At 53.8% G+C, this 61,650-nt stretch overlaps 2 protein-coding genes across 3 annotated transcripts; one reads left to right on the top strand and one right to left on the bottom strand.

The window, feature by feature from the left end:
- The first annotated feature begins 3,829 nt into the window (after positions 1 to 3,829).
- On the top strand, positions 3,830 to 28,303 carry ELK4 (ETS transcription factor ELK4). 2 transcript variants are annotated; one of them, XM_055144542.1, is made up of 5 exons: positions 3,830 to 3,997; positions 14,739 to 14,954; positions 15,793 to 16,662; positions 18,309 to 18,425; positions 20,463 to 28,303. In XM_055144542.1, the coding sequence occupies exons 2-5, from the start codon at positions 14,748 to 14,750 to the stop codon at positions 20,559 to 20,561; spliced, it is 1,293 nt and encodes a 430-aa protein (XP_055000517.1). In that variant the 5' UTR covers positions 3,830 to 3,997; positions 14,739 to 14,747; the 3' UTR covers positions 20,562 to 28,303. The 2 variants fall into 2 exon arrangements, with proteins under 2 accessions (XP_055000517.1, XP_055000516.1); XM_055144541.1 differs by lacking the exon at positions 3,830 to 3,997 and adding an exon at positions 4,224 to 4,333.
- Positions 28,304 to 36,798: 8,495 nt separating this feature from the next.
- Positions 36,799 to 59,526, bottom strand: MFSD4A (major facilitator superfamily domain containing 4A). The gene is made up of 10 exons (XM_055144844.1): positions 59,242 to 59,526; positions 49,574 to 49,772; positions 48,846 to 49,112; positions 44,897 to 45,080; positions 44,485 to 44,591; positions 43,610 to 43,783; positions 42,138 to 42,285; positions 39,610 to 39,680; positions 38,505 to 38,625; positions 36,799 to 36,997 (listed from the first exon to the last, which is right to left on the bottom strand). The coding sequence occupies exons 1-10, from the start codon at positions 59,469 to 59,471 to the stop codon at positions 36,942 to 36,944; spliced, it is 1,557 nt and encodes a 518-aa protein (XP_055000819.1). The 5' UTR covers positions 59,472 to 59,526; the 3' UTR covers positions 36,799 to 36,941.
- Between the last annotated feature and the right edge of the window lie 2,124 nt (positions 59,527 to 61,650).

Below are 61,650 nucleotides of genomic sequence, written 5' to 3' on the forward strand. Positions count from 1 at the left end.
AAAACTTCTTTTTTGAACAGCGAAGTATCATACATTGACGGATGGTGTCTGAACTCATTTTAATTGTGAAATGTTTTTAGCCAATTATCATAAAATATTCTAGAGAAACCAGATAGCTTTATGGCTTAAAATTCAGCGCAATATGTACCTTACAAGGACTTGTCAAATCATCCAGATTATTACATCATTCCACATGGTGAATTTCACCCACTTCCGTGAATCAAATCCCATATTTTCTTAAGGAAAACTAATCAGTTCCTCCTTTTTCTCTAGCATATTCTTCACATAAGTATTAACACACCCCCGAAAACTACTCACTTCAAAGACCAAAAGGATTGTTTTTAGGTTAAAAATATTAGTGGAGGAGGAAAGAGGTAGATGGGGTGTTGATTCCGAAGATGGAAACGCCATGAAGTGGTTAGTGCGGTATGTTTGTGCCGGGTCACTAGCCGTGTGAGTTGTTATGCCCCAGCTCGTGACTGCAGTAACTCATGTCTCGTCATGTCTTGTCCGGGAATCCATGTGTTCTGTGAAGGTCACAGGGAGGTCTGAAAGATGTTGCCAGAGCTGCCTGCCCTTGTGCCCTCAGGAGATAAGCCACAAGCATCTCGTTCAAGATCTTTTCACAGGGTTTTGTCGGGCCCTTGAATACTCTCTGATTAGAAATCAAATTACCGCTCAGAAGGATCATTTAGGTGTAAAGAGATTTCTAACCATCGTTTTATTGCTAGTGGTTGGTGGTGAATTTCAGGGCCTTGACAGGTAATGAGGGTTTTAAATGCTGCTAAACTCGGTACGCAACTAGCTGCATTTTACTTTCAAAGATAACTTTTCCTCCAAGACTTCAATCCCCTAAGCATAATAATAACTGTATGGTCCTTTGACAAGAGCCCAAGGGTGTTGGGATTTAATGTGTTGTTTTGCTTGTTTGTTTTTAACTCTATCGGGTATGAAAGGTATGATGAGTCGTCTTTAAATTTGGTTTGGTTTTGAGCCACACACGGGGTGCCCAGGGGTGGCTAAGTTCAGGGCGCCCTGCTGTATTGGGGGTGGGGGGACTCAGGCCTCAGAATGCAGCATGTGCCCGGCCTGAGGAGCTCGCTCCCTCCCCGACCTTCTTTTTATTTTAAAGATGCTGACAGTGAGATGCAGAAAGAGTACATGATAAGGACTTTCTAAGGAGGACCTAGTTTTAAGTTTAGGGAGAATCAAATGCTAGAATCTGCGACTTTTATTCTTTTGCCATGTGTCGACTTTCTTCACAACTGTCCCTGCTTGGGGCTTCCTGACTTGAAACAGCTCTTTATTTCATGAGCTGCCAAACACCGCCTGGAAGACATAATGGGCATCAGATGGCTCCGGTCTTGCTCAAGGCATCACAGTCTGCGAAACGTTTCTGCAGAGAAAAAGAGATGCTAACTCAGGGTAAGAACCAAGTGGTGGGCCTGGAGCCGGGGCAGAGCTAGCTGGCTGACGGGGACGAGCACCTGTTCCACACGGAGACAAGGTCCCCTGAGCACCGCCAGGAGCAAGTGGGAGCACCACGCAGGGGTAGGCCACGAGTTCTGTCGGATATGCGCCTCCCCCCACCAAATAAATAAAAACAGAAGACAGGGGAAAGGAAGTTGCTTTTCAGAGGTGAATGATCCTAACTAGATGTTTGGAGATAGAAAATGTCGTGAAATTTGGAGCGAAGAGGTGGCAGGTGGGATAACTGTGCTGGTTTAAAAAGTTTTTCTAGGGCAGTGCAGGTAGAAAACATTTAAAAGCAAAACAGGCACATTTAATTGCAGATAATGCTGAGTAGTTAAAGCTGCGACGGAGAATTCATCTATCTGATGGGAAAATGACCAAGCAAGATAACAAAACAGCTGTCTTTTATCTTGACCAACATAATCACCATGGAGTTTGCAAAAACAGAACCATCTGTTGCGTGAGGAGCCACGGAGAGGGATTCTGTACTTATAGAGTCCTGAGTGGGAAAACCAGGCCCCCCAATAAACTCGTCCCTCTCCTGAGCACTAATCTGAAGTCAGCTTTCTAGTTTCACTCCTGTCGATGTGTAATTTTTCCTTTCTTTTAGCAACAGCAGTTCATTTAAAAGCAGATAGACTAGTTGCGACTAATTTTAGAACTCCCAAAGCAGGCTTCTTTCCAAAAATGCATCTCCCGTGACAATACCGTCAGGTAAATCCCACCAGACCTCTGCAATCCTTACCTAAAGGGAACCTACCTATAAACAAATGCTGCCAATGGGTAGATCTTAAGATTAGCGATTCTTAACTCTTTTTTTTTCTTCTTGTTGTCTAAAATGCAAGTTGTTACAAGGGAAAAGTAAAATGTTAGTATAAGTCAAGAGTGCTAGTGCTTTTCAGAAATTGCATATTTCTGTTAAAGCACATCTTAGTAAAAATATGTCTCTGCCTTTGGGGAAATGATTTTATAAAAGATAATTTGGGGTACTGTTGCTTTTAGAAGAATACCACGGTGCTTTTACTTTTTATGGTGGATGAGGTTGGAAATCAAAGTGATGGTTCTTTCCCGAAAACCTGCAAAAGGATAATAGAACCAGGTTTCCTATGATAAGTTTAATGTTACCATGAATTCTCAATTGTGGAGGTGAGGGTGAAACAAAAATAAATGATGTCACCATTTACTGAGTGTCTACTGTGCCTGATAACTCACTAATCACTTTTATAGCCTGTGTCTTATGCAATCCTTGCCCATTATCTTTTATGTTATGTGAGGATACTATACTGCAGTTCAGAGAGGTTAAGCAAGTCACTGCAGGTCACACAGCTAATAAGTGTCAACCATAACAGCCAGTCACTCAGACACCGGTGTGTCTATGGCGCTAGTTAAACCTGCACTTAGAGGGCCTGGGAGAGAGGACAGGACTTAGGATGCACGTAAGTGCCAGTGCCCAACCTGGGTTTGGCTCCGCAGCTCCAAACGGCCTCCCAAGAACCCACAGGAAGACCCCTGCAAGTATATGCATTTAGAGGCGCATTTAGGGCTAGAATGATAGTACAGCAGGCAGAGTGCTTGCCTTGCATACAGCCAGCCAGGCTTCATCCCTGGCATCCTATAGGGTTCCCCAAGCGCCCCAGTAGTGATCCCTGAGCCACCCCAGACTCCCCTCCGCCCCTCCAAAAAACTCCACCCAGAAAACAGTATTTAAGGTTCTGTTCAGCAGATCCTGGCTCGTTAGTGACTCTCTGTCCCTCCTGCCGAGTTCAAGCAGCCTCTCCTGGGATGCTGACCTGGCTCCCCATGAATTCTGCGTGACCAGCCTCCGCCGGCCGGCAGGGGGGTGATGAGATGCACCCCAGATCGGGGTGACTAAGCTGCACCCATCTGGGAGCCTGGGGAGGGGAGGGGCCGCTCGCCGCGGCGGGGCGCAGGAGAGGCTGAGCCGGCCGGGGCTCCCTCTGCAGGTCCCGGGGCGCCCGTGGGGCAGCTCCCTCGCGGCTGCGGTGGTCCTGCGGGGCGGCGGGGAGCCGCGAGCGGGCGGGGAGGGCGCTGGGGGCCTGCAGGGGGCGCCCTCGCCCGCACCCCGCGCCCCACCGCCAGCTCGGGGAGGGGGGGCGCCGGCGGCTCCTCCCCGCCCGCCCCCGGAAGTGACGCCCGCGGCGGGGCGTCTGGGAGGGGCCCCGGCGCCGCCGTGGGGGGTTCGAGAGTGGCGGCGGCCGCGGGGCGACGGGCAGGCCCGGCCGGCGGGGAACGCCCGAGCGCGCGCCCGGCGGGAAGCGGCCCGAGCCCCGCGCGGCCGCGTGCGGAGGCGGGCGGGGCGGGGCGCGAGGCGCGGCGGGCGATGCGGGCGGCGGCGGGCACCCGGCGGGCTCGGCTCGGCCGCCGCCGCCTTGTCGGGCTCCGGCGCGGGGGTCGCAGCGGCCGCCGCGCCGCCCTCCAGCTGCCGGCGTGAAGCGGCGGCGGGCCGAGACGAGCGTCGTGGTCGAGGCGGACACCCGGAGGGAGCCCCGCGCGCGCGGCCTCGGTGAGCGGCCGGCCCCGCGCGCGCCCCGGCGGGGTCCCCCAGGGCGGGGGCGGAGGGAAGCGGGGAGCGGCCGGCGGCCCCGCAGGAAGCGCGCGCCCCCGCCCGGCCCGCGGGCACGCGCCCCCGCCCGGCCCGCGGCACGCAGGTGGACGCGAGCGCGCGCCGCGTGCCCTCTGCGCCCCGGCTGGGGTCCCGCGGCGCCCCGCGCGCGCGCGCGGGCCGGAGGCGGCGGTGTAGGCGGGGCCCGGGCGCGGGGGGCCCGAGGGACTCGGCCCGACTGCGGAGCCCGCAAGCTGGAAAATGAAAGTAGAGGACTTGAGTGCCTCCCGCGGCCGCGTGAGTTTGCCGACGCCCCGAACTTTGATCTCCCCCGGGGCGCACGGTCCCGCGAGTTTCCCCTCTCCCCGCGCTTCTGCTCATCCGGTGTCAAGTTTCTTTTTCTTTTTTTTTTCTTGTTTGTTGTTTGTTTCGCCTTCTCACCAGCACCCAGCCTTTACTTTCCGGTAGGGTCCAGCTGCCGCGCTTGGGGAGCCGCCCCGGCCCCAGGAAGGCCCCGGGGCAGTGGCTTTGGGGTCTCTAGAGGGGGGGCCCTGTCGACTCAACTGGCCCAGACTGAGCTTTCCCCGTCGCCGATGCCGTTGGAAGCACCCGGACCCTCGGGCAGCCCTCCCCGCACCCACCCCGAGGGGGGCGCAGCGCCCCTCCCGGTCCTCGCCCCTCGGGGGTCAGTGCCGCCCAGCGTGGACCCGCGCGCGCGCACGCCCCGGGACAGGGGCTTCACGCGCGCCCACTCGCGCTTACGTGCAAAGCTGGCCTTGGTACCCTTTCTTGGGAGCGTCTCTCTTTATCGAAGCAACGCCCTGAAATTTGGATTCTTTTGGGTCTGATAGCTACTGTTTCCGTAGGATCCTTGAGCTGTGGGTCACCACGGCAACTGGACTGTTTATTATAAACATGTTTAGGATGGAAAAGATTTCACTTAATGAAGACTTCCTTTCTCTAATAAATTAAGTTCAGGGTGCTCTCTCTTTCAGTGTAGCACGGGGATGAACCCACTCTTTTTCAAGTTGTTGGCTATTTTCTCATGATTTGAAAATCAGATTCCCACCAGCACCGCTGGGATTCCCGGGCCGGGCATCTGGGAGGTTGGCTGAGTATGTGGGGGGGTGGCCCCAGTGCCCCCTGAAAAGTTTTTGTTTTTTTTTTCAATTTTTAGATCCGTTTTTATACTTGCCAAAAACATTAGCTTTCTTCTTTAGTTAAGCATTTACCTGCCATTGTTCTACTACTAAAACCTCTCAATGGAAAATGAGATTTTCATGAGAAGGAAAATAAAGTTGTTTTTTCCTGTGGGGGAGCTGGGTGGGCTGTATCCTGTGGGACAACTCCCTGTTCCTTGCTGGGGTCGTTCCTGGCAGTGCTCAGGGGACCACGTGTGCAGCGGGTGGAACCCTACCTCCAGCCTGGCCCTTTCAGCTCCTTGGGCATACCCAAAGTGTACTTATTACTTCATTTCACCTTTGTGATTTTTGTTTGTTTGTTTTGGGGGCCACACCCAGCCGTGCCCAGGGCTTAACTCCTGGTTCTGCACTCCGCTCAGGAATTACTCCTAGAGGTGTTCAGGGGATGCCGGCGACCCAGCCCCGGTTGGGCATGTGCAAACACCCTACCTGCGGAACTCCCTCTCCAGCCCTCACCTCTGTCATTTTTAATAGCTTTTGAGTTTTTCCCTTTAGTTTTCTTATGATTGAAGAAATAATGGAAATTCAGAGTGAAGAGGTTTAATTTATACTACTAAAAAAAAGTCACTAACTTTTGCAAGAATAACTTGATAGAAAAACTGAATAAAATATTTCTGTAAGTATTTAGTGGGACTGGAGCTATAGCACAGCGGGCAGGGCGTTTGCCTTGCACGAGGCCGACGCGGGTTCGATTCCTCCATCCTTCCCGGAGAGCCTAGCAAGCTACCGAGATATCCTGCCCTCTCGGCAGAGCCTGGCAAGTTACCCATGGCGTATTTGATACGCCAAAAACAATAACAAGTCTCACAATGGAGAGGTTACTGGTGCCCGCTCGAGCAAATCGATAAACAGCGGGACGGCAGTGCTACAGTGCTAAGTATTCCGTGAAGATGGATGTTTTATGACTTCTCCACCCCCCACTCCAGGATGCTTTTCTGCTCCTTCAGCCCCAAGCCACCATGCCCTCCTCTCGTGCTGCACACGCAGCCTTCTCTCCCCGAGCCCTGGGCTGTGGCTAGCAGGGCTTCCCACCCTCCCTTCATCACCGAGACTCTGAACTCTGCCGTGCCCACCTCCGCTGCTGGGTTCTCATGGTGCTTGTGTGCGCCTCGGGTGTGTCACTTAACCGTTAGTAGCCTCCAGGCCTCTCACGACAGGTATTCAGACTAGGGTTTGTGGGGCTGGAGCCAGAGCCTCGCACACAGCTGACCCACGTTCAACCCCCAGCATCCCGTTATGGTCCCCCGAGTAATTCCCGAGCAGAGCCAGGAGTAATCCCTGAGCATTGCTGGGTGTGGCCCAAAAAGCGAACAAATCAAAGAGACTAGGATCTGGTTAGGAAAGGGTTCCTTTGGTGTTATCAAGTGCCACATTTGCAGGGACTTGGAGGTTCCAATTCTGACTTGACTTGCTTCCCTCCTCTCCTCCTACCTACCCCGCCTTTGTCCCCTTCCTCCTCTCCCTTGTCATCCTCTCCCCACCCCTACATACATGCAGATAACCCGCCCTCACATCTCACACACACACACACACACACACACACACACACACACACACACACACCCCTGTGTAGATTTTCTGGATTTGAGAGAATGTCTGTTTACAGGTCTAGACTATCATGTAGTCTCCATTCCCCCTCTCTCTTTTTTTTTTTTTATTGTGATATACGAGGGCTCAAGTGAAACTTGCTCCTTTCCACTGAGCTCTGTCCTCAGGCCAAATCAGATGATTAAAGAATAACTTGCTCCGGCCTAGGCGATGGCGCAAGGGGCTGGAGGCCGTGCTTTATGCTTTACTCGCCAGAGGCTGTGGTTTGGTTCCTTGAGTGCCAGGACTAATCCCCTAGCATTGAGCCAGGAGTAGTGGCCGCCGAGCACTGCTGGATGAGGTCTAGTGCCCCCGTTGCCCCCACACCCCCTCCCACTTTCTTGCTCTGAGCAGGCATCATCAGAAGAAAGGCTCTGAAAAAGTCAGAGACGTGCCAGATACTGGCGTCCCTCTGGCCAATATTTGTGTTATATCCATAACATAAAACCAGTTTTAATCCGCCTCAGTGAGGTCGTGAAAACACTGATCCCTCCCCCACACACACACCTGTTTTTATTGGTAGGTATTGTGATTGTAATAGCATTAATGATGCCGCCCCCTTTTGATTCCCCGCCCCCCCTCCCCTCCCCGCCCCCAGCAGTTCTATGGCTCGGTTCTCTCCTGCTGCTTTTCGGCCTCTGCTGCTGCCTTGCTGTGCATCATTAAGGCCCACCTGGGCAAGAGGTCGTATGACAATGAGTCTATCGCTTTCCTTCCCTCCTCTAGTTCAGTCTACTCTAGTTCAATCAAATTCATCATCATCATCATCCCGTTGATCGTCGAATTCCTCGAGCGGTCTCTCTCAGTAACGTCTCCATTTGTCCTAGCCCCGAGATTTTAGAAGCCTCTCTCTACTCGTGCCTCCCAAAGATGCCGCATTGGAGGCTCTTTCAGGGTCAGGGGAATGAGACCATCATTGTTACTGGTTTTGGCATATGCATACACCACAGGGAGCTTGCCAGGCTCTCCCATGTGGGCAGGAAACTCGGTAGCCTGCTGGTTCTCCCAGAGGAAGAAGTAGGCTATAAGATGTCGGGAGCTTGCTTTTAAGTCTCTGGATGCTGGCCGTTGACGGGATTACACTGCGCCAGGGGCAGTCCCTGGGTGTGACCGCCTAGCTACTGGAAAGTGGGAAATCTGGACGGAAGAGGCCCAGTCCCGATCTGAGCAGGCTTAGAGGTTTCAGCCCCGGGTCCCACACACCTGGGTTCCTCTGCCGGTGCCTTCATGTGTTAGGCTCGTCCGAACGTGTGGAGAGGGCCTTGAGCATGGCTGTGGCTAGACTCTGGAGGTCTTCGGCCGCCGGTGGCTCTGCTCAGGGTGGGGAGGGAAGCTGGAGCCCATCCCCTCTGAGGGGCCCTGGGGAAGACAGCCAGGCACTCGGGCAAGACTCTAGTTCAATCAAATTGCCTGATTTTATTCTTTCTTAGAGCTGCATATTGTTCCATTGGGAAACACTTTTCTAGAGGGCCGTGGTATGTATTTACTTGACTTTGGGGCCACACCCATCGGGCTCAGGGCCTACTCCATGAGTGATCATTCATGACTGGGCTCGGGGAACCAGGGACTGAACCCACATTGTCCATGTGAAGTCAAGCACCCTATCCTCTGTATTTGTTTTGTTTTGTTTTGTTTTGTTTTTGGGCCACACCAAGTGGTGCTAAGGGCTTACTGCTGGGTCTGTGCTCAGGGGTTACTCCTAGCAGGCTCGGGTGACCGAATGAGGCACACGTGCAAGGCTTACCTTTCCTTGCCACCTCGCTGGACTCTCTCCAGCCCCCGGGCGCTGGTATTTAGTTAAGAGAGCGCCTCATCGCCGTGGCTGGTTGCACTTGGTTGCAGCTCCTGGTGCCGGGGCTGCATTCCCCTGGGGAGTGGTTCTCCTGTCAGACTGGGTGCTCAGCGCAGGAAAGACACTTGGCGTCCAGCCTCGGCTTCTCGGTTCACCCTGGGACTAACAGCCTAACGGGTGTCCAGGCCAGCAGTGTGAGGATTCGTGGAGAACAGTGTGTCAGAATAGTTTGAGACAACCAAGTTTTCGGTGTAGTTCCTAGCTTGGGAGTAGATGGGCTCCCTCCACGAAGGGGCCCATCTCTGAGAGTTGTTCGAATGAGGCTGCCCTGGCCTGAGTGGCAACGTCCACAGGGTTAGGTTTGTTTTCAACATCGTTTAAAGAGTGGCCTGTCTCCCTCCTGTCCTCCCTCCCCGCCACCCGGCCGACCCCGAGCGTTCGCCTGCTGCCTCTCAGGTAGATCTGCTTCCTCTGGGTGTCCACGTTCCATAAGTGGAATCGTATGGCCTGCGGTCTTTGTGGCTTCTTCACTTGGCTTGTTGCCACGCTTCACCCGTGGCTGGTATGTGCCAGGGTCTTCCTGGCTGAGTACTAGTCTACTGCATGCCTGGACCTTTTTTTTTTTTTTTTTTTTTTTAATTCATTGGCTAATGGACATTGGCTTGTTTATATTTGGGGGAAATGAATCATGCTGGCGAGAACATTACTACACAAGAGTCTTTGTGGGCGTAATCTTGAATCTCTCAGGTAGTACATACCTTCGAGTAAAATTACTGAGCCGCCGTATGTTTAGCATTTGAGAAACTGTCAAACTCTTTCCCAAACTGGCTGCGTCATGCATTCCTGCCAGCAGTGGGTTTTCAACTTCTCTGCAACCTCACCAACACTTGTTTGTGTCATTCTTTCTATTATTTAGTCTTGTATTTGGTTTGGGGGGTCACACTTGCAAGTGTGCAGGGGTCTGTTTTTGTCTCAGTGCTCAGGGGTCCCTCCTGGCAGTGCCAGGTATTGAACTGGGACCCTCTTATATGCAAGGCATCTGCCCATTGATCTCTTTCTTTTTTTTTTTTTCTTTTTGGGTCACACCCAGTGATGCACAGGGATTACTCCTGGCTCTGCACTCGGGAATTACTCCTGGCGGTGCTTGGGGGACCATATGGGATGCCAGGGATTGAACTCAGGTCGACCGCATGCAAGGCCAATGCCCTACCCGCTGTACTATCGCTCCGGCCCCCCATTGGTCTTTCTCTGGCCCCAAGTTTTTGTCCTTCTTTTCCATTACAGCCACACTGCTCCGTCTGAATGAATGGTATTCCTTTGTGGGGGCGTGGGGATGCCTGACTCGGCTGTGCTCAGCTTACTCCTGACCCTCTGCCCATTCGGGGACCCTGTGTCATACCGGGGATTGAACCGGGGTTGGCCATGTGAAGGCCAGCGCCCCTTAACCCCCGTCTCTTCAGCCCTCTGAAGCACTATCTCCATGTGGTTTTGATTTCCTTTTGCCTAAGAGCTAGCTAGCAATGTTAGCATATTTTCATGTGTTTTGTTGGCTGTTAATGAAAGAAGACAGTCCTCAGAGACAACTGTATCAAATTCTTCTCCCCTCCATAAAAAATGACCACTGTCACAGATTATCAGAAAAGGGCCACTCAAAACAATAATGAGACCTCACCGCACATCAGCGAGGGTGGCTGTGCCCGGGAGATCACTCAGAGTCGAGCACACGGGGAGGAGGGCTGGGTTGATCCCCGGCGCTGCCTGGTCCGCTGGGCCTCGCTGGCTACGGCCGGAGGAAAGAAAAAACAAAAACAAACAACAGAAATCCCAGCAATCACGTGAAGCTCTTGGTTTGATTGTTGGCACAGCATAAAAGAAAAAAAGAGCTGCTGGCAGGGATGAGTGCTGTAGAGAAAAATGGAACCCTCTTCGCGTCTCGTCCTCTTGGCTAAGATCAGGCGTAAGATGGAACCCTTGCTCTCTGTTGGGAATGTAAATTGGTTCACCCCCGACGGAAAACGGTTTGGAAAACTTGCAAAAAGTTTAAAGTAGGACTGCCATATGGTCCAGCAATCCCATTTCTAGGTGTCTGTCCAGAGAACTCCAGAACAACTTAGAAAGATAAAGGGCGTACCGATGTGTATCACGCTTTATAAATATGTTGTTATAAATATGTCATAAATATGTTGTTCTATTTATAACAGCCAAGATCTGGAAACGCCCCCAAGTACCCAGAGGCACAGGAGTGGGTAGGGAAGGTGTGGTACACACACACACATGCACGCACGCATGCTACGCACGCAGTGGAGTAGGCTCAGCTGTGAGACAGTAGGAAGTCTTGCTGGTTTGGCCACAGCCTGGCTAGAGCTAGAGTGTCCTGCTAAGTGGAGTAAGTCAGAAGGGAAAAGACAAATTCCACGTGATCTCCCTGCTCAGTGGTCTCTAAAACAGACTCGATCAGACAATAGAAACACACAGACACTCTGACAACAACTGAGGTTGCCTAAGCAGGCGGGGGTATAGTGGGGAAGGGAACAGGCGTGGGAGAGTGGTGGCACCTTCGGGGTGGGTGTCATGTCGTCAGACATTTACACTCAAAGACTATTACTACCTCAACACATAGAAAAATATATTTATTTTTTTTTTGCCTTTTGTTTTGGGGCTACATGTGGTAGTACGTGGGGAGAGGACAGGTCAGGGAGTGGTCAGTGCCCGCCCCCAAGAGGCCCAGGGCTTCCCCGGGCAGAGCATGCTCCCAGCCCTTGCCTTATCTCCTGGTTCCCCTTTTGCTTATTTTGTAGTTATTTTTATTTTTTAAATCTTGTTTTTGATTTTGGGCCATACCTGGCAGTGCTCAGGGGAAACTCCCAACTCTGCAGTTACCCCTGGCCCAGGGAACCATATGGGATGCCAGGGATCAAACCCAGGTTGACGGTGTGCAAGGCAAATGCCCTACCAGCTGTGCTATAAGTTGTAAAATTCTTTAAAGATGCGGGTCTCTCTCTCATTGAAAATATTTTCTCGCATTCTAAGTATTTTCTCACTTGATTGATTGTATTATTTGCTTTAAATTTCGGTGTTAGTTCAGTTTAGCTATTCTTGTGGTATTTTCATGTAATTGATTTAGTTTGTTTTCAGATCTGATTTTTGTTATGTTTTTGTTTGGGGCCATACCTGACTGTTCTCAGGGCTTTCTCCTGGTTCTCTGGTCAGGGATCACTCCTGCCTCTGCTCAGGGGACACTTAGGGTGCCGGGATCAAACCCAGATCAGCTGTGTGCAAGGCAGGTGCCCTACTCGCTACACTACCTCTCAAATCCTCAAATCCCATTTTCAGTCCACAATATCTCTTCCCTACATGTAGAGATCTTTTAAATCTATTATAATTATTATTATTATTTTGCTTATTTTTGGGTCTCACCTGGCGATGCTCAGGGGTTACTCTTGGCTCTGCACTCAGGAATCACCCCTGGTGGTGCTCAGGGGACCATATGGGATGCTGGGAATCGAACCCGGGTTGGCCGTGTGCAAGGCAAATGCCCTATCCGCTGTACTGTCACTTCAGCCCCTTAAATTAATTTTTTTTAATGTTTTTGTTTTGCGGCCACACTTGGTGGTGCTGAGGGCCTTACTTCTGACTCTGTGCTCAGGGATCACTCCTGGTGGAGCTTGGGAAACCATATGGGGTGCCAGGGATTGAACCCCAGTTGGCTGTATCAAGGCAAGTACCCTACCCACTGTACTATCACTTTGCACCCACCCCCCAAGATTTTTATTTTATTTTTTTATGTGTAAAATTCATCTCTAGACCCGTTAGGATGTATTTATATGTATTAGACCAGACAACTGATGTTCATACTCAAGAGTGTTCCAGGGTGACTCCTGGCTCTGCACTCAGAAATCACTCCTAGCAGTGCTCAGGGGACCATGTGGGATGCAGGTGATCAAACCTGGCTTGGCTGCATGCAAGGCAAATGCCCTACCAGCCGTACTATCCCTCTGGCCCCCCAAAGTTGAATAAGAATTCTAATAAATAAGGTGGGTGGGTTTTTTTGTTTGTTTTTGGTGGGCCGTACTTGGGGGTGCTTGTGGGATCATCTATTGTCTGTCCTAGGGAGTCCATGTGCTGGGGATAAACAAGGCTTTCTGTAAGGAAAACAGCTTTGTGAGAAGACTCTTGCCGTTCCTTTGTCTAAACCAATGGTTAGAAGCAGGATCATTTTGTCTCCTGGGAGTTCGTTTGGCAATGTCTGGAGGAAGGTTTGATTATCCTATATTGGTGGTACTACTGGTATTTAGAGGCAGAAGGCTAAGGATGCTATTAAATGACTCCCTTGCACAGAACCTTCAGGAACAGAAGTATCTGGCCCAGGGTATAGAGTTAAAGTTAAGAAACTGGCCTGATAAACCGGGGGATCCTAAAATTGCAAGTACTTTTTTAGTTCATGTCTTGGTAATCAAATAAAGGTTGCTAATTAAGTAAAAGGAAGATCTGTGTGTATGGAATCCCTGTGGACAGGATGGTCACAGAACTCGTAAATTAAATCAGAGAACATTCTGATGAATTTCCAGTGCTGCCAATTTATATGTAAATTACATTTATGATAATGGAAACTTTGCAGGAGAAATACCAGTGGAGCCAAAGTAGATTGTTTCCTGCACGCCAGGCCACCCAGAGACACGACACACCCACATACGCATCCAACTAGGTAGATTTAGGGGCCGAATATTGGGCTGGTTTTGTTTGTGGGCCACCCCCAGGAGCATTCAGTGCTGCTCGGGTCTGTGTGGTGCCGGGAATCGAATCTGGGGCTCCCGGATGCAAAGCCCGCTATACTCATCCCCTGGGCCGTCTCTTCAGCTCTTCAGCAAGACTTGCTTTTTTGAGGGGTGGGGGCTTGGGCCACACCTGGCTATGCTCAGGGACACTGACCTGCGAGGTGCCTTCCCATCAGTGCTATCTGTCCCCTCAGTCCCCCGACTTTCCTTAAGCATCAGGATATGACTAAGGGTTCAGACTCTAGATCTGGGATGTAGAGCATCCCAACACACACGCACAGACACGCACACACACACACACACACACACACACACACCATGAACAGAAAAAAACAGGGGCAGGGCGTGAAGGGATAGGACAGCGGGTAAGGTTTGATCCCACCATATACGGTCTTCCAAGCACTGCCAAGAGTGAGCCCCCGACTGCTGTCAGGTGTGACCCCACAACCCTCACTGCACTGCAGAAAGAGCCTAGAGATCCAGGTAGGAACTTGGCTCTCCCCCCCTCCCTCTTTTTATGACTTTGTTTTTTTTCCCCTTTTGGGTTTTTGGGCCACACCAGGCAGTCCTCAGTTCTCATTCCCGACTCTGCTCAGGAATGGTGCTCGGGGAACCATACCGTTGTCTCAGGATCAAGCCTGGCTCAGCTGTATGCAAGGCCTTACCCATTATATATACTGTCTCTCCGGCCCCTCTTTTTGTGACCTTAGATTATTTAAATCTTTTATGAATTGTGTTTTTTATTTCATTTGTTTCAAGTTCGAGTGCTTTGTTTTATTTTGGGTCATACCCGGCGATGCTTAGGGGTTACTCCTGGCTCTGCACTTAGGAATCATTCTTGGCAGTGCTCAGGGGGCCATACGGGATGCCAGGGATTGAACCCAGTTTGGCTGCGTGTAAGGCCCCTGTTTCAAGTTTGATTCTGACCCAATCAGTCTTATTCCTAGATAAGAGAAGTTTGGGTTGTTTTATTTGTTTGTTTATTTATGGTGTTAGCATCAGGCTTACTGTGGAGATGAAATGAAGCACTGCAGGGCCAGAGCGATAGTGCAGCCGGGTAAGGTGTTTGCCTTGCACGTGGCCAGCCCGAGTTCAATCCCCTGCATCCCATATGGTCCCCTGAGCACTGCCAGGAGTAATTCATGGAACCTTTAGAGCACTTAGAACATGCACGGCATGCATGTCTCGGAAGTCTTGGCGGGGGGCTGGAGAGATAGTACAGCTGAGTCCAGGTGCTGAGTGCAGAGCCAGGATGCCCCAGAGCGCTGCCCGGGGTGGCCCCCGGACAGACAGGAAGTGCTGCTATTGCTGATGTCGCTGCATTACTCTCTGTGCACCTCTTTCAGCTTGTTGCTATGGACAGCGCCATCACCCTGTGGCAGTTCCTCCTGCAGCTCCTGCAGGATCCTCAGCACAAAAACACCATCTGCTGGACCTCCAACGACGGGGAGTTCAAGCTTCTACAGGCCGAAGAGGTCGCTCGTCTCTGGGGCATTCGGAAGAACAAGCCCAACATGAATTACGATAAGCTCAGCCGGGCCCTCCGATACTACTATGTGAAGGTAACGCGTGTCCTTAAGTGACTGCTGCCTATATAGAGAACTTCAAAAACAAAAATCCCGCCCACTCTTCTTCTGAGGTTACAGGCTCTACTATCCTGGTTTATTTTAACCCGGTATAGGTGATAGTTTCAGCTTGGGGGTTGGGATGGAAGATATGCATGGTCCAGGTTTTTTTCTGCAAACCCTTATTTACTGTCCCACTTTCATAAAGATATTATTCCTAATTGCATTTTTCCCTCAGGTTAAAAAAAAAAGCGAGTGTAAAATTTTTTAAAAAGAAAAGAAAGGGGCGGGCTGGAGTGATAGCACAGCGGGGAGGGTGTTTGCCTTGCACATAGCCGACTCGGGTTTGATTCCCAGCATCCCATATGGTCCCCTGAGCACCGCCAGGAGTCATTCCTGAGTGCAGAGCCAGGAGTAACCCCTGTGCATCACTGGGTGTGGCCCAAAAAGCAAAAAAAAAAAAAAAAAAGAAAGAAAGAAAGGGGAAATCAGAATAATAGTACAGTGGGTGAGGCGCTTGCCTTGGACATAGCCAACCCAGGTTTGATCCCCAGCACCCATGTGGTCCCCTAGGAGTGATCCAGGAGTAATCCCTGAGCGCTGCTGTGTGTGGCCCCAAACCCATAAACAAATAATAATAACAAAAGAAGAAAAAAGAGCATGGGGTATGACCCAGTGCTGAAGCACTTACCTTGCACGAGACCACTAGATAAATCAAGATGATTTTGAGGTAAATGTCAGATAGAGACCAGAGACACTCAAGCCAGCTCTCTCCTGAGCTGCGGGAGCTAAGTTTATCAGGATGCATAAGAACACTTCCTTTATTTATCCGCAGAACATCATCAAGAAGGTGAACGGTCAGAAGTTCGTGTACAAGTTTGTCTCTTACCCGGAGATTCTGAGCATGGACCCCATGACAGTGGGTCGGATCGAGGGAGACTGCGAAGCCCTGAGCCTCGGTGAGGTCGGCAGCAGCTCCAGAGAGATGGAGAACGGGGGCCGAGAGAAACCCCCCCAGCCCGGCGTCAAGACCTCGAGCCGCAATGACTACATACACTCGGGCTTATATTCCTCGTTTACTCTCAACTCTTTGAACTCCTCCAATGTGAAGCTTTTCAAACCTGTAAAGAGTGAAAATGCCGCCGAGCGGTTGGCAGAGAAAAAGTCTCAGGAGCCGGCACCTTCCGTCATCAGATTTGTCACCACCCCTCCCAAGAAGCCGCCCCCCGAGCCCGTGGCTGCCGCCCTTGCCACGGGCCCGAGTATCTCCCCGTCGTCCACAGAAACCATCCAAGCCTTGGAGACGTTGGCTTCCTCCAAACTGCCTTCTCTGGACGGCCCCGCCCCGGCCCCCAGGGCGCCCCCTGCCTTTCCCGCCCCGCTGCCCGTGTCCTCCATTTCCCCTCTGCAGGAGCCAGCTAGGACCCCCTCCCCACCGCTGAGTTCCAATCCGGACCTTGACACGGACATGGATTCCGTGGCCTCTCAGCCCATGGAGCTCCCCGAGGACCTGTCCCTGGGGCCTGCCGAGCAGGAGTCAGCCTTGCCAGAGAAGGACAAAACAAACAGCTCCTCCAGATCCAAGAAGCCCAAGGGCCTCGAGCTGGCGCCCACTCTGGTGATCACCGGCAGTGACCCGAGCCCCCTGGGGATCTTAAGCCCCTCTCTCCCGACTGCGTCTCTGACTCCAGCTCTCTTTTCACAGGTAATGCTTCCTTTCTTAGTGCCACCAATGTTTGCATTTCCTCACCTTGTGAAAGAAATGCAGGACTTAAGGCAGTAGGTTTGCCTTAGAGGGTTATTATGACGCTGGGTGGGGGGGGGGAGCCAGTTTCTCGCCTCAGTGTAGTATTGCCAGAATAGAAAAGCAGGAGTATTGTGTTAAAAATTCATTATTCTGGGACCTGGGCTGTGACTCTGTGGTTAGAGCACTCGCCTTGTATGTGTGAGGCCCTGATTTTAACCCTTCGCCAACACCCCCACCCCCAGCACTGTCTGTAGCACTGTCGTCCCCGTTGTTCATTGATTTGCTCGAGCAGGCACCAGTAACGTCTCCATTGTGAGACTTGTTAACTGATTTTGGCATATCCGCTACGCCACAGGTAGCTTGCTAAGCTCTGCCATTCGGGCGGGATACTCTTGGTAGCTTGCCGGGCTCTCCGAGAGGGGTGGAGGAATCGAACCCGGGTCGGCCGCGCACAAGGCAAATGCCCTACCCGCTGTGCTGTCGCTCCAGTCCACCCCCAGCAAAACAAAACAAAATGAAGTAGAGCAAAACAAAAACCAAGCATTCATTGTTCTATAAGTAAACAGATATTTTGATATTTCTACTTTTTCTTTGCAAAAGTAAAATGCTTGGAGGACTGGAGCCATAGAACAGCAGGCAGGGCGCTTGTCTTGCACATGACCAACCCAGGTTCGATCTCCGTCACCACATAAGATCCCCTGAGCACCGCCAGGAGTGATCCCGGGGCACAGAGCTTAACTAAGCCCTGTGCACTGCTGGGTGTGGCCCCAAAGCTATTATCTCTCTCTCTCTCTCTCACTCTCTCTCTTCCTCTCTCTCGCTCTCTCTCTCTCTCTCTCTCTCTCTCTCTCTCTCTCTCTCGCTCTCTCTCTCTCTGTTTGCGTCACACCCAGCAATGCACAGGGGTTACTCTTGGCTCTGCACTCAAGAATCACCCCTGGCAGTGCTCAGGGGACCATATGGGATGCTGGGAATCAAACCTGGGTCGGCCACGTGCAAGGCAAATGCCTTGCCTGCTGTGCTATTGTTCCAGTTCCTCTCTCTTTTTTTTTTTTTAAAAGCTGGTCATCTTTTTTTTTTTTTTCTTAACTCAAGTTAGGAAACAAAATATCTGAGAACATTAAGAAGAGTTACTTTGTGGAGCCAGAGACTTGCCCCATAATGTGGGTTTGATTCCTGGCATGTGGTTCCCCAGCACCCCCAGACATCACTTCTGGACACAGCCAGGGGTAAGCCCTGAGCATCGCTGGCTGTGGCCCCAAAACCAATAAACAGACGTTACTTAGGTGATGTCGGATAACAAGTTTGTACAGTCACCTTAGAAACTTAGCTTGCATATCTCATGTAACATTTTAACAAATTACTTCCAGACCAGTTAGTAATGAAAAGACATGTTTCTGACTCGACTCCCTGTTATTTTTCTCCATATCTGAATGCAACCCCGATAGGAAACAATTGATCTTTATTTTGTTTCGGTCATAGGAGTGATTTCCTCTGAGTTTTTTCTTACAGTGAAATTTCCAACTTAGAGAGGTGTAGGGTGGCGTGCGGGGCGTGGGCCAGGCGCTCTCCCCGCTGAGCCTCCTCTCTCTGTCTGGTTGCAGACGCCCATCCTGCTGACCCCGAGCCCCCTGCTCTCCAGCATCCACTTCTGGAGCACGCTCAGCCCTGTGGCCCCCCTGAGTCCCGCCAGGCTGCAAGGTGCTAATACGCTTTTCCAGGTAAGTAGCACGGAGGCCTCTGGCTTGGCCCTGGGTGTGGGGAGTGGAGAGAGAGGGGGGACGGCCGAGTCTGACGGCCTCTCCCCTGCTGCAAGCACACTGTTGAGTCAGTCAGCCTTCAGTGTGCTCTCCGGGTACCGGGTGCGAGTGTCCTGAGCGCAGACTGCTCTGCTGCTCAGGCTCCGCGATGTGGTGCGGGGGTGCCCTGGGCTGCAGCAGATGGGGGGCAGGGGGCCACGCAGGGGCGGGGATTGAACTCAGGACGTTGTGCACGCAGGGCTCATGCTCCGTCACTTGAGCTCTCTCCCTGGCCTAAACTGATTTTTTTTTCCAGTAGAGCACACTCTTGAGAATAGTATGTACAATAAATATTCCCATTTGTCCATCACTCAGAATTGATAGCATTTAAATTGAGAAATTTTTTTTTTTTTTTTTTTTTGCTTTTCCGTGGGTGCCGACCTCAGCTGTGCTCGCAGCTTCCTCCAGGCTCTGCACTCACGGATCTCTCCTGCTGGGCCTGGGGAACCCGATAGGGTCCGGGCATCAAAGTCAGTTTGACGGTATTCAAGACAAGTGCCTTACCCATTGTCCAGCCCCTGAAATCCATTACTGTAGCACTGTCATTCCGTTGCTCATCAATTTGCTCGAGTGGGCACCAGTAACACCTCCACTGTGAGACTTGTTACTGTTTTTGGCATATCAAATACGCCACGGGTAGCTCGCCAAGTTCTGCCACGCGGGCGAGATACTCTCGGTAGCTTGCCAGGCTCTCCTAAAATACATATATATGTTTATTTATTTATATATTTTTCTTTTGGGGTCACACCCGGCAATGCACAGGGGTTACTCCTGGTTCATGCACTCAGGAATTACTCCTGGTAGTGCTCGGGGGACCATATGGGATGCTGGGAATCGAACCCGGATCGGCCACATGCAAGGCAAACGGCCTACCTGCTGTGCTATTGCTCCAGCCCTAAAATACATATTTTTTAATGAATATTGTAACTTAACCAAGATTTCAGGAAAACTCAAAAGTTTTTAATTAGTAATTTGCCACCAAAATATCTAGACTTTCTAACATGTATGCTTTCTGTAGCTGATTCCTTCTTCCATTTTTTTTCTTTCCAGTGAAATCTTCCCTGGAAGATTTTCTTAAATTTTATCATTTATAACTATTTTTCCTTTAGGAAAAAGAATGATAAGGATAAATAAGAAGTTTAATTTTTCTTTTTTACTAATTTTAGTTTTGCTCATAAAACATTCTTTTTTCTTTTCACATTTGTCTTTGCCTCTCAATTGACCCTTGAGCAGTCAGAGGTCAGCAGCGACCTGTGCTCATGTCCCCTCAGCCTGGAGCCTCCTTCCAGGGCTGTATGACCTTGGTGGGAAGGGGGGTGGGGGAATGGTGATGGGGGGCGGGGGGGGGCTGGAGGGAACTCTTTCCTCCCTCGGGTGACCAGAAAACTCATTCACACCAGCTACAAGAGTTTAGTTGGGCGTCTCTCGACCTTCCTTTGTCAGATTGGCGGGCTTTATAATGGAATCATACTCGATAGTATATGTTGACATTACTGAACTTTCTAAAGCTTTCTCCTGAAGTTAAAGCAAACTGGTTGCACATTAGATAAGGGAACTGTGTAGGCTTGTTCTTTGTCCTATTAATCAGGTTAGGGAGGAGAGTGTTAACAATATGTAAGACAACTATTTTGGGGGGTTGGAGGGGCACACCCAGCTGTGCTCAGGGCTTACTCCTGGCTCTGCGCTCAGGATTTGCTCCCGGTGTGGTCTGGGGGCGCATGTGGGGTGCTGGGGAATCAAACCCTATTCGGCTACATGCAAAGCAAGCGCTGTACTGTCGCTCTAACCCCTGTAAGAAAACTATTTTCTTTAAGGGTTTTGTTAGGCCAGCTACTCTTCGGTGATACACACCCACTGCGGGTGACCGTCCTGTTCTGCCTCTAGGGACTGGCGTGGGGACGGAAGGTGAAACTTGGGGCGGAATCATGAAGTGATTGTGTGTTTTCTCTTCTTCCTCAGTTTCCTTCTGTGCTGAACAGTCACGGGCCATTCACTCTTTCTGGCCTGGACGGACCTTCCACCCCCGGCCCATTTTCCCCAGATCTTCAGAAAACATAACCTCTGCACTTGCGGACTGAGAGAACCAAGGACGAAGGAGACAGACATCAGCGTGATTACAGTGAAGTGAGCGATTGATCGTCCTGAAGTGCTGGGAACAAACCATGGTGATTTGGGGCTGTTCCTCCACTGAAATGCCTTTTTAGGGTTCCCTTTGAGAAGAACTCGAGCTGAACTGTGTGTCAAGATGCCTTATTGGAGTCCAAACTCCATTGCCCTCTTTATCAACTTTTTTTTTTAAATATTTTTAGTTTTATTTTAATGTTTGGTGGGATTAGCAGCTGTGCTTTGCAAGAGGAATCAAGAACAAAGGTATTCCTGCCTTATCGGGACACTTTGCCTGGAAAAAAAAAAGAAAAACTACGCCTCAAGTATATTATTTAAAGATAGACTAGTTCAGTGAAATTGGTTATGTCTTCAGGACTAAGTATACTCTGTTGAATAACTAAAAGTGAGCTGTATGTAAGCAATAGAGGAAAAGGAATCATTCCATTTATACGGAGTAAGAGTGGAATAGTGCCATTTCTACTTGCTCCAAAAGCAGAATGGGGGGAAGAGTCTACTGTTGTCAGCTGTAACATATGTAAGTCATTCTGCAAAGCAACACCTTTTCTCGCTGATTCAGGGTGGGGTGCCTAGCCCTGTGTGTAATCTCGCCTCAAGCCTGTCCCTAGAGCATGGGTCCGTTCCATCACAGGAAGATTATTTAACGTGGGGTTTGGGACAGCGTTGGAGACAGCCCAGGGGCATAGGGGACACATCAGCAGAGAAATGTCTGTTCTCCGGGTCCGTACATTAACAGCATGGTTCCGGGGAGGATGGGGCTGGGTTTTGAAAAAAATCGAGGCATCTCAGAGGAGAAGATGGAGCTGGATAATCTGAAAGAGCACGTGGGCCTTTCCCAGCCAGAAGGTCCCCAGTGTGAATGACCCCCTTCCTTCTGTCCATTTTACCCTGTTTTCTACTACTATATATTTATCTTCTTTGAAATTGAAGCTTATTAGAGGTTGTGATACTCTCAGAGCTGTAATTAGGAAGATGAAAAGCAAAGTAAAGCAAATTGTTCTAATGAGGGAGAAGAGGTCCCGCGCTCGTGCCGGGTCGGAGTGTGCCCGTCGGTGGTGACACGCCAAGGGTTCGCCACTGCATGACCGACCGCATAGAATCTTCCCATCGGGTCATCGGTGCCTGCGGCGGAGATGTGTTCATCCCCCCCAACCTGAATGGATGTATTGATCCTGGCACCACATTGGGGTCTTGGGGAAGCTCGACTTGAAGGTCTGAGGTTGGATTGCATGCTGCCGTCATGGCACCTCCAGCCCCGCCCATTAAACTCGCCTTGTAACCCTGGAAACAGTTTGCACAGTTCAGTCACCGGAACTAAGTGGAATGAGAGAATAAGGACTTGAGGGCTGAAAATGATACTGATAGAAACCAGCATCTCCCAGCTGTTTAATATTTGCTTTAATTTTGTTTATATAGAGAAGCTTGTACATGAGCGAGACATCTCTCTAGGGTTTTGGTAGCAGAGGGACAATATTCAGGGAACTGCTTTTATACTCGTAGATTATAGTGACCTGTTACTAGGTTTTTTTTTTTTTTTTTGTGGTCATCAGCCTAACGTTCTGTTTCTGAGATGTGCAATACTAGTGTTGAGAGGTAGTATTGAATAGCGAGGGGGAGCAGACCTATTGAATTTTCTTTATCCCCTATTGGAATCGTTCGTTTGCATGCCTCTTTGAAATCAAATCTCTCAGCAGCACTTTGGAATTGTTCTAAGTTAATTAGGTTAATTAGCATTTTGTACATTAAGGAAATGTTTTGGTGGCTTGATTTAACTAGATTCTTAACATTTTGAAAGCACAAAAAGTATTTATCTTTTTTAATTGAAGGAGAAAAGCCATGGGTTTGTTTTTATAAATGATACCTTTGATAATCATCTCGACACAGGGGTGCCTGGGAACGGGGGTCCGAGTGACTTCCTCGGAGCTGGTCTTGGCGCCCACCGGCTGTCCGCTGGCTCTGTCCTTCCCCTTGAAGCCTCTGAGAGGTGATGATGATTATGTTCTCTTTGAGATCAGCCAATCTGGGGAAGTACTTGTTTCCCGTTTTAAATGAAAGTTTACAACCCTAGCTCCAGTGTGTGAGGCAGACCATTCTGTTTGTAAACTACCTCCCAGAAAAGTCTCCATTTCATCATTTAAAAAAAAAAAAAATCTACAGAGTTCTCAGCAGGAAAAGGTGACATACACCCTTCAGATCCAGATTCCCTGCAAAGACTTTGCCGTGGGGCTCTGTGGCAGGAATTTGTCACTTACCACTTGCCCACGATGAAAAGGTGTTGAGCGGAAGTGACGTGAATTCAGACGGGAGTGCAGAGTGAGCTCTGAAGGGCCTGCTCTGGTCACCGCCACTATCCTCCGCTCTGGCCCCTGGCTGGAAAGTGCTTACCCGGGTTCTCTGAATCCGTAGCATCTTCTGCTTTCCGTGATGGGAATTCCTTTACGTCCGGTGGGACTTGAGATCCCCCACTGTGGACTCAAGAAGGGATCTGCCCCTGGTGTCTGTCCCCACTGGCTGCGCAGCTCTGCTGAAACCGTTGTTCTCATTCACCTGCCGATGTCTAATCACATGTCTGACTTCACCTTTTCTTGGTTTTTTTTTTTTTTTTTTTTTAACCAGTGCTTTTGTACGGCATATTCCTCATGGCAGAGTTTTCACACAGGTGGAAGCATTGATATTGATTTTTTTTTTTTTAAGAAACAAAAGCAAAAGCTTGTACATAATGGAAGAATCATAAAACTGTTTTTAAAAGGGTTAGGCTAAGCTTCTTAGACTTCAGCTATGAGCATTTTCTTTCTCTTTTGATGAGGAAAGTAAGTCATGAGCCTATAGACTTAAAGAGTACTGGATATTTCTTTAAAACTGGAAAATCCCTTTGAAGGTTTATACGCTGTTTGAGAAGATGAATGAAGGCAGGCCCGGCTGTTGAATCTGTTTACCTGGCACGGCCCCTGTTCCTCCCCGCGTTGGCCTGCCGCTTCAGTCTGGGGCCGATGACTCAGAGGCCTCCGGTGGGGAGCTGCCGCTGCCGGCTGTGCTCTCTCTCTGCGGTCCTTCACTTCTGTCGTCCCTGTCTCCGTCTGTGCCCCAGCCTCAGGTTTGAGAAGGCAGTTGTGTACGTTTCTAACGAGTCACCCCTCTTCGAGGCACTCACGGGCATTTCAGAAAACAGACCTCTTTTGAACACATCTGGATCTTTTTGAGCATAAATTCTCTCTTTTTAACTTTTGCCTGGGTGTGCTGTTCTGTACATAGTGAGGCATCACAGTAGTGATGCGGGGCGGCACGGAAAGCAGACGTTGAGAGTAGAAGTTCTTGTGTGTTTTTTTTCTTTCCCCACTTAGGTGGCGCACTCGCTCCAGCTAACCAGCACTGACTCGGGATACCCATGGCCTGATTTGGGGGTCAAACTGTGGGCAGGGGGCTTTGGTTGTGACACATGGAGAAATCCTCTACATATTTGATCTAATTTCCATGTAAAATCTCTTAAGAGATTTAAAATTTTTCGGAAAAACTTGTTACCAGCTTTCTGAAGTTCCACGTGAAATAGTTTTTCATAAATTGCTCAGTGACCAGCATCACTTTTTTCCTAGAACTTCACACACTTATCATTGATTGTGGTCTCTGCCCTCTTCAGAGTAGGTGTGATTAAGTTTACTCTAATTATTAATCTGCTTACATACTTCCTAAAGCACATTTGTATTCTACCAATGAATTCAAAATCATTTCCGGTTTTATCTTAAATATATGATAATACTAATCTCCATTTTATTGCCATATTAATTTTTAGATTTTTTTTTCCCCATGTGTAACATTTTGGCATCTGAAAGAGTGTTTTTCCTTCTGGTTTTGTTCTGCCCCTCACTTCCCTTGGCACAACCGGAAGCCCAGGATTGCCCCAGGGGCCGTTGTGTGATGTGTGTGTGGGTGCAGGCTGGGGGAGGCAGTCGTCTCTCTGCTGGACTCTGGATGAATTGCCAAACCACCGGGAACTAAGCGGTGAAGAGATTGCTCCCGACACAGTCTGTTTTGTGAGGGGATGACCGAATGTGTTATTTCTGAGATGGGCTGGAGGCGCGAATGCTGCCGCTACAGAGCCCAGCCATAACTGTCTTCAGCGGTTACCCGGCGCAGAGATGGGGAGAGTATTTTCTGGATTTTTCTGTCTGGTTTGGAGTTATCAGGGAAATGCTTTGTTCCTGTGCTCTTGGCACTGCCCCGTTAGCCGTTCGCCCCCTGTGTGTCCGAGACCCTGCGCCCTCAAGCTGAAGGCTTAGTTTTAAATGCGAGAATCTGTGTGGGTGGGACTGGGTTAGGCAAGAGAGAAGGCGGTTTGACTTCATTTCTCATACTTGGTGGAACCTGCTAGCGGGAGAGTCAAGTTGGGGCCTGTGCGCAGCCAATCTGGAGGGGCGGCGTTGCCAGTGCAGATGGTCCTTCCGAAGCCGCCTTCTGCGAGCTCCTTTTCTGGGGGGAAAATATTGGGATAGATTGACCAAAAATTAGGGTAAATGAACCAGAAGACAGCCATGCCTAGGGTACTGCCATCACACTTAGCCACTCTAAGAGCTGGAAGTGGGCATGGTTTGTGTGTATAAGAGGGGGAATGTTGGCTCTAAGCTTTTATTTTTTTTTTTAAATAGCAGCCAGGACTTTCATGCTGTTGTTAGCAGTATTTTAAATGAAACAATCAAACATAGTAAGTCTCTTGGACTCTGTACTCTTTTTCAGTGTAGTCGTATGAGGTTTAGAATATTACTTTTAAGTTTTGTTAGAGTTTTTCTTTCCAAGTCATTCTGATTTATTGGCTGAGCACATATGTACTAACAAACTGAGGATGTTTTTCTGTTCTTGTATAAGTAAATATGTTTTTCCAAGGGAGCACACAGTACTCATCCTTTAGGGTGGCTTACAGGCTGTTTTATATACTAAAATTGAAAAATAGGCTGCACTTTGCAGTTCTCACTTTTTAAGAATCAGTACCTTGCACATTTCAGCTTTTTTAAAGATGTAGACTCATAGGCCTTAAAGACAGATTGCTTTGCCAACGTTTCAGAAATACAGTGTGATATATTATAAACAGTCATCTTAAACTATTCTTTTTGTTCTAGCCTTTCAGCAAGTAAAGCTGTCCGTTCACAAAATTTTCTTATTTTTGCTTTTGTGAAAGTGCTTATGTGGGTGCTAAGATTTCCAGAGAGGAGGTCTACACTAGAAACAGCATTCTAACATACAGATTCCACCAAGGATTGAGACAAACAATCGAGAAATTCTGACACTGTAACTGTTTGTTCTCTTAAATCACATATAATAAGCAGAAACGTGAGAGTATGTTGGGCTGGATATTCTCAACTCTGTCTTATTTCCCATCTCGTAAGAGACTCACTCTGGGTCCTGTCTCTTCCCAGGATTAGGAGCCTGGGATCCTCTGGACGGGGGTGGGTAGGGTGGGGGTGCCCAGTTTGGGGTCAGGGTTCTGGTTAGTGGCATCATTCATGTATGTCTCGAGTTCAGGAGCGGGAAGGCCATATGCTGGCATGAAATCACTTGGCACTTTGAGGGCACCATTATTAGCACTGTTTCGCGGGGAGCACAGCCAGCAGTGCTCGGGGGACCATGTGGTGCTGGGGATCAAAACCAGGGCTCTCATAGGTAAAGCATGCACTCCAGCCTTTTGAGCCATCTCCCCAGTGTGCGTGCGTGCGTGCGTGCGTGCGTGCGTGTGTGTGTGTCTGTGTGTGTGGTGCTGGGAACTGAATTTAGGGGCTCACACATGCCAGGCAAGTGCTCTGACAGCCCCAGCAGCACTGTTTTGTTTTTAATAACTGGAAGCACTTCATGATAATTTTTTTGTTTGTTTAATTTCAACTTATGCTTAGTGAGGGTGAGGGAAATTAAGTTTTCTTTCTTGTTTATATTTTCTGGAACTTAAGCCTTCGGCAAAGGGATAAAATGGATTACTGACTAAGCCGTTCTCCCAGGCTCTGGTAAGGTATGCTCTTTTGGCGAGGATGTTCTTAAGTCATTTGCAAGCTTTCAGTATTGTGCTTTTTAAACCTATATGAGTTTCTAAATGATTTGTAGTTGATGAATTAACACTCAGCTTGTACACGGTTTCAGTTTAAGTTTCTGTTTAATCATTGTTACAGATGTCTGTTATGTGGGGGGACATGGCCCCTTCTAAGACATTTCATGCAATTTGCTTTTGAGGGCAGTATTACCAATGGCCTTTGTGTGTACATTACAGTCATTGCTTGTATTGTAGAGCAGTCTGTCTTTTGAATGACTCTGTCGGTATTAGTGGACTGAGGTGCATATATGTAGAGATAGGGAAGAAGTGAGTGCAGTTAATTTCTGGTTTGTCGAGGCCCTCTCAGGCCTGGCCTTTCGGTCTTCTCGAACCACACGCCTCTCCAGTTCTTCGCCTTTGCCTTCTCGCCCTTTCATTTACCTTTGTGGGTCAGGAAGATTAAATGTAAACTCTAGTCCCGCCATTGTGCTACGGGTTAGCCTTGGTTTGGTTAAACCAAATTTTTGACTAAAACTAGGTTTCTAGAATTATGCCACTTACACGACAGAGAATCAAATTAGCGAAAAGAAAGTATGACTTTGTGTTCTGAGAAATGCACAGTTGGCTGGGAGCCCCATGGGTCTTCACATGTGGCACTGTTGAAAATCGGGCCCCAGTTAACAGTGGAGGATTTTCACCTACCAAGTCTAACTCGAAGAGCAGTGGCTTCCTCCTAAGCGTGGGCAGGTTACTCCGCTCCTGCCCGTGCCTTAGTTTGGGAGACTCGAGACCACCAGCGGCTTTTCCTCAAAGCCCCGTCACCTCGCTGGCAAATCAGTGACCTCGTGGTTTATTTTCCCTGACTTCATGAAATCTCTCCTTCTACTCCGCATCCTTCACTTCTGTGTGCGTGGAATACTCACATGCAGGGCACATGCACAGCCCCCCAGAGAAAGGAGTGACTGTTACAGTGTCGGTCCTCACTTAGCTTAATTTCAGTGTAACTGAAATTATTAGGAAGAATTCCGAGTACTTTAGAGTATTAAAACCACTTTCCCCTTATTTTCTTTTTCCTAAAAAAGCAATTATAATTGTGCGTAATTACTCTTAAGAAGATAACCTTAATTGTTAATGCAACTCGTGAGAAACTGCCGTACCTTCCAGTTAAGCTGTGAGACTTAACTATTGGGATGCAAGAGGTGTTGGGAAAGGTTGATTTGGAAAACTAATTAGTGTCTTGAATTTATTTGTATGTGGCAAAGAAACTACCGAGTTTAGATGGGTGGGGAAGAGGAGGCGCTGGCACTTGGAGCGCTTTCTAATAAACTGCTTTTAAAGAAAGACCTGCTTCGTGCATTCCCAGACACAGTGGAGGGCTGTTCAGAGTTTGCAATCAGTCTGATCGTTTTTCTATTGCTTCAAGTTTTTTTATGCAGAAATTCTTTTTAAATTCTGCAGTGGTTATATGCACCTTTTAAGAAAGATGATGTGTTAAGAAAAACTTATGTAAGAACTGACAGGAATTTGCTTTGTATAATGGCAAGCTGGCTTTCAAAAGCACTATAGCAATTTACTAAAGTTTAAAACTATATAGATATGTTAATAGATATATGTGCAACTAGACATGAACAATTGTATTTTTTTAAATAAATATTTTTAACAAAGAGAATTTCTGGCTTGATTATTTGTTTTTCTCCTGCATCCATTGAGGTAACTAGGCTCTCTGTATAGTTTCTCTGTCTCCTCTATAGAACAGAGTAAGGGAAGAGTCCATTTCTTTCCCGGGGTAACCATCAGAACCTGACTCTAGCTTCATTTCTATTTTTTCTGCAGATAAAAGTGTAGGGAAGGGAAGGGAAAAATAGGAAAAAGGAGATTGTAAAGTGCTTGTTATAAAAAGGAATCAAAAGATAACTAGCTAGAAAAATTATTTGTTATGTGAAAGTCTTCTGCTTCTAAAATGTACCCACACTCTATCAAAAATGGGGTGTGGGGAAGAGATAAACAGAAACTTCCTCAGAGAAGACAGTCAAAAAGTATCTGAAAAAAATGCTCTGTATCGCTTACCATCAGGGAAATGAAAATCAGACACCAATGGGCTGTCGCACACCAGTGAGACTAGCATACATCACAGAGAACAAAAACAACCAGTGCTGGGGTGGCTGTAGGGAAAAGGGACCCTCATTCACTGCTGGTGGGAATGTCGACTGGTCCAGCCTTCTCAGAAAACAAGTTGAACAATTCTCAAAAAAAAAAAAAAAAACCCTAGAAATCAAGTTTTTATATGATCCAACAATTCTACTTCATGGCATCTACCCCAAGGACCCAAACACTCTATTCAGAATGCACTTCTTAGGTTCGTTTGCTTATTGCAGCACTACACATAGTTGCCAAAATCTGGAGGCCCCCCAAGTACCCAAGAACAGGTGACTGGGTTATGAAACTACAGTACACAGTGGATTCTCCTCAGCTTTAAGAAAAGATGAAATTGGGGCCAAAGAGATGGCACAGTGGGTAGAGTGCTTGCCTGGCAAGTGGCCAACCCGGTTCAGTCCTGGCACCACATATGGTCCCCACGCCCTACCAGGAGTGATCCCTGAGCACAGAGGAAGGAGTAAACCCTGAATACCACGAGGTATGGCCCAAAGCAATAAAAAAAAAAAAGAAAAGAAAAGAAAACATAAAATCATGTGCAATTTGCTGCTACATGGGTGGATGGATCTCGAGAGAGTCATACTGAATGAAGTGAGTCGGAAGGAGAGGGACATCATGGAATGTTCTTTCATATACAGAATATAAGAAAAATGTCAGGGGAATAAGATGTCGAAGCCGAGAACAGGAAGATTTGAGGGTTGGGGAGGAAGTGGAAGCTTTGGTAGTGGGATGTTTCATGTATGAAACCACACCAGTAAATCTTGTAACCTATGGAGTTTTTTTTTTTCTAAAAAAAAAAGTGGTTTCGGGTTTTGTTTTGTTTTTTTAGTTTGTTTTTTGTGCCATACCCAGATACCCTTGGACTGGAGCAATAGCACAGCAAGTAGGGTGTTTGCCTTGCACACGGCCGACCCGGGTTGGATTCCTCTGTTCCCCTCGGAGAATCCAGCAAGCTACCGAGAGTATCCCACCTGCATGGCGGAGCCTGGCAGGCTACCCGTGGCATATTCAATATGCCAAAAACAGTAACAAGAAGTCTCACAATGGAGATGTTACTGGTGCCCGCTCGAGCAAATCGATGAACAGGACGACAGTGCTACCCTGCTACCCAGATATGCTCAGGGCTTATTTCTTGCTCTGCATTCAGGAATAAATCCCTCAGGGGACCATTTGTAGTGCTAGGGATCAAACCCAGGATAGCTGCACGAAGGCAAGTTCCCTGCCTGCCGTTTTATCTCCCTGGTCCCATGCCTAAAATAAATTTCAAAAATAATAGTAAAATGTATTCATAATTCTTAAAATTTCTTAAATTTGAGATAGGTTCTTTTAGCCTTTATAAGATGTGATTCACTTTATTTCCTCTATGGGCACTATTTCTTCATGTAAATTTTGAGGTTAGAGATAAAGGGATTCCATTTACATAGCAAGTGAAATCAGACCTTTTCAGAATTGGGTTTATGAAATATACATGGTAGCAGGTGTGGCGGGGGAGTGGGAAGCAAGTGGAAATAGGTGGCACTGTCATACCCAGAGGTCTGTAAAATGGCCCGGAGTAAAAATTAGCCACCCCTTGAGCCCCTGGGACAATGCAGGAGAAAGTGGCTCCCACAACCTGTGTTAGTTTTGTTTGTGTAAAGAGTAGATTTCCAGGGACTTGCTGTTTGGGCGGGGGGAGGGGGGGGTTTGTTTGTTTTTTCTGAAAACTCGGTAGTAGCCCCACTTGGTTTGGGATTCTGGGATCGACAAGAACAAACCCTCCTGCCCTAGATGTCTTTCGCTACATCCGATTGGCCACAAGCAGTTCAGTACCTGGCTGGTGACTAGGTGAGCACTCTGGATGCTACTAGAATAGGAGTCCATGAGGTCAGGGAACTCACCAACTCCTGGAGATTCATTTTGGAATTTTTAGGACTCTAAAGTTCTTTTAGCATTGCTTTTGCTTTTGTTTTTGTCTTTTGGTTTTTGAAACGCCTGGGCCTGGAGAGAAAGCACAGCAGGTAGGGCCTTGCACACGGCGTACCCAGGTTCAGTCCCTGTCACCTCATCTGATCCCCCTGCCCTCCTGACACAGAGCCCAGAGGGAGCCCTGAGCACAGCAGCGTGTGGCCCCCAAACACAAACCCGTTTCTGTACATTTTCTAGCTGTCCTGACTGCAGATACGTCCTCTCAGGAGGCATAATTAGTACCCGTTTCGCAATCGCTGTTTAGTAGAAGCACTTCATGACAGACTCCGGCCCTAGCGTTTGGCAGTTTTCCACGGTGCCTGTCGGCTGGAGAGTCATTCGCAGTCCAAGCCTTCATGCCGACTGCCGCTGCCGACTGCCACTGCTCCCTGCAGACTGGTGGAGCCGGGACGTGGCTTCCTTCAGAACGAAGGGCAAGAATGGGAAGCAGGTCTCTGGGGCGGGGTACTGGGTGCCGATGGTATGACTCGTGTGTTTGGAGTGGACTGCGAGGTGACGATCCCCTCGCTGGTCAAGGGCGGCTTCCACCTTGCAGGCCCTGGGGACTTCCTCCCCGAGCTGCTCTCCGCCGTCCTCCCTGCGGTTCAGGGAGAGCCACAGCTCTCCAACTCGAGTCCTCTGGCTCACCGCGTCTGCCCTGCTCAACTTTCCACCTGTCTACACTCGCTTTGGAGTCATCACTGTCTGCATGTGGTCGTAGACATTCAGACTTCTTTTTGTCTGTTTGACTACAACCAATGGTTAGCAGAGGCTACTCCTAGTTCTGGGCTTGGGCATTGCTCCTGGAGGTGCGGGGGATTGAACCTGGGACTCCGGCACGTGTTCAGCCAATGCACACAGTCCACTGAGCTCTCTCTCTCTCTCTCCCTCCCTTCCTCCCTCTCCCTCTTTCTCTCTCTCTCTCTCTCCCTCCTTCCCTCTCTCCTTTCTCCTCTCTCCCTCCCTCCCTCCCCCCTCTCTCCTCCCCCCTCCCACTCCCTCTCCCCCCCACTCCCTCTCTCTTATCTTCTGATTTTACTGTTTTAAGGTTCGCTTTACCAGCCTTCTTTCATTCTTAAGTTGTGGGGGCCACACAGCCACAATACTTGCTGGTGCTCAGTAGCAGCCATGAGGTGTTGGGGACCAAACCCCAGGATGTCACAGGGGCTCAGTATATGCTCTAACCTGGAACCACCTCCCCAGACTCCGTACCAAACTTCTTGACGCCCAAGATAGCCTCAGAATACAGCATCGCAGAATCCATGCATAAATCAGAGCGAGTATCTGCACTGCCTTCCAGAAGCTGTTAACTGGGGGGGCCAGAGAAATAGTCCAGCAGGTAGGGCACTTGCCTTGCATGTGGTCGACCTGGGTTCGATTCCTGACATCACATATCGCCCTCTGAGCCTGCCAGCAATAATCCCTGAGCATCACCAGGTGTGGTCCCAGAACAAACAAGGTGTTAAATGACTTCATCATACTCCCAGTAACTCAAGTCAAATGCCTTTGGGTCGTCTTTGATTCATCTTTCCATATCCCACACACAATCCAGCAGCAAATTATCTTTCAAGATAAAACTTTCACTTAGGGCCAGAGAGATAGAACAATGGGTAGGGTACTTGCATGCAATCGATCTGGGTGACCTGGGTGATCCTTGGAACCCATGTAGTCCCCCAGCCCTGCTCGGTGTGGTCCCTGAGCACAAAGCCAGGAGTAAGTTTTGAGCACTGCTGAAGAAGCCCATCAACCAAAATGAATAAATAAAATACAATCTTTATTCTTTTGTCTTATTGGCAGTGCTTGAGTGCCTGGCTCAGTGCTTGAAGCCCCCTGAAGTGCCGGGGATCAACCCCAGGGCTGCTGCATGCACAGCTTATGCTCCAGCCCTTTGAGCTATTTCCCCAGTCCCCAAAACGCAGCCTCAAACAAGTCACTTTACTGATGCTACCGAAGTGGCCATGTTTCCTACACGGACATGGTTTACCACAGCTGCACCCTTGCTGGAGTCACCATCTTTTTCTCCACACCAGCGTGATAGTAATACTTCTGAACATATGATATATCGAACACGTGACGTCGCTTGCCTGCTCACAGCTCTCCCGGGGTTATTTGAAAGCAAGCTAACAGGAAGACACTGTTACCACAGCTTAGTCCCTACTACCGCTCACCCTCCTGCCACTCTGCTTCCTTGAAGCCCGTTAACCCTAGCGAGAGCTCACAGGTCTCAAATCAGCTCAGTCTTCAATTACGACATGCACACTTGGTCCTCAGATCCCACAACAGACTTAGTCCACAGATACTGCAGCACACTTTGTGTGCAGATACCACAGCAGACCGTCCCCAGGTCCCATGGCACAGTGCACAGCTGTCCCAGCTCATTCACTCCAAGGCCCTTGCACTTCTCAGGCTTCTGCACGATAGCTCTTTGGACAATGGCTCCTGTGTACCTCTTAGGTTCCACACAATTGGTTCCTCCTCAGAAAGGCTTTTGCTGCTGCTTTTTGGGTTTGGATGGCACTCAATTATCCCTCATTCAGTGACATGCTCGACTGCTTCAAACACAGGGCTTCCAACACACTTTCTATTGCACCTGTGTTCCTAGCGCAGGGCCTTGAATGTAACAGGTGCTTGTTTTTGAATAAATAAATGGATCCTTTTGAAAGCACTGACAGGTACTGAATGTAGAGCAGAGGAGAAGCTGGGAGCAGCTCTTAAAAGAAGACCCTTACTCCGGGAACAGAAAGGTGGTATCAAACCCTACCTGGGGGCCAAGAGAGTCCAGCAGAGAAGGCACTGACCTTGCATGCAGCCAACCCTGCTTCGGGTCCAGACACTCAATAGGGTCCCCTCGAGCCCCAACAGGGGTGATCCCCAAGTGCAGAACCAGGAATAAGCCCTGAGCACCACCAGTGTGACCAAAACAAAACGAATCAAATCTGTCTGACCTCCCTCTTGCATGCAAAGTATATGCACCTGGTTAGATACAAAGGGAATCGTCCTTAGTTGTGCATAAGTTTTGTTTCTTGTAAAATACTAGTCACTAGGCAGTGCATCGTGCATGCCTTGCATAATGAGGCCTTGCACACATCTGTTTTTGGACCCTTACCAATCTCAACATTGGCCATGTGAACCTACAGAGGGAAACCTGACTTTGGGGGAACCTTAAGTCATTCATTTCTGAGTCACATAAAAAGAATCAATTGTCCTCCACAACATAGTACAAATATTTAAAATATTTGGAACCAAAACGATAGTATAGCAAGTAGGGCATTTGCCTTGCATGTGACCAACCCTGGTTTAATCCCGGGCATCCCATTTGGTTCCCAAAGCCCTTTCAGGAGTGACTGTTGAGCACAGAGCCAGGAGTCAGCCCTGAGCACCACCGGATGTAGCCACCCCCTCAAAAAAAAGAAACCTAAAATTATTATTTTTAAATTGATGCTCTTAGAATTCTGTAATCTCCTTTTCTATCTAGCTGCCCTCCCTCCTGCATGCAAAGCATATACATATTCACAAATTAATGAGGATAACAGAACCAGTTCTCCCTAAATCTGTATTTAAAGGACATTTTGGTGAAAAAAACAATAACAATGTAGCTGTTACTTCCCTGTCCAGATAGCCACTCTCTTGTTAGAGTGTACCTGACATCTGGCTGGCCTCTAGTATTTATGAACTTTATAAATTTGGGACCACAGCCAGCAAGCTCAAGCTTACTCCTGGTTATGTATTCCAGGTCACGCCTGGCTGGGCTCAGGGGACCATACGTGGTGCCAGGGATTGAACCTGGCACCTGGGTTGGCTGTGTGCAAGGCAGATGCTCTTCATTCTATCGCTTCAGCCCCTGACTTCTAATATTAAAAAACAATTGATAGTTTTAGTTAAAACTATACGCCAAGACCACCAGCTGTCAAAAGAATTTGATTCTGTTTGACTTTTTTTTTTTTTGGCATATTGAATATGCCATGGGGAGCTTGCCAGGCTCTGCGATATGCCAAAAACAGTAACAACAAGTCTCACAATGGCGACGTTCCCGGTGCCCGCTCGAGCAAATCGATGAGCAACGGGATGACAGTGATACAGTGACAGTGACTTACATTAATACATGCCAAACATTTGAATCATTTCCAAGTTGCTTAGGAGGAGGTCTTAAAAATTTCTAGTATGTTTTTTTAAAAATTTTTTTGTATCAGGATATATTGTACTTATAGGCTTACACAAAGTCACATGACTGCCAGAATTCCTTTGCGGTAAGGTGAAATTCCTTTGCTTATTTATTGTGGTTTTGGGGCCACACCCAGTGACTGGGGCTGGAGAGACGGGACAACAGGCAGGGCACCTGCGCACCACGGAGTGGGGCCTCCAAACAGACAAACAAAAAACACCCAGCAGTGCTCAGGGATCACTCCAGGCAGCGTTCACTGACCATATGTGGTGCTGGGAATTGAACCATCGGCCTCCTGCAAGGCAAGTATCTCAACTCCCGTACCATCTCTCCAGCCTGAGTGAAGTACCTTTAAATATGTAATCTGCAGGCTGAGACACGAGGGTGACGGTGACGGTGCCTGGTCTCTCCCCTCCTGTCCCTCCAGGTCTGTCCAGGCCAGAGCTGGTTCTCGGACACGTATCACTCATACACACACATGTGGCTGGAATAGTTCACAGTAGATAGTTTTTCTGGGTGTTTTTTTTGTTTGTTTTTTTGCTTTTTGGGTCACACCCGGCTCTGCACACAGGAATTACCCCTGGCGGTGTTCAGGGGACCATATGAGATGCTGAGAATCGAACCCGGGTTGGCCGCATGCAAGGCAAATACCCTACTCGATGTGCTATCGTTCGCACAGTTTTTTGTAAAAAGATACAGCTTTTTGTAAAGAGACCTAAACTTTTTTTTTCCTCTATAGGAGATAGAAAATTTGAATATATATATATATATATATTGTAAAATAAATCTTTAGATTCAGTGCCTTTTATCAGTAAAGAAAAACAACGTCTGTCTTGTTCTTCTAGCAACTTCTGATGCAATCAACCCAGATTATTATCAGTGGGGAGCTGGTAAGTGTTGTCGACCTGCTCTTGGGGAGAGGGGAAGCCACTGTTTGTAGCTTTTGCCAATCTCTGTGGCTTAAAGATTCCCACTGTGACTTGTCTCCGGGTGCCAACAAGTTACCGCTGTTAGTGGGGATGGATGAGACACAGAGAGTGCACCTTTCTGGAGAATGTCCTTCATTCAGACAGAGGGGACAGACCAAAATAGCTAGAAAAGCAAACAGAAAAAAGATCCAGAAGCTGTTTAAATATTTATTACCTCAGGAGTATGACCTTTGTATAAATTCAGTAAATTTCTATGAATTTTGTTTTTCATGAGTCACACCTGGCAGTGATCAGGGGTCATTCCTGGCTCTGTGCTCAGCAGTGACCCCTGGCGGTGCTCAGGGGACAGTTATACAGTGCCAGGGATCAAACAGGGTGGCAGGATACCAGGCAAAGTGCCAGAATCCCTGGTCTATCTCTCCGGCCTCTCAATGATGGTTAATACTGGCTCTGTTTACCAACCAGCTCTCGCGGTGAGCATTCAGCCCTCGGCCTTGGTTAGCTGGCGTGAGTCAGCCCCGACAGCCGCTGGGATTCCTGTCCCTGGTTTAGTGTCGCAAAGAGAACATGATTCCGCTTTGCCCTTTGCATTCTCGAAGGTGAACATTTCAGCAGCAGGAGTTGGAGGGAACTTTGGACGATTAGTAAGTAAAAAGCACATGAAATCCTTCAAGCATGCCCGGGAATAACTTGGGTTTCGTTGGGTTCATTTAAAATATATCTACACGGAGCAGCGGGTTGTGGAGCTTTCCGACTTAACCCCTATTTTCGAGCTTCCAGGAAGCGGGGTCCTCACGCACGCACACACGCACGTGCAGGCTGGCACTCCGGCGCGGCCGGCTTCTCGTCCACCTTCCCGTGGCCACCTGGCGGCCTCGGGCCGGAGAGACACGGGAACTGGAATCACAGGTCAACTAATGATTTGCTGGGATGTGCCGGGGTGGGGTCCGGGGGTGGGGGGGAGCGGGCACGGCGCCTCCTCGCCTGACGCCCGGGGTCTGGGAAGATCCTCGCGTGGTGAGTGCCCCCAGCTGCGTCCGCCCGCGGCAGGCTTGAACCCTTTGGTCTGTGCTGGTGTGCGAGAGCCTGGAATCTTCGTGTGCCTCCTTCGCCCGGTTTTACCTCTGGTAGAACTCCAAGTTTTCCATGCCAAGAGGCTTGTCCGGAGTCGGAACTACAAAGGAAGCAGGGAGCGTGTTGCAGCAGCGCCCGTAGCCGTCGGCGGCCTCCGGAGAGCACCCCAGGGGCGCCCCCACTGGACACTTCTGGGAACTCAGGGATGCACCGCGCCTGTCCCACAGACTCGGTGCACCTGTGTGCTGGGGGGGCTGCTGTCGGGGGCTTTCTGTCTGTCCCTCCATGAGGGGGAGCCGAGGTCAGTCACTCGTGTGTGGTTCGGCCAGCAACTGCTTGACATGGAGCCGAAATGAGGCTCTGGGCTGAGCTGGGGTAGACCTCCGACTCTAACTCTGAATGGGGAGGTGGGGGAGTCTCAGAACATTCCAGATCAGTTCCAGACAGTGCACTGGGTTGGAGGGATCGGAGGCATCTCACACAGCACGCGCTATGCGGTAACCCTCGGGCGAAAAGGGGGGCTGTTTGGGACCTCCTGCACCCCCCTGTGCAGGGCTTCACAGGGTGAGGGACATCCGGCCTGCAGGCTGCAGGAAGCCCACAGAAGCCTGTGGTCTGGCCCTGTGCAGGACACGTGTTACCCGCAGACTCTCCTGCCTGTATTGTGTACCCTGCAAACAATTTTTTTTTTTTTTTTTGCTTTTTGGGTCACACCCGGCAATGCACAGAGGTTACTCCTGGCTCTGCACTCAGGAATCGCCCCTGGCAGTGCTCAGGGGACCCTATGGGATGCTGGGAATCGAACCCGGGTCGGCCGCGTGCAAGGCAAACGCCCTACCCGCTGTGCTATGGCTCCAGCCCTGTGGCCTACAAACAGTTTTATAAATATTCAGGTGGTCCTCGGCAGGAAAGACGTGTCCCCAGTCCCAGCCCTTCCACTTGCAGGATGCACACATCCATCCACCTTTGCCAGAGGGCTGTGGGGTCCAGCGACCCGCTTGGAGGACGGAGCTATCGCTGGAGAGCGCCTTCCCTCACCGGCCGCCTGACGGGCACGCTGAGAGCCGGACAGAAGGCAGAGGCCTATCCAGAGCTCGGGGCTGCCCCTGCCGGGGGCCTGGGGGCGCAAACCACTCCCAGGTGTCTGCCCACTGCAGCTTCTCTCGGCGGCTGGGCCCGGAGGGCTGCTGCCTGATTAAACGGGACCTGGACTGGGACGAAATCCTCAACTGCAAAGACACAGGCATCGAGGCTGCAGGCCGGTTCCTGCTGGGAAAGTGGCTCTGCCCCCTCTGGGCCCAGGGAAGGCTGGGAAGAGATTCTTGGCCGTGGGTCCAGGGCATGCAGGGATGGAGGAAGCCCAGTTCAGAGCCCCTGCCTCTCTCCTCGTGGAGAAACCATGAGTCAGCCCGTCCCCCACATGCATACACAATCGCACAGCCCGGCTGGAAGAGGGAAAAAGGAAACTGGAGAGAAAATAAACATTTCCTTGTATTTTCCTTGGACAGAAGCGCGTTCGTGGTGTGTCAGCCACACGGCATCTCCCACCTCTCCCTCCCCGCACGCTGTTTTCCTCCTCTTGTGCAGAGACAGGCTTTTTTCCTTACCTGATGAGAGCCCAGCGTACATCCTGTGGAAAAACAGGAGCAAGACGTAGAAGGTAAAGGCCAGGCAAGCAAAGATCACGCCGCAGACCAGGAAACTATAGCTGCCCCGGGCCTGGAAGACCTGCCAACGGGAAACAGACAGCGGCCGTCAGACGGCACGCAAGACACGGTGGGGGTGGCCCCCCACGGCCCCACAGCCCGGCAGGCTGGCCGTCTGTGCGGGGGTGGGGGGGCAGTGCACCCACAGACAGAGCCTCTCTCAGGGCTGCCTCCTTCTGGGGGCAGACGCCTGCTCTCAGCCACACCGATGAGGGTCCACAGTCCCTTCCACTTGGTCCCTGGAACCTCCCCCCAAATCTCCCTTATCTACACTAAACGTTCATTAAAATAGAGTCATTCTAGGTGTTGCCCTACCCACTGGCCTAACCAGAACCTTGCAGAGGATTAAAAAAAAAAAAGTTTCATTACGCAAAATGTAAAATATGCCAAAGTAGCAACTCTTCTCCGACCCCGAGTTTCTTCAGAGTTGAAGCATTTGTCCTTTGTAAGTCTTTAGTCAAGGGCGGGAGAGACAGTGCAGGGCTGAAGGCACTTGCCCCTTGCACGGGGCCAGCCCTGGTTAGAATCCTCGGCCGGCAGCACATCTGGTCCACCGCCAGGGGTCGCTCCTGAGCACAGAGCCAGGAACTGCCCCCCCCCCCCCCCCGGGGCCCTGGTGGGTGTGACCCCAAACCAAAACAGCCTTGAGTAATGAGCACGGTGGCTGTCAGTATTTCGTGTGCCTGTGAGTGAGAGCCAGCCAGTGTCTGCAGGGGAGCTGGCTGTGCTGACCCACGGGAGAGCCGGGCTCTGCTGGGGCAGGGCAGGGAGGGACACAGGGATAAAGCCCATCACAGGCCCTGTGGCAGCCCCTCGGGCCCCCCTCCCCGTTCCCACCCTGCTGCCAGCCAGGCCCGTGTCTGCTCTGGACGTCGACTCTCCACGCCCCAGCACGCAGACTCAGCTTTCGAGGCTGGCCTGGAGGCAGGTGACACAGACCCCGTGTGGGAGGGAGGGAGTGTGGGCTCAGAGGTGGGCTCGGAGCTCCCCCCAGTTCCCCACCTACCGAACCAACCAGCATCTGCAGGGCCATCTCGCCGACTCCTGCCCCCGTCACCAGCACGGTGGTAGCACAGCCTGCCCGGGAGAGAAGGCAGGTTGGCGAGGGCGAGAGAGGGGACATGTGGCCAGCACCATCCCCGGCGTTTCTGGAAAGTTCCGGCAATGGTACAGCCCCTGGACTCCCCAGCACTGCTCAGGCCTGGGCCCTCGTTCTAGGGGTGCAGCAGCCACGCCTGCTCATGGGGTCTTCAAGGTGCAACTGCAGGCTGCTGCGCCTGGCATCTGGGCGCCCCCACCTGCCTGCTGCCCCGAGCCGTGTCCAGCAGCGGACACGACGGTCAGCTACCGGGTCCAGGCCCAGCTCAGGCGAGTTCCCTGCTGCTGCTACAGGTTCCCTTGTTTCTTTTCTTTTTTGTTCTGCTTTTTGGGTCACACTCAGCGATGTCCAGGGGTTACTCCTGGCTCTGCACTCAGGAATCACGCCTGGCGGTGCTTGGGGGACCCTATGGGATGCTGGGAATCGAACCCGGGTCAGTCACGCATGCAAGGCAAACGCCCTACCCGCTGTGCTATTGCTCAGCTCCAGGTTCCCTTCTTTAAGGTGGGCATCGCAGGGGCACGCTGACCTGGGCATGTCGGTGCTTAGAGAGTGGCACACAGGAGGCCCCCCCGGGTGTCGGTACAGACCCCCGACGCTCCTGTGATGATCTGTCCCTGCAGAGAGTCAGCTGGCCCCACACTCGACCCCTCTCGGTCTCTGCACTTCTCTCCCTTTGACCTCTCCCTCCCTCTGCCTGGCTGAGATCCCCTCAGCAGGGGCCCCTGCTTCTCTTCCCCTCCCCTCTTCCAAACCCTGAGCGTGTTTCGTGCTGGCCGCTCCCTTTGCTGGACCCCAGCGGTACTATGGCCATTCCACCCAAACACGCGCAGACACTGCACCTGACACAGTGCCCTGACCCTGCCCCGGGCCCTGTGAGCCACGCACGCACGCCGCTAGGTCACGCTGTACGTGCTCTTGGGTGCACGGAACGGTTTAAAGGTCGTCATCTGCACCCCATTTTCCCCATGAGAGAACTCGGAGAGGAAAGGACTCGCACAGGGCTGGGGGCACCCTGGGCTCCAAGTCTGTGCTCCTGCCCGGGGCCCTGAGCATGGAGACAGGCAGGGCAGACACTGTGCGGGCTCACCCAGGACGGGCACAGCGCAGGGGCCCAAGGAAGCTTCTGGATGGTGGGAGGGGAGGGAGAGAGAAGAGAGGGCACACTGGGCAGGAAAGGAGGGGTATCCAGTGGGCACTGCCACAGAGAAGGAGGAAAAGCGGGGAAGGAAGGACGAGCTCACTGTGGGGGTCACACTGTCCACAGCACCCGCAGCACTGGGGGGGGTCACCGCCCACGGCAGCCACAGCACTGTGGGGTCACACCGTTCACAGCACCCACAGCACTGTGGGGTCACACTGTCCATGACACCCATAGCACTGTGGGGGGGGTCACACTGTCCACAGCACCCGCAGCACTGTGGGGTCATACCGTCCACAGCACCCGCAGCACTGTGGAGGGTCACCATCCGGGGCACCCCCACCCCGCTGCAGTACAAAGGGGCTCTGGGGCTCCACTTGCTCTGGGCATATGCGGTTCTGCACAGGGAGCGGGGCAGGAGCTGGGCACAGGCGCATTGCAGTGCTGGAACCCAGACTCTGATCCCCGCCGAGGCCACCCTTTTAAAGGCGAGGAGACAGCCCTGGCAGGGGTGAGTGGAGCAGAATCGGGAGGAGGAGGGGCACGCGGGCTGCGGGAGGCAGGGCGAGAAGAAAGGAGGAGGCCTGCAGAGCCCAGTGACCAACCAGCCCGCGGCCATTCCCGCTGCCAGCGCCCCCGCCTGGCTCACTATGCCCCATGACCCTCAGCCCCGGGAGCCCCGGGTGCTTCTGCTTCAGGGCCAGGCCCCCGCCTCTCAGTGCTCAGGGCCAGGAACTCCCTCATCTCCATGTCCCTTCGGGGCATCCCTATTTATGCCCGAGGGTAACTCTAAATACTCAAGACACAATTATTTTTAATGAACTTGTTAAAAATATCTTTTCCGGGGTTGGAGCAATAGCACAGCGGGTAGGGCATTTGCCTTGCATGTGGCCGACCCGGGTTCGAGTCCCAGCATCCCATATGGTCCCCTGAGCACCGCCAGGAGTAATTCCTGAGTGCAGAGCCAGGAGTAACCCCTGTGTATCACCAGGTGTGACCCAAAAAGAAAAAAAAATCTTTTCCCCGAGCACTTGTGAGGTGCAGGAAGGGAGGGGTGGAGACAGTCCTGCCGTCAGAGAGGGGAGCCCCACCCCAGCTCAGCCCCGCTCAGGAGCACCAGGGCCGAGAGTCCCATAGCGGGAGTAGCTTGGGCAGCTCTGCCTCCCTTCGCACACGGGGTTCACGGCTCGTGGGCATCACGACGGAGGATCAGGAAGGAGATGGGGGAGGAGATGCAAGGGACGCTTCTGCTTGTCCACAACCCGGCATCAGGCCGAGCCTGGGCTCCGCTCACCTCGGTACTGCAGGATGTCCTCAGTGTAGGCCAGCATGCTGGGGAAGGTGCTGCTGAGGAACAGGCCCAGGCTGGCCGTCCCCACGAACAGGAAGACGACATTGTAGGAGAAAACAAGGAGCATCAAGAACGTCACCACCACACCGACCTGGGGCAGTGGAGACGGTGAGTGAGGATCAGAGAGGGGGAGAGCAGGCTGAAAGGCCAAACCCAGCAACCGGGCGCCGGCTTCGGAAAGCTGCAAGACCGGAGCGCCCCCCTGTGGGCAATGTGGGTACTGCACCCCGGGCTGGTGTCTCCCAGGAAGCACTAAGAAATGAGACCTCAGGAGGGGAGCCCCGCCCCCCACTACCCCCGCCCCCGCAGAGGGCAGTAGAAGTGGCTCAGGGCAGAGGCTCAGGCCTCCCTGCCCCTATTGGGCAGGGAGCACGGCCCGCCCACCTCCTCTGAGGGCTGGGGGAGATGCAGGGCATCCTACATGCCCATCCGGGAGCTAAAGGAGCTCAGGGGAACCAGCCAAGGGGCGCCTCGCCCTCTCCACACCCCCAGGACCAGAACGCAGCACAGCGCTGGGGTCAGCATCCCTGCTGGACAGCAGCCGGCCAGAGGCGCCTCGTGGTCAAACCTAACCAGCACGGAAGCGTCATTCTCTGAGCCTGGCCCCAGTCCTGCAGGAGCTGCTGACCACTGCCCCCCAGCTCCAGGGGACAGGAACCCCCCCTCCTGGGCATGGCAGTGCCCCCCCATCCCTCTCCGTCTCCCTCACTTCCTCCCCCCAGTCTATACTCCTGCCAAACAAAATTCCCTTCTACTCAGAACTATCTGTGCGTCCCACACACTTCCCGTCCCCCGTCCCCCATTCATTTGATTTTACCACCCCCACCCCCACCCGCCACACACTCCCCCCTCCCGCCTCCATCGACATAGGGAAGACATTTCCTTTCTTCCTCTTGTTTTGCTATCGCTCCAGTCCGACAGCACAGCGGGGAGGGCGTTTGCCTTGCACGAGGCAGACCCAGGTTCGATTCCCAGCATCCCAGATGGTTCCCCGAGCACTGCCAAGTGCAGAGCCAGGAGTAACCCCCTGTGCATTGCCAGGTGTGACCCCAAAAGAAAAAAATATACCCCTAGGGGAGCTTCAAAATGCAAACCCCCAGGCCCTGGCCCTGAGAGGGCGCTGCTGGACAGGATGGCCACCTGCCTGGGTCCAGCAGAGGAAAGGCAAGGGGGCTGGGCAGGACCCCGGCGGACCCTGTCAGCTCTCAGGATTGCTTCCAAAAAAGCGGTGGTCACCTGCACCCCTTCCTCCTGGGGGACCAAGCAGAGGCCGAGGAGGAGGGGATCCTGGGCGTTTCCAAGATCACAAGTGGCCCGTCCCTCCGACCCTGACACCCCGCCAGCATCCCCCCTCTCGCCCACACTCCTGCCGACGGGCGTGTCCAGCCCCGGGCTGCGGGCGGCCCCTCACTCACCACGTTGACGAAGACCATGCTGGCGGGCCTCACCCGGGAGGAGATGGGGATGGAGACCAGGCGGCCCAGGGTGATGAAGCCCCAGAAGAGGCTGGGCAGGTAGCCGGCCGACTTGTGGCCCACGGACAGTGGCTTCTCCACGGCGTAGCTGTACACGAAGGCCGAGTAGGCCCCCTGCGGAGAGACGCCTCAGCAGCCTGGGCAGGTGGGGCTTGGCTCACAGAGCCCCCCCACCTCGTCCCGCCCAGGTGCAGGGGGTCCAGAGACAGGCTCCTCGGGGGTCCCCGGGCTCTGGCATGAGACACGGGGGCGCCTTCCAGGGGAACGGGGTCCACCACCGGCCTCATCTCTGAGACCATGTGCCATGGCTAGAGAAGAAACAGCAGAGACGGGATCTGCTCAGGGGCCAGGTGGGGGTCCACCAGGACCGCCAGATGCCCTTTCCAAGGGAGCCCCTAAGCTTCTCCTAGCAACACTGTTGGGGGTTCGCTTGAGGTGCCAGGGTTGAACCCAGGCCTCACGCATGCAGGGCAAGTGCTCTGCCCCCGGGCCACGTTCCCAGCACTTAGGGGGTCCACTAAGCTTTCCAAGGCCTCTGTTTGGGCGCGTTCCTGAGAGGGCAGTAGGTCCTGGCATCAGCCACGAAAGGCCGCCTGGGAGAATGGTCAGAGATTTCTAGAACAGGCAGAAAGTGAGGTCGCTGCTGCCCTGAGCTCATTTCGGCCCGAGCAGGCATCCAGAACGGTGCCAGAGCGTGAGTGCCCACGCCCCCTGCAGCATGTGCCCGATCACGCACAGGGGAGTCTCCGGGGACCCTCCCTCCCCTTCCTCCCGCCCTCCCCTGGCCCTGTCAGCCCCCGCCGAGGTGGCCTCACCGTGATGCCGTCCGTCATGAACAGCACCAGGGCCGCCGAGACGTGGATGGCAAAGAAGGAGCAAGGGGCCCCCCTGCAGTTCCGCCGCCAGCAGCAGCCGAGAAGGTCTGTGTGGGGACAGAGAACAGGCCTGTCGCAGGCCTCCCCTCCCGGGCCTCGAGGGCGGGAAGAGCCCTGGCAGCTGGGGCGGCCGCCCCCTGCCCCGGCCCTCTCCGCTGGCAGCTCAGGGTCCGAGGACGCCGCCCAGGCCCTGCGGGTGAGGCCGGGCGGAGCAGAGGCCGGGCCGGGTGCTGGGCGGCTCCAAACCCACGAGACCGAGGGGCCAGGCTCGCTTTCCACCGTGTCCCCTGGGACCGGCGTCGTCCAGCGGCCGGGGTAGGGGCAGGCAGGGCCAGGCCATCAGAGCCCCCACCTGGGTGTGGCTGAAACTTGGGGGGCAGCGAGGAGGAGGTGGAGGAGGAGGAGGCGTCTTCCTGCTCCGGAGGCTGCGTCTCCAGGGCCAGCTCGTCCGCGGACAGGAGCAGGGGCCGGCGCTGGGGGCAGGTCAGCAGCCGCTCTTTGGACAGCAGAAACAGCACGGCCAAGGGCACCGGGAGCTGGAGGGTGGGCACAGGGTCAGGCTCCCCTCCCGCGCCTGGTCCACCCCTCACACGGCCGCACCAGTGTCCAGCACACGGCAGTGGCCTTCCCCGAGGCTGCTCACCCGGGGACGTCTTCCTTGGCGATGAAGACCTCGCGCGGGGCAGGTGGGCAGTGGGCAGGAATCACCGTCCACCCTTTACCATACGCACCGCCCAGGAAAGAGACTCATCACAAGCAGAGCTGGCCTGACCCTATTCTGGGGGGCCGTGTGGTGCTGGGCTGGAACCCACTCCCAAAGGCAAGGACTGTGTCCAGCACTCAGAGCTATGCCCCGGGAGAAATTGGATGGACTTCCTTCCTCCCTCCCTCTTTCCTTCCTCCCTCCCTCCCTCATTCCTTCCTCCTTCCTTCCTTATTTCCTTCCTTATTTCCTTCCTTCTTTCCTTCCTTCCTTCCTCCCTCATTCCTTCCTCCCTCCCTTCCTTCCTTCCTCCCTTTCTTCCTTCCTCCCTCCCTTCCTCACTTCCTTCCTTCCTTCCTTCTTTCCTCCCTCGCTTCCCTTCCTTCCTTCCCTCCCTCGCTTCCCTTCCTTCCTTCCTTCCTTCCTTCCTTCCTTCCTTCCTTCCTTCCTTCCTTCCTTCCTTTTCTCCCTCTCTCCCTTCCTCCCTCTCTTTTCTTTCTTTCTCAACTTATTCCTGTCTCTGCACACAGGGATCATTCCCGCCCGTACTCAGGGAACCAAATGGGGTGCCGGGAATCAAACCTGGGCCGGCCATGTGCCAGGCAAGCGCCCTCCCCACTGTACTATCTCCACAGCCCCCTGAAAACTCGTCTAACAACCTCATTCTGAACACAGCTGGAGTCTCTTGCCCCTCCGTGCTGTCAGATCACATGCAGTCATATAAAGAAATTCTCTTCTGCTTCCAGCTCCATAAAAAGTGCTGGGGGTGGCTGTTATTCCCACTTCCCAGACGGGGCAACTGAGGCTTGGGGCTCACGGCATCATAACCCGCTCCAGCTGGAAGAGAGCCGAGTGGTAAGCCAGACACCGCGGAGCCGCGAGGGCAGAGCTAGAACAGGCTGTGCCGAGCACAGGAGCACAGTCACCCAGAGGGGGCCGGGGGTGGTGCCCGAGGGCAAACAGGCTGCCCCGGGCGGGGTGTCCGCACTGGGAAACAGACGCAGCCGCCTTTCGATGTGACAACGCCTGCCACACACACACACACACACACACACACGCACACGCACACGCACCCAATGCTGTGCTAGCGGCTATGCTCCCTGCTGGGGCTGGAGCGGAATCTCCAGGGCAATACCCGACTCACACACACACACACACACACACACACACACACGCACCCAGTGCTGTGCTTGAGGCTACGCTCCCCGCTGGGGCTGGAGCATTGGAATCTCCAGGGCAATGCCCGACTCTCACACACACACACACACACACACACACACACACACACACACGCACGCACCCAGTGCTGTGCTCGAGGCTACGCTCCCCGCTGGGGCTGGAGCATTGGAATCCCCAGGGCAATGCCCGGCTCTTGCCTCTTGCCGCAGGGGTTGCCTGGAGAAGCGCCTCCGCCCCTCCCCCACAGACGCCCCGGGGGAGCCCGGCCTCTCCCGCTCCCGGGCTCCTCACGGAAAGCTGGGTGCTCCGTGGGCAGCTGTCCCCGCAGACGCCCTCTGGGGGCCCCAGAGAAGCCTCCTCCAGTCGCCCCCACAGCGCAGGGCCCCGGGGAAGCCACTGCCCTGAGGAGTCCGTCTGTCTGTCGGGCCAGGGGAGAAACAGGAAACCGCACAGCAGCGGGGGCGGCTCCGTGCCTGGGCGAGGGCCAAGGGGAAACAGCTGTAAAAGGGGCGTCGGGCGGGGCTTTCCTGGGAAGGGGCTTCACAGACAAGGGGTCTTTATAGGCGGCGCCACTGTACGACAGGGCCAAGGCACAGTGGGGCGTGCGCGGGTGTGAGCGCTGGAGTACGTGTGTATATGTGAGTGTGCATACGGAATGTGCGAATGTGTGGGCAGTATGTGGTTGAGTATGCAGTGTGTGAATGTGGGTCTGTGGTGTATGTGTGAACGTCTGTCAGTGTGTGTGTGTTTGTATAAGTATGGAGTGTGTGAATGTGGATATATGTGTGTGAGTGGATGTCTGTCAGTGTGTGAGTGTGTGGTATGAGTGTGGAGTATGTGAATGTGTGTATGTGTGTGAGTGTGTGAATGAATGTCTGCCAGTGTGTGTGTTTATGTGGTGTGAGTATGGAGTGTGTAAATGTGTGGGTATGAGTATGTGTGTATGAGTATCTGTCAGTGTGTGTACGTGTGAATGTCTGTCAGTGTGTGTATGTTTATGTGGTGTGAGTATGGAGTGTGTGAATGTGTTTATGTGTGTGTGTGAGTGAGCGTATGTCAGTGTGTGTGTTTATGTGGTGTGAATATGGAGTGTGTGAATGTGTGTGTGTGTGAGTGTATGTCAGTGTGTGTGTTTATGAGGTGTGAGTATGGAATGTGTGAATGTGTGTGTGGTATGTGTGTGTGATGAGCATGTGAGCATCTGTAAGTGTGTCACGGTGTGTGTCTATGATTGCCTGGGGATGTGTGTGTGTGAGACTGTGTGTGTGTGTGAGAGAGAGAGTGTGTGTGTGTGCATGCCAGTATGCCAGTGCCCACATGCCTGCGTAGCCCTGTTCTCTTCCGTGATGGACTATTTCTCTTAGACACAAACCAACACAGAAAGTCCAGAAACCCAGGGCCAGAGCAATAGCACAGCGGATAGGGCACTTGCCTTGCACGCGGCTGACCCTTGTTAAATCCCCGGCATCCCGTATGGTCCCCAGAGCCTGCCAGGAGTAACCCTGAGCACTGCTGTGTATGTGTGTGTGTGTGTGTGTGTGTGTGTGTGTGTGTGTGTGTGTTTGTATAAGTATGGGATGTGTGTATGTGTGTGAGTGGGTGTGACCCAAAACCCCAAAAATAAACAACAAACAACAAAAAAAAGAAACAGGCCATCTTCAGTGCTCAGGGTGCCTCCAGCCGTACCCCCTGGGCTGCCTCGTCCGAGTGCCAGCCTGACGTGAGCGTGCTGGTATCCACTCTAAAGAGCGATCCGCAGGGGCTGAGAAGGGCAGGCGCAGTGGGTGGGGGCCTGAGGGGACCCAGGAGGACTGGGCAGGGGGAGCAAAGGGACCTTGAGCCGGAAGGGAGGAGGGGGCCTGCGTGGGGGTAGGGTCCGGGCACCTGCCTCCGGCCAGCCCTTCCCGGCCAGGGGCATCCGGGCTGCAGCCAGGGAGGGGCAGTGGCACCTGTGCCCTCTGGTGACGGCGACCTGTCTGCAGGGCGCCCAGCTGGCGAGTGCTGGCGCAGTGTCCCCCTCCGCTCCCTCGGGCCCCCCCAAGCCTGAGGGGAGCCCTCTCTGCAGACTGGGCCCCGCCCCGCGCTCCCTCCCCACACAGCCTGGGCAGGCAGAGCCCGGAGCTCATCTTGCCCGTCCCCTGCTCCGCAGCAGACACAGCCCGGATAGCGTCGGAGAGGCGAGACCCGCCGACGGGGCTCTGGGCGGAAAGGCGCGTCCCTGAGGTGCCACGTGTGACCAGTGACTCAGACTGCCCACCTGTGCCCACTGCACCAGCACCCCCTGAGATGGCACCGTCCCGGGATGGCACGCTGAGGGTGGGTGTGAGGTAGACTGTGGCCATCAGACTCTCTCGGGGAGTGGGCACGGGCCAGTGTGCATGGGCTGCCCCCCAATGCCCTGCCCGCGGTGGACACTCACATTGATCAAGGCCATGATCCAGAAGGCGTAGGACACACGGGTCCCTGCCCCGCTCTGGGGGGGCGTCCTGGGGGGCAGCGTCGGGCCGGCCAGAGGGGTGTGGTGCTGGCCCAGGGTCCCGGAGACGTGCAGCTGGAGGGCGCCGACCGTGGCGTTGGCGGTGCCGTTGGTGGTGCCGTTGGCCGGCAAGCAGCTGGCCTCTGACAGGAAGGGGTCGGCGATGAGGGGGCTCAGCAGAGCGCCAAAGCCCACGAAGAAATGGAGAACCTGGGGAGGGGGGGAGAGAGATGGCTCTGGCTTCACAGCCCCTCACCTTGCTGCCCTGCTGGGGCAGGAGCGGGGGGCTTGCCTGGCCCCGGAGCGGGGGGCACCACAGGAAGTGGAGACACGGGGTTGGGGTGGAGGTCCTCACAGCATCCTGCTCGCTCCTTGGTTCCCTAGTCCTAACCTCAGCTGGGGGGCTGGCCTGAGCCCTGGGGGGCTGGCAGGGGGAAGGAGGGAGGGGGAGCCAGGAGCTCTGCAGGTTCCCACCCACACAGCCCCTGTCCCACAGGAGACACCCAGGCCCAACTGTCTGCACGGTCCCTGGGGCCAGTGACCCGGGGCTGAGACTCGGAGGTTCCTTCTGCGTCACCCCCACCCCCACGTGCCCCCCCCCCGGCCGGAAAGGACTTGGGGAAGGGCCAGGGAAGGGCAGGTGCCACGTGCTGCTGTCCGCGCTGGCTCACCTGGAGGAAGATGGCCGAGTCCTTCTGGTAGATCCTCACCAGCTGCATGTTGGCCACGGTATCGATGCAGCCCATGGCCAGGCCCGCTAGCGCCATGACCGAGGCCAGCACCTTCACATTGTGGCACAGGGGGATGACGGCGAACACCACGGAGATGGCCAGCGAGGCGGTGAAGAGCACCCAGAGCGACTGCGCCAAGCTGTAGGGGTGGAGGGGGCAGGAGGTCAGGGGCACACGGAAGGGCCTTCAACACTGAAGGGCCCGGTCCCCTGCCCCCAGCCACTCTGCTGGGGGCCTGCGGGCAGCCCAGACACGTGTCCCACCCTGGCCGGGAAGGGGAAGGCGTGTGGGACAGGCAGCCCTGGCACCCCCTGGCTGCAGGTTGGAGCAAGTTGTCCCCAAGCTCGGCACCCTGAGCTCCAACCCTGTCCTCACCGGGGGGCCCCGAGGAGCGCGGGGGGAGGCCTGACTGACTCCGCCCTTACACGCCCTTTCAGCGGGTTGCAGGAGTCTGCGTGGACACAGCGAGGGAAACGTCGCCCAGTGCTTTGCTTGCCGTAGGCCAGAACTGCCCAGACAGACGCCCAGGGCTGAGACTGGGTCCCCCGCCATAAGCAGTGGGTGGGAGACCCTGTGGCACTTTCCCGCCACAGGAGCCAGAAACGGGGGTGCTGAGGCCCGTCCCCTTGTGACTGAACGAGTGAGTGAAGAAATACACAGCATGTGAGAGGCCCCCGGACAGGTCTCTGTGTGCGCTGGGCCCAACAACCCGACTCTCGGAGAAAGGAAGACCAGCTCATGCAGGAAGAAGGTGCTGGAAGAGAGAGGTTACGCCTCACAGCTGGCTTGGTGCTCGAGGGTCCCTATGGCAGTGCTCAAGGGACTATGTGACGCTGGGGATCAAACCCGGGCCTCCTCCGTGCAAGCACGCGCTCCAGCCCTCTGAGCCATCTTTCAGGCCCAGCAGGAACTTCCTTACGAAAGACTAGGACGTGCCATCAGCCTCTGCCCAGCTGCCGGCCTGGCAACGGGGAGGAGACGAGGGCCGGGGAGACGCACGTGAGCTACAGAGACAGGGAGCAAGGCCCGGTGGGGGAGAGGAGGGCGGGGATGAGGGGGCTGGGAGTGGGGGACACCTCTGGTCCTTCCCAGAGCTACTGGCCGTGGGCCTGGTCCCAGCTCCTCATCTGGGCCCTCCGTGAAGCCTGCATCTGCGGGCTCGGGTTCCTAGTCGCCAGGCTGGTCAGCTGCAGTTACTGACCATGTCCTGCCTGCTCGGCTCAGCTGTGTGTGTGTGTGTGTGTGCGCGCGCGCGTGTGTGTGTGTGTATGTGACTTCACTGCCATGAGGAGGAATGTGTGTAGTTGTGGGGACACCATTAAGGTCCCCCACCCCCAGACTCCACCTGGCACCCCCAGCAACCTGAGTGTGGCGACTCACTGGGTGCTTTTCTGCCCATGCCTGTCGGGATGGTGGTAACAGCCTCGCCCCTGCACTGTCCTGCACAAGAGGGTTGACCTCCTGGGCCTCACTTCAGGGACAGATGAGGACCCCTTGCTCCCCCTCGATGACGTGGGCGCCACCTTTCACCACTGTGGTGTCAGCAAAACTCTCTCCAATGAGCATCTGCCCTGGCTAACATGGGTCCTGAGGCAGAGTCCGAGGGAGCGGACCCGGGACCAGCAAACTCCGAGGAAGGAGCTGCAGGAGGCGTGGGAACAGGAAACACAGTGACGCACATTCATCTCACACGACAGCAACGGACGGTGTCTTCAGGGGCCAAGGCTTGTGGCACATGTGACAGACACCACCTTGAGCCACAGTTTGTAATGGTACCTCTTTGGCTCACAGTCAGCTGAGAAAAAGGGAGACTGAGGAACTCGCTGACAGAGCCTGGACCCAAGCCCAGGCCTTCTCGCTTGGCCCTCCCCACACAGCTGCGTAGCCTGGGAATGTGTGTGGTGTGAGGTATGTGTGTGTGGTCTGTATGTGTGTGACATGTTATATATGTTAATTCTGGGGTGTGTTTGGGCCCACACCCTGCAGTGCTCAGAGGACTATACGCAGTGTCAGGGATTGAAGCTGGGTCAGGTACTTGCAAGGTAAGTGCCCTACCCACTGAACTATCACTCCAGCCTGAGGTATGTGTGTTGAAGGATGTGTTTGAAGTGTATCTGGTACGTATGTGTGGTATGCCATGTGCATGTGTGAGGTATGTGTGTGTGAGCATGTGTGTGAACTTTGTATGTAAACTATGTGTGTGAGGTATGTATAAACTATGTGTGATGTTCAGTGAGTGTGTGTAAACCATGTGTGTGTAAATTCTGTGTGTGGTATGTGTGCATGTGTGTGAGGTTTTCATGTGTATAAAGTGTGTGCATGCATACATGTGTGTGCATGCATACATGTTTGTATGCATGTGTGAAGTATGTATGTGAGGTATGCATGAATATGTGTTGTAAGGGGTGTGTGCATATGTGTGAGGTCTGTTTGCAAGTGTGTGTGCAATGTATGTGTGCATGTGTGAGTGCACAGGAGGCCTATGTGCATGTGTGAGGTGTGTGCATGCATGTGTGTGAAGTACCTGTGTGCATGTGTATTGTGCATGAGGTATGTGTGTGCATGTGTGTGAGGTGTGTGTATGTGTGTGAGGTGTGAGGTAAGTGTGTGTGAGGTGTGTGAGGTATCTGTGCATTTGTGTGCATGTGAGGTATGTGTGTGAGGTGTGTGCATGTGCATAAGGTGTGTGTGTGGTGTGTGTGCATGTGCATGAGGTAAGTGTGTGCATTTGTGTGAGGTGTGAATGTGTGTGCATGTGAGGTGTGTGTGAGGTGTGTGCATGTGAGGTGTGCATGAGGTGTGTGTGCATGAGGTGTGCATGTGAAGTGTGTGCATGAGGTGTGCATGTGAAGTGTGTGCATGTGTGTTGTGTGTGAAGTATGTGTGCATGTGTTGAGGTGTGCGTGCATGTGCATGAGGTGTGTGCATGTGTGTGCATATGAGGGGTGCATGTGAGGTATGTGTATGAGGTGTGTGCATGTAAAGTGAGCATATGAGGTGTGTGCATGTGCATTAGGAGTATGTGTGAAGTGTGCGCATGTGTTTTGTGTGTGAGGTATGTGTGAGGTATGTGTGCATGTGCATGAGGTATGTGTGTGCATTTGTGTGAGGTGTGTGTGTGTGTGTGAATGTGTGTGAGGGGTTGTGTGAGGTGTGTGCATGAGAGGTGTGCATGTGAGGTGTGTATGAGATGTGTATGAGTTGTGTGCATGTAAGGGGATGTGTGTGTGAGGTGTGTGCATGTGAGGTGTGTGTGTGAGGTGTGTGTGGAGGAGTATACATGAGATGTGCATGCGAAGTGTGTGCATGTGTGTTGTGTTTGAGATATGTGTGTGCGTGTGAGGTGTGTGCATGTGCATGAGGTATGTGTGTGCATGTGTGTGCATGTGAGGTGTGTGAGGTGTGTGAGGTGTGTGCATGTGGGGTGTGCATGTGAGGTGTGTGTGTGGTGTGTGTGCATGTGAGGTGTGAAGTGTGTGTGCATGTGTGTGCATGCATGTGTGCATGCATGTGTGCATGAGTGTGTGTGTGTGTGTATAGGCTGGCCCTGGACCACTGCCGCAGGCTGGCAGGAAGCAGGAGCCACTCTGCAGAGCGCAGGAGGCGGAGGCCTAGGAGCACTGACACAGCTGCTGTCTCTAGGACACGAGCCCCTAGTGGTCCTGTTACCCGTGTGCTGCAGCTCCCCCCGCTTCTGACTCAATGAGCTGCTCCACCGCACACTCCCCAGCATCTGCCGCAGCCTGCTGGCTTCCGGACCCCGCCAGGCACCTTGTGGGGGCTGGGGGGCAGGGGGTCCCGACGGGGAGCTGGGTGCAGGCTGTGAGACACGCCTGTGGAAGCCTGTCTGCACGGTGTGGCCTGGAGAGGGGCTGGAGAATGGGAGCCGCGGGGAGACAGAGGGGCGAGACCAAGAGATCTGGGGCAGAGAAGGGCCTGCTGGCCGGGAAGATGTCGGGGGCTTGGCAGGAAGGGGGTGGGGAGGCTGTGGGGCTGCCCTGTCCAGCCCACTCCCTCTATCCCACTTGCCCCCCACTTCTCTTGCAAAGGACACGAACTGCACGGGCAGCCTGTCCTCTCCAGGCCCAGTGGCAAGCAGGAGGGAGAGGAGGGCGCCCTCGGGGCCTTGGCTCCAGCCGGGGCTGGACAGGGCTCAGCCCACCTTGCAGGAGGGCTCCTGGCAGCCGACAACTGGGTTTGGACCGCTGGCCACAGGAAACCCCACACAGCCCGCAGGATGCCCGGCCTCCCCCGACGCGCTGGACAGCTGTGTCTGGACACCAAACAGCAGCTTGAACCAATTTCTTCCAAACGGCATGTTGTTGCCAAGAAAACGGCAGCCCCAGTTACGTCCCAGAGCCGGGGTGGAACACTAATTGGCCCGGTCACTTAATGGTTTAATCAACAGCCCTTTCCAGGAATGTGCGGAATTGAGAACGATGGAACGAAGAACAACAGTGACAGAACAGCTCGGGTGGTGCAGATGTCACGGGCGCATCTCCAGAGACTGGTGCTCCGGGCTCCTCTGCCATTTGCCAGCTCTGCGGGGCCTGGAGCCAGCCCTGGACCTCGCGCCCCGCTGAGCCTCAGTTTCTCCACCTTCGGTGAGGCAGGGCCCTGCCCCCGAGGGCAAGGACTCCGTGGCTTCCAGTCTGACCCTCCTTTTCTCTCTCACTGCGGTCTCCCCGCACCCCCTGCTCAGCAGTGGGGGAGCAGAGACAGAGGCTGGCTCGAGTCTCCTCCCAGGCCTGCTGATACGGCTGCTGCTCGCTCAGGGGACTGTGAAACGGCTGGAGGGAGGGACCCCGCCTCCCCCACATCAGCATCCCACCCAGAGAGCGGCTGCCAAGACCTAAGAGTGTGACCCCGACTACCTCACAGCCGGGAAGCGTGCCCCCGGAGGACGGAGAGGGAGCTGCGTCTGTCTCTGGATCACAGCGGAGGCCGAGGCCACCCCCAGCATGTCAGTGAGCTTCCCTGGGGTAGCCGGGAGGCCCAGGACTGGCCGCATGGTCTGAGGACCCCCGTCCTTAAGAAGTCGAACACGGGAGCAGGTTACCAGCTGCACACAAGAGGGACAAATGGGGGGCACGTCCTCCCTGTCCCGCTGAGGGACCTGCCCTACCAGTTTGCTACGTGACCTTGAGCACCGATCAACCCGGTGACCCTTGCTACACAGACTTATCCAGAGGGCACACGTGACGCCCCCACCCAGGACTGGTCTTACTGTTGCCATCAGCTCTGCCCCCAGTTGCCCTGTGCTTGGCACAGATTCAGAGAAGGCCAGAACAGTACAGGTAGGCACACCCCTCCCCCCAGACATGCTGTCCAGACCCCAACATCCCCCCACATCCTTTCCTCTCACTGGCATGTGCCTCATTACCGAGAGTGTTTGGGGGGCCGGAGCAATGGGACGGCAGGTAGGGTGCCTGCCTTGTACATGGCTAACCCTGGTCTGATCCCCGGCATCCCATAGGGTCCCCTGAGCACTGCCAGGAGTGATTCCTGAGTGCAAAGCCAGGAGTCAGCCCTGAGCATCGCTGAGTGTGGTCCCACAACAACCAAAAAAGAGTGTGTTGAGTTCCTCCTCCTTGCCCTGTCACCAATTTCCTTCTCTATTTATCTTTTCTTTTTTTTTTTTGGTCCCCAAATATCTGTGAGTCCTGCTCTGCTCACACCCGACTCTGGCTACCGGCCAGTTGATGGGGTCCTGAGCTCAGGCGACTTCCCGACCACTCCCACGCCCACTTCCCCAGCTGCCTCCCTGCAGCTCCGAGAACACGGTATGAAGAAGGAAGCGTCAGAGCTGGAGAGACAGTACCCGCCCGCCCAGAACCAGCACTCCACGGGCCTCTCACTTTAAAACCCCGTCTCCGTAGGAAGCTTGGCCCTGGAGGACCGGGGTGAGGGGGATAAGTTAGGGGGGATAGTGCCTGCCACAGAGGCAGGCTGGGGGTGGGGAGGGAGAGAAACTGGGGACATTGGTGGAAGCTAGTGGGCACTGGTGAAGGGACTGATGTTGGAACGATATATACCTGAAACGCAATCATAAATATCTTTGTAACTTTGTAATTTATGGTGGTTCGATTGAACACATTTTTTTTCTTTTTTTTGGGGGGGGGGTCACACCTGGCGATGCACAGGGGTCACTCCTGGTTTTGCACTCAGGAATTACCCCTGGCAGCGCTCAGGGGACTATATGGGACGCTGGGAATCGAATCCGGGTCAGCCGTGTGCAAGGCAAACACCCTACCTGCTGTGCTATCGCTCCAGCCTGAACAAATTTTTTTAATTAAAATATGAATAAATAAAAGCGCCTCTCACAGTTTCCCATTGGCCCAGCAAATCTTCGTCCATCCAGGTGTGGGCCTCAAAGAAAGGAGAACAAAGATCCACACAGAAAGTGTGTGCGAGAGCTGATCGCGCCTTTGCCCACAGACCAGCGTCCACGGCTGGCCGGCCGGGCAGCAGGAGCCGCTCTCCGCCACACGCAGTGACGAGTCCTGCTTCCTGGGGAGATGGGAGAACTTGGCCAACACCCTCACGCTCCGTGTTCCTCTGAGTGAGAGAAATGCTGGAAACTCGTCATTTCCAACCTTCTTCACGTGTGTTTAGGCTGTCCAACTAGGGGGAGGGAGGTCGAGTCCAGCTTCTTCTGGCCCCCATCACACCATCTCTCTCTCTCTCTCTCTGAGTGTGCCCACATCCGTCTCAGGGTCTCCTGGCACATGCAGGAGAGAGGCCTGGGGAGAGGACCCCCTTCCCGCCTTGGGATGCACCACCACCATCCCAAGTCTCTGCAGCCCAGACTGATGGTACCTCCAGAGCCCCCCCTCAGCCCTGGCCCGAGATCTGGGCCAAGCAGCTGACAGGCCTTGAGCGGGAGCCTTGGAGAAAGAGGCGCTGTCCCCTCTCCCCGCTCCCGCTCTCTCGCGCCGTTCGGCACTTCCCCCACAACAGCTGGCCTCTCGTTCCCACTCACAAGAGCCGCTCTCAGCACTCTGAGTAATCACTTAAGCTGAAAGCACTTGCAGGGGAACGGGCATCTCGGCTGAGACGGAAGTCCCGAAGAATCCAGCTCCAGGGCCTGGGCTCCGCAGGGTGGGGATGGTTCGTGCCAGGTGTGGGGGGGATGTGGGGGGCCAGGGGGAGCTGCTCTAGTCCTAGCGAAGTGGAGACTCCCACTACAGACAGGCGGGTGGGAAATGCCTCCCTCTCTACTGGAAGTCAGCTTAGCGTCTCATCAAAGGAGACTTCTTTTACGCCATGTGTCTTGGGGGCGGGAAAAATGGGGCTGAGAATGCCAGTCTGAATCACCGGGAAGATCTACTCTCCCTGCCCCCCACCTGGGTCCCAACAGAAGGCTCCAGAGTGGGTCCCACTTCCTTCCTGGAGTGTCAGCTCCCGAATGCCCACAGGGACAGCCAAGTCCTGGACCTGCCTGAAGAATAAAAGGTCAGCCTGTACCTTGGAGCGCTGAAGCTGACTCCTTATCAGAAAGAGGCGTTCCAAGGTACCCGGTTCCAGAAGTAAAAGCCTAGATTCAAATCTCAGCCATGCCTCCTACTGGAGGCAAACACAGGCCACTGAGCAACACAGGAGGCTGTGTGACCTCGGGTAAGACTCTGAGCAACACAGGAGGCTGTGTGACCTCGGGTAAGACTCTGAACCTCTCTGTGCCTTAACTTCCTCAGGTGTAAGATAGACATAAGACTCCTACTCTACAGAGCTGCTGTGAAGGTGAGAGGACTTGTTACTATGAGGTATTAAAACCACTGGTTACGGCAAACGCCTAGCATATGTCCACGTTGGGTTTGATTCCTGGCACCCCAATGGTCCCCTGAGCATCACGGGGACCATGATGTAGTCTTGGAGGCCCCCACTACCTGGCCCTGCAGATCCTCAGCACTGCCTGTGGTGGCCCAGGTATCTCCAAGACCACAGTGTCCAAGCAAACTCGCATCCCCCAAACCTTGTACTGCAGCAAATGACTTAGAATTGGCCTCCCGGACCTCCTGAGCACGCTTAAGGGACCCCCAATCTCCACCCTAAATAAATAAATAAATAAATAGTAGAGCCATATGGTTAGAGCACATGCCTTGCATGTGTGAGGCCCAGGGCCTGAACCCTGGTACAACGGGGGGAGGGGGTGGAAGGCCGGGGAACAACCTCCTGACACAGAGTAAATAATATTCTTAATATTGGGGCTGGAGAGATAGCACAGCGGGTAGGGCGTTTGCCTTGCACGCGGCCGACCCTGGTTCAAATCCCAGCATCCCATATGGTCCCCTGAGCACAGCCAGGGGTAATTCCTGAGTGCAGAGCCAGGAGTAACCCCTGTGCATCGCCAGGTGTGACCCAAAAAGCAAATAATAATAATAATAATAATAATATTCTTAGTATGGCAGAGTATTCAATCATGTGACAAAGTGGGTCCTTATTGCTACCCTAGCGTCTTCCCTTTCTTGTGGGCAGGTCTCCCCACCGCCCCGTGCAGAGGGCCCGCTGAGTACGGGGCCCAAAGCAGAGCCCATGAGGAAGTCCAGTGGGGTGCGTGAGTCTGCCAAGATGCCACTTAGAATCCGCCTCGCTGCCCTTCCTGTCCTTTGTGCTCCTCCCGTTCTGAAAGCGTACCAGGTAAGGGAGTCGCAGTAAGTCAAAGGCTCCATAAAGAAAACCTGATAAGATTGTCCAGAAACCCCTCTAGGCGGACACAGAGCAGGTGTGGTCTCTGTCTCCAGACCTCTCAGGACTGACCGAGCCCGGGTACAAAACCCAGAGGAGCCAGGAGACCAGTTTTCTAAGAGTCTGGGCCGTGAGGACAACCACTCCCTAATTAACAGCATTTTCTTTGTTGGGGACCGAGAGGATCCATGAGTAAGACACTAGATACTTGCTCTCTTCCTTCCTGCTCTCCCACCCTCGTGGAGGGCCCCCAGGACTGAAGCCCCGGGGCTTCTCTTGCAGGGCCCAGGAGATCTGGTTCCCAAGTTCTCTCCTGCGGCCCCTGAAAGGCTCTGGCTGGCTTGGAGAGGGGACCCCACTCCTTGGCTACAGGAAAGAGAGGGATCCTCCGCTGCCCAGGAGAGCCCGGCTCCAGGGGGCGTCTGTGGGGCACCGCCAGGCCCAGGCCAGGGAGAGTGGCAGAGAGAGGGGACCGAGCACCTGTACGTCCAAACGGGAATCGCACCCCTGGGGGACCGACCACTCAGGACGCGCAGGCCCAGCGGGCACAGCGGGCACGGGCGCGAGCTGGCCTGTGCCAGCCCATTGCCGGGAGCCGAGCCCAGGCAGCGGGGCGCCGCGCTGGCACGGGCAGGGCCCCCAAGCGACACTCCCACACTCACTCTCCCTCCACCTCCCCCTGGCAGTGCTCGCGCGGCGGGCACGGGGAGGACCCTCCGCCCGCGGTCGGCGGGAGCGAGCCGGGGTGGGGGTGGGGGGGTCCCTCTCCCGAGGCAGAAGTCACCTGCCGTCTCCTGCCGTCTCCGGAGAGTTTTCCCGAGGGCCGGGGCGGGGAGGGCGCCGCCGGGCTGCGGGGCTGTGCGGGGCTGGGTCCGGGTAGTGGGGGGGATGCCCGGGCGCAGGGCGGGGCGCGCGGCACTCACGTTCGCTTGAAGACGCCCCCGAGGGCGCTGCCCAGTAGGAGGCAGAGCTGCTGCGAGAAGAAGACCCAGGAGATCTGGGGCAGCGAGCTGTGCGTCTGGCAGCGCAGGTCCAGCAGCGTGGGCCCCAGGAAGGCGATGCACAGGCCGAAGCTGAAGAACACGCTCCAGTAGGTGAGCGTGGGCTGCAGGTGGCGGCGGAGCAGCCCCGCCACGCGCCCGTCGCAGCCCATGGCCGGCCGCTGTGCGCGCGCGGGGACGCCGGGGCCCGAGGCCGCGGCCGGGAGGGCGGGGCGGGGCGGGGCGGCCGCGGGAACGTCCCGCCCCCGGGCCCCGGAGCGCGGGGCGCCGCCCGCCCGCCCGGCTCCCCGCGCCCCGCCGCCCCCCGCGCAGCCCGGCGCACTGACAGCCCAGAGCGCCCATTGCACTCCGCGCGCGCCCAGCCAGCCCCGCGGAGCAGCCACCTGGCCTGGGCTCTGGCCCCGGAGACCCCCCTTCCGCTCTCCGGCTCAAGCAGGCGGCTTCCCAGCTAGACCTGGGAGGTGTGTGTGTGTGTTGGGGGGTGGTCTACAGCCAAAGGCAAAGTCTCCCACGGACGATGAACCCTCCGGCTTTCTTTTTCTGTGTGTTTTGCTTTTTGGGTCACACCCGGCGATGTAACAGGGGTTACTCCTGGCTCATGCACTCAGGAATCACGCCTGGCGGTGCTCTGGGGACCATATGGGAATCGAACCTGGGTCGGCTGCGTGCAAGGCAAACGCCCTACCCGCCGTGCAATCGCTGCAGCCCTTGGACCCTCCAGCTTCATTAAGCAGGTTGCCCTTGAGTGGAAGCGGCTCAAACTTCCCCCACCCCAGTTCCTCTCGGTGCTGCTGAGGTGCGTCTGCTCCTGAACAGGTGCAGGATAAGGGGAGGTGAGAATGGTCCCCACATGCCCTGGAGGAATTGTAGGAGGAATAGAGAGTGATCCTCTAGAAACAAGCAGAGTCAGCTGGGGGTGGGGCTTTGCTGGGAGTGGGGGTGGGGATCTTTTCCTGTTGAAAAAGATGGGGATTGGGGTACCTTCTAGTTGAGCTCCCTTGAAGGGCTGCCCTGCCACCCTGCCAACCCTCCCCCGACCTCGGACACAGCTGGCCCTTCCCTGCCCCTAACAGAGCTGGCCCACCCCACCCCCTGCCCCCGCTGGCCCTCCCCCTGCCTCCCTGGCCCTTCCCTGCCCCTGGCACTACTGGCCTCCCCCTGGGACATCTCTGCTCTGCGGGGCCCTGGAGGCTGGACAGGAAGGTTCGGTGGTGTCACCTCTGCCTTGAGGTCCAATAGTGGCAGGAGCCATGACAATGTAGCACAGAAGGGCTGAGGTCAGTCACGCTGTGCTGTAAGATGGGGGCAGCCAGGTCCTCTGCCGGTGCCACTCCAGAGCACCTGCGCGTCTGCTCCAGCCTCCCAAGATGGAGAGCCCGGGAAGTGGAGTCCGGGGGTCCCCGGTGTGTTGAACATGGGAACAGTGGGAGCCAAGACAGCGTGGGATGAGGAAAAAACACTCCTCAGAGTCATAAGCCTTTGACTGGGGCCGCCCGCCAGAATTCCAGCAGGGATTCTGGAAAAGAAAACCAGGCTGGGATGTGGCTCGGTGGACAAGTGCTCGCCTCGCCTGTGAGGCTTGGGTTCAGCGCAGAGCACCGCACACACAGCACCAGGGCAGGTTCCTGGGACTGCAGCGGTTCAGCGTCAGAGAGCAAGCTCCGCCCTCCTTCCCACCCTCCGTCAGGGCGGAGAGGCACCTGTCACTCATGCCCCTGGCCCAGACTCCGGGGCGCTGCTCCTAAGGCGGGTGGACTGTGGCGGGAGCTGTCCCCGCTCTAACCCAGAGAATGAGTCTGAAAGCCTGTGCGCGTCCGTCCTTTGCCCACAGAGTGACCTTGCCCAGCCCCGGCTCCTCCAGCCCAAACACGTGAAGCACTTTGATAATGTCTTCAGAGTAACGACCCCACTGTTCCCCGCCTCCAGCCGTGCGGCAGTGGCCCTGCTAACAGCCCACAGTTTGTGCCTGCTAGAAGCGGCCCAAGCTCCACCTGCCTGGTGCCACACAGGCGGAAACATACACATACTTCTCTGGGTGCGAGGCACGGTGATCGGTGCTGTGTGCTATGCTGGCTTTCAATAAGGGAGGGTCTGGACACCACCCAAGTTTACAAGGACAGATGACTGGATAAAGAAACCATGGTACATAAACACAATGGAACACTGCTCAGCCATAAGAAAAGATGAAATCGGGGCTGGAGCGATAGCACAGAGGGTAGGGCATTTGCCTTGCACGCGGCTGACCCGGGTTCAAATCCCAGCATCCCATATGGTCCCTGAGCACCTCCAGGAGTAATTCCTGAGTGCAGAGCCGGGAGTCACCCTTGTGCA

Source organism: Sorex araneus, chromosome 7 (assembly GCF_027595985.1).
Source record: "Sorex araneus isolate mSorAra2 chromosome 7, mSorAra2.pri, whole genome shotgun sequence".
Taxonomy (NCBI): domain Eukaryota; kingdom Metazoa; phylum Chordata; class Mammalia; order Eulipotyphla; family Soricidae; genus Sorex; species Sorex araneus.

Coding starts and splice junctions, on each gene's coding strand:
- MFSD4A (XM_055144844.1), bottom strand. CDS start 59,471: ATGGGCTGCGACGGGCGCGTGGCGGGGCTGCTCCGCCGCCACCTGCAG. Junction 43,784..44,484: donor TCATGACGGACGGCATCACG/GTGAGGCCACCT, acceptor GTCTCTCCGCAG/GGGGCCTACTCGGCCTTCGT. Junction 36,998..38,504: donor GTACGCTGGGCTCTCATCAG/GTAAGGAAAAAA, acceptor CTTCCTTTGTAG/TTCCGACTCCGGACAAGCCT.
- ELK4 (XM_055144541.1), top strand. CDS start 4,298: ATGAAAGTAGAGGACTTGAGTGCCTCCCGCGGCCGC. Junction 4,334..14,738: donor TGAGTGCCTCCCGCGGCCGC/GTGAGTTTGCCG, acceptor CACCTCTTTCAG/CTTGTTGCTATGGACAGCGC. Junction 18,426..20,462: donor GTGCTAATACGCTTTTCCAG/GTAAGTAGCACG, acceptor CTTCTTCCTCAG/TTTCCTTCTGTGCTGAACAG.